General features: G+C 41.3%; 2 protein-coding genes across 2 annotated transcripts; one reads left to right on the top strand and one right to left on the bottom strand.

Annotated features, from left to right (window-relative positions):
- Window positions 1–25,028: 25,028 nt before the first annotated feature.
- On the bottom strand, window positions 25,029–39,410 carry cbarpb (CACN subunit beta associated regulatory protein b). Its single transcript, XM_071487477.1, has 11 exons — window positions 39,311–39,410; window positions 38,060–38,253; window positions 37,096–37,168; window positions 35,007–35,155; window positions 33,121–33,182; window positions 31,213–31,375; window positions 30,605–30,776; window positions 30,033–30,185; window positions 29,299–29,536; window positions 28,512–28,701; window positions 25,029–27,415 (listed from the first exon to the last, which is right to left on the bottom strand). The coding sequence occupies exons 3-11, from the start codon at window positions 37,141–37,143 to the stop codon at window positions 25,897–25,899; spliced, it is 2,694 nt and encodes an 897-aa protein (XP_071343578.1). The 5' UTR covers window positions 37,144–37,168; window positions 38,060–38,253; window positions 39,311–39,410; the 3' UTR covers window positions 25,029–25,896.
- An 896-nt stretch (window positions 39,411–40,306) lies between these two features.
- On the top strand, window positions 40,307–46,847 carry atp5f1d (ATP synthase F1 subunit delta). The gene is made up of 5 exons (XM_071487478.1): window positions 40,307–40,529; window positions 41,195–41,348; window positions 41,981–42,069; window positions 46,389–46,518; window positions 46,718–46,847. The coding sequence occupies exons 1-4, from the start codon at window positions 40,413–40,415 to the stop codon at window positions 46,509–46,511; spliced, it is 483 nt and encodes a 160-aa protein (XP_071343579.1). The 5' UTR covers window positions 40,307–40,412; the 3' UTR covers window positions 46,512–46,518; window positions 46,718–46,847.
- The last annotated feature ends 15,730 nt before the right edge of the window (window positions 46,848–62,577 follow it).

Raw genomic sequence — 62,577 nt, 5'->3', positions numbered from 1 at the left:
AGCTGTTCCTGATACAATGTACTTTAGCTGCCATCATAGTTGCTAGGAGAGACAAAGGGAGAGGTCTGGGGGCTCAGGCATGGGAGGTGCAGAAGCTGCACTGGGACCTGAGGCTGACTGAAGAACGTGAGAGTAACAGAATACACTCCAACTAACAACAGTTGTGGTAAAATTTAATGTAAAATGATGGACACTTCTCACCCTCAACAGTCTCCGCCTTGGCTACTTAGCAGAAGAGGAGGGTCCACTGACGTATTTTCAAACTTGTGAAAACAGCAACCGATTCAGGAGGAGATGACTTGACAATTTCCATGTCATGTGACACATGGGGCACACACATGAAAGTAAAATGTTCAATTCAAGTCAGGTGAGCAAAGCAGTTGGCAGACGGCCGATGATGGTGGTCACATGTTGCAATCATTATTTCCGCTGGGTGCACGATGGCAGTGTTTGATTTGGGACAAGACTAACCTGTTGAAATTCAAGCACTAGGCCTGTGAGTATACTGTGTGCACAGTGTACTACATGTGGGTTTATGGAGTAATCTGCGTGTGTGAAGTATCTGCAGTGAGGACATTGCGTTGTTAGCCATTAGCATGGCTACTAGGAGGGAATTAGTCACATGGAAATTACTCACATGTTATCGTGAGCACAGAACTCATCACCCCCACAGGTTACAGTAATACTGCCATGGAGGATTATGTCCATATTATCTCAATATCTTCTTATCAATCAAATGACTATTATATGACAGACTGGAGCCATGTAGTTCAGCCATTTTGAATTGGGTTTTCATAAAGAAACATGGTTTGCTCTCAGGTGTGAAGGACTGAGGCACAAACGATGGTGGGATTTTACATTCCAAGTTGTTACTGAAAATTAACAATAAATTATGGTAGAATTTGTATTAATCAGTGATGGCAGCAGCAATCCAGAGAGGTCTCATACAATTTAACACCAAAGGTCTCATCAAAGTTTGACAAGATGTGTTATGTCAATACAGACATTTGTAAACAGGAAGTACAAACATCCAAGGCACTTTGAGTCTTTAAATTTGTTTAATTTTAATACAAATTTTAATGTATAGTTTATGATTTGTGATACTTCGATTTAAACTGTCTTTTAATTTACTGGATGGTTAGAGGAGTTTATCTGAGTACAGTCAATATATGTGATAATCTTTGCCTCATTCAAAAATAAATTAAAGCAATATTCTGTTTTTGTTGTTCAAACTGTCGTTCACAAACTTCTCCAGCAGTGTCAATATGCCAAGCACTGATCCAACATCCATTTAACAGTGATTAGTTTGTTTCATATTCTGTTATCTCACCATCCCATAGATAACGGCAAAGGATAATATCCTGACACAATTTTATGAAGTCTGTGGAGTTTTAAACAGTAAACATTATCTGCAGCCTTGGATCAATGTAAAGCTTCATGTTGTTTCTGAAACTAGTTTTGCATAATTCTGTGTGTTGGTCCCTCTGTCACGAATGCAGCGTCACTGAATAGGAGAACTTACTGCATATGTTCATGGTGACTCATTCAGGTGAAAGATGTTTAATGTATAATAACTAACATCTGGGTTTTACCAGAGCCAGGTTTACTCTGCAGAGAATTCTGGCAGGTTCAGTAGCTTCCTAACAGAACTTGATTGTTACAGAGAGCAACTCTGACATGCAGATCTCAATTTAACAATGTATCATTTCTTATTTTCTTACCAATTTTTCTCGACTTTTCTCATTTCCTTGTCCCAAATGGAAGATCAACAAGAATTGCCACCACTGCCCACGTGACTATGTGAAAATTAAAATGCAAATTGGATTACTGCATTTTCCTTTTAACTTTTACTTAAAAAGGGTATACTTAGAGAAGTGGGGTCTCATGTTCTATGTTCTGTTTCCTGAGCTCATTCTCTGTTGGCCCTTCAGCTGAGCCGGTTCCCTCTATCATTTCACCTTTGTTGCCGAGTCGATCAGTGAGTAATTTTTTTCATTATATTTCCTCAAGTCATGTTTATTTGTTGTTAAGTACTGCATCTAATCTCCTTGGTTTGTTCCCACAATGACTTTCACATTTATAATTTTAGTCTTATTTTTCTGCAACAGATGCTGTAAGGGTTGGACACTGTATTATAATCAGAAATTCTGCATCTAAAGCAGAATCCAAACCATTTTAAGAATTCACTTTTTGTAGTCCTGTGGCCCAGAACAGTCTGGCCAACATTTATGAACACGCAGCTCTTTCCCCCACAGTTAGAGACTAAAGGGAGAACCTTAAAACATGTCTTGTTCCATTACAATGAAAGGGGCTCCGATGCTATAGGGCCGTAAAATATTTGTGTAATCTCTTATGAGTGTTTCAAATCTTAACCTTTATACCCAATTTAAAATCTGTATGAGACCTATTAGGGGATACAAAACAGAGAGATGTAGATTATGGGGTTAGCAAGGTAACCATTTCCCCCAGTGGCTCAAAGTGTTTTCAGCTATATAACTCCATCAGCCTGACTGATGAGAGCAAGCCTCCGATGTTTTTAGACAAACTTTTTCAAGCAACTCTATCGTTTCAGAGTGTGTTTTTCTTTTGTATTAGTTCATTATTTGCACTCAATAGCTCTTAATGCTGGAGGTTAAATTAAAAAGAGCAATGCTGTTCCTGCATTCTGCAGTTCCATTTGTCACTTATGACATTTAATGGATATTTTGATGGAATACACAACTGCTGATACTTCACAAAGCCAGCGCCCCTTGCATTGTCTTTGAAGGAGCCTGGCCTGACGGTTCTCTGTGACTTCTAGCTTTGGGACAAAGTGATGCATGTTTCCAAATTAACCATCCTTGGACACAGGAATAACATGACTTTTATTTAGTCAAAATTGCTTTCAAATGAATGAACTGTATATTTATGAATGTTGTGTGATAATTAATTAGTAACTTCAACTTCATGCACAGATGCTGTTGGTCTTTTACCTTCACTCACTGCTGCATTTGAACTTTGAACATTCCTTCACTTGCAGCTGAAGTTATCTTGCTTCATGTTTGCTGGTTTACTCTGTGTGTGTCCAGGAGACACATACAGCTACCTGTGTTTACATACAGCCCATATATATATATATGGAGTATTCGTTTGGACAGCGCTGTTATTTATTAATGAGATTCTATATGTTAGTATTTTAGTTGAAGTTGCTTCATTCGCTAGTAACCAGCTAGCCCAAGCTCACCCAGCTTCATGTACACAAGGGGTCGGCAAGTTTGGCTTCGGGCCAATTTTTTCTAACCCATTACATGGTGGGCCAGAACATAATCAAAGGCTAATTTATGAAACTGATTGATGAATCACATGTGACGCTGTGGCCCACAGTCACATATTATACGTTTGACTGATTAATTGAACTGGTGTTATTTTTTTCATATCACACATCTCATGTCTATCTCATTTCAGGGGTCTGAAATAGCGATTTCAGAAAAAACGAACTTTCATGCGTTTTTCTTTTTTGAAAAGATAAAAAGACAAAAATCACTGAAGAGGAAGTGATTCAGTGAAGAAATGTTGCTGCCAATGACGGAGATCTACTGTCAAACCACGTGATGTGACTGTTTTCGTCTCTTACTCACACTCAACATGGATAAAAGTATAATTAGCATCTACAGGTAGGGGAAGATTCTCTATTTCTACATTAGCTACGGCTTAATATGAGGCTGTTCAATATTGTAAGAAAAAATCAGGTTATCAAAATAATCTCATGGGCCAGATATTATTGCTGGCGGGCCAGTTTTGGCCCACGGGCTGCCAGTTGCTCACCACTGATGTATACTCTGCCTGAAGGTGGGTCTCTCGTCCCGTGGGTGGACTATAACTCCAGAGTCTTGGACTGCAGCTGGTGACGGTGTTTCCTGTTCTGCTCAGGTGAAGAACTGGTAGATGTGACGCAATGACAAGTTTGCTGAGGCTGCAGAGCAGAACAAGGACAGCTATTCTAAGAGGGGGAAACCTAGCTGCCTCCTTCTTTTTTGTTTTTTTCTTGAAACACAAATTTTGTTATTTCATATGTGGGTTCCTGTATTGTACATGGCTGTCTGTGTTTTTCAGCTCACTTAAACAATATGACTGACATCTAAACTTTCCTCAGTGGTTTAACTACAGTTTGCATTCTTCATCCCTTTTCCCTTTTTTCCATCTCTTAATAATACCATAACTGCTTCTACATACAGATTCAAGGCAGCAACACAATTTAGATTCATTTTACTCGACAAGAATTATAATCTGTATCAAATTATCGTCATAAGTATCATATATGTAATATAAGTAATTTGCCTTTTATGGTTGGTCAGTCAGCAGTTTTGGTATGCCTTTTGCATTATGTTAACTGCTAATTTCCTTAGGTATGTTGTGTGCTGGTGGACTATTGAGTGTGGGGGATCCAGGAAATTTCAGATATTTTTTTCAGAGAAATGGTTTCCTGTGTATGAAGTTGCTTGTTATGTAATTACTTTATTACTGTATGTCAATAATTACCACAATGCTGTCATTATGCAAACACTGTGAACAGCACAAGTGCTCAAGTGTAAATGTCATGCTGTGTTATGTGTTATTTCCGCAAGTCGCTCAATTGTTTGCAAGACTTGCAAAGTGAGGACAATGATCACAAACACATGAGGTTCAGCAATCTGCTCCTGATCACAGATAGATTGCTCAAAGTGTCTAACTTGGGTTTTTCAGAAGTCAGTATTTATATGAGGAGTAGGTACTGACCTTGACTGACATGGTTTGCAGCTTTTTCCTTCATAGTATCTTCATTTAGAGGGTTTTATAACTAAACTAAACATGTTGTTTTCTGTGACACAATACTGGTTCTACTGTATAATCATTCCAGGCAAAATGTAATGTAACAAATATAATGTGACTAACATTTTTTTTTATATTTGAGTTTTGTCTGATGTAAGCTGTAATGGTAGAACATATGTTTTTGTTAAGCACAAATTAGATTTTTTAAACCACACTCTATCACTCAACCCTACTCTCTTAAATCAAATCAAAAACTCAGAAGCAACATTTAATATTTAACATGAAGAAATTCTTTCTCTACAGTCAGTTCCTGAATTACAGAGAGCACATTATTCACAATGCAAATGCAACCATCTGCTGCCTTTACACTTCAAGTTGCCTTATGTTGCCTTGAGAACTTACTTATAGAAACAGTGTTCGTCAGACCTCATTTAAAGCTGCCACATTCTGTACTGCTAATTGGTATTCAACTTGTTATGACTCACTTACTGTAGGCAGGCTGCCACTACTTTCTGTAGTTGTTCCCCGGATTACTGGCACATCAGTCGCAGACTCTGCAAAATGATGTAATGTGGCAAGGGAAGAAGTCTCAAAAGTCACAATGATGTATAACAAACACAAAAAGTGTATTAGAAAAGAGGAACATGGATCACAACTAGACTCTATGGCTCTTTCCCAGCACCGACTGAAGGACACTTCACAAGATATTTGCTCAACAAGAATACAAACTTTCGAAAATACAAACTTTTGAAAAAAAAGAAAAAAAGAAAAAAGACACAAACATTTTGAAGAAAAAGGAACTTGAGCTTGAGCTTTTTGAGATGCTTATGTAATTTTGTCCAATCCTTGGAAAAGTGAGACATTGCTTTTAATGAAATATATGAGGTGTTACCTGTTTCTCAGCCATTTTTAACGGTAAAATTATATAGTAAGTGAAATGGAGAATTAAATAATCAACTAATGTGCTATGCTTCTTTCAGACATTTTCAGGAGCTATGACATTCACAACCTCTTTGGTAAAAATTGGTAAAGGCGAGTACAGCAACCCTAAGGAGAAGAGTGAAGCTCTGATACGCTGTAAGGTAGAGTTACCTCTTCGACTTTCTTAACGTCCTCCTTTTAAATCCATTCTTGGTGATCAAACAGAAATCAGGTGTAAATACATCAGTGTTCATAAGATAATTACTTCTGGAGGTAGTCAGAAAAAAATGAAGCATATATAACTATCATGGTTGGTTGTCACATGCTCAGCAGTCAGCATGTAGGTGAGAAAAAGTAATCAAATTTTAGCACGTATCTAATGTATGTTGAATCCCGTTGTGGATAAAGTCTAGCAATGTCACCCTGAGGTGCAGTCAGGATATGAGTCACGGGTGTAAATCAAGACAAGTGTCTGCCAGTCTTTCTCATGTGAAGGCTTTACTCGCACTTCTCTTCTCTTGCATGCACTAAGGGATTATATATCAGTACATTATGAGAAACATTTGCCCCTTGAGTATGCGGCAGGTATAATAGAAAACAAACAACAAAATAACTGGTTGCTTTACAAAAAACAAATGTTTGTTGTTTGAATTACATCAAAATCAATGTCACCTTTCCATCGGTCAATGATGCTTGAGTATGTAGTGTGTGTGTGTGTGTGAAAACAAGCTTTTGTTCTATCCTCTGAAACTAAGCCCTGTTTTTTAGGCACCTTTTTTGTACCCCATTTTGTGTTGAAGTGTATTTGTTTTTAGCCTTTCATCATCATCCGATGTGTTGCCTTACCTGTTTTGTCGTTTCACTGCCACCGCAGATTGAATTGCTGTCAGACCTGTTCTCATCAAACCTCATGCAGAGATTCCACCCTGCAAAATGGGGCAGAATGTGCAGGATCACACGGCAGAAAACTACAGTTTTTTTTCACGAAGCTTCCACTGAGCTTTTGCATGCTTACAAAACAGTGACAAAAAGCTACAATAAATGCAAATTTCATTATAGTTGATCCATGCATATGTTTGCTGCTAGAAGTGGTCAGAAGCTACAGTGAAACATCAGGTGCCTGTAACACATAACAACATGTGCTCCCTTAAAAAAAAACATCCATGTACTGTTCACCCTCCTCAAACTTCCCAGGCTGTCTCTCTGCGAGCTAGCCCTTTAAAGACTCTTGACTGCACAAGAGCTGATGCTCATGCTGGCAGCAGTTGCCATGGCAACAAATGACTGAAGTGTATCTGTTGCCACTGTTACGTCGGGAGCTGTCAGAAACAGATAAATAGAACGAAACAGAGGACGGAAAGTTTTGATTCTGTCTTTCAGAATTGAGGGCCATGTGACAGCTCTGAAACCATGTGACTTTGATTCACTGTATTCAGGCTGGAAGTGAATCAGTCAGACATGAAAACAGGCACATTCATGAGTTATTTATGCATAGAATGACATGACTATTGATTACTGTCAGTGCCACTATGGTTTTTCATTGGCACTCTTGATATTTGCAGCTGTTTTTTTTTTTGTTTTTTTTTTTGGTTGCATAATAATGTTTTACAATCTGATTAATGAGCTTCCTGCCTCTCTCTGGTCATCAGCATTGATGAATTATTGCTGATGAATTATTGCAGAGAATTAAATCAATCTCTTTGCCATATATGGTTGCTGTTTTCTAACAGTGCCAGGCAAACCAGATGACAGTGGATGCGAATAAATGGTAGCTGAAAAAAAAAAAAGACTGACTGCTCTATAAATATTTAAACAAGCAAAAGGGCAGATGGGTCTTTAGAATTAATTACCCTGCTCAGTGTAAATATGAACATTAGGGCCGACTTACAATGAGTAGAGGCACCATGCTGGAGTCTATGCAGTATTAATGACCAACAGCAAAAGGCTCCTCAAACCTTAAAGTGCTATATACTCACTGGACTATAAATGCAAGCCAAGCCAAAGAGCTTGGACCAACAATATGACCATTCCCAGAGCTGCAGCCTTGCCGCTAGCATGGCTGAGAAGAAGAAATAAAATCTGCTGAAATACACCATTATCAGATATAAATGTGCAAATATCCAAATGTATCAGATTAAAAAAAATATCTGTTATATGTGATTAAACAAATACATGTGAAAAGTATGTGCTTAATCAAAAAGACCACGTGCCAACAATAAAAATGGACTTTGTAGAGAAAAAGCAGTTGAAAACCTGCTCTTCAGAAAATATGTACAGTATACAGCTCTCTTAATAAAACATGAATTTTGTCGATGTTGACATGCAATATTTAAAGTAGTAAATAGCAGATATATACTGTATTTCTCTTCACATATTGGGCGAGCTCCTTTTTTCATCCAAAATCAGCATTCTTGAAATCCATAATTAAATCAATTTCGAGCTCCATTCCTGCTTGTAAAATTGTAATCCAATAATATACAGTGCTAACATTCATATGACGACGTGGCAACTCTATCTGGTGGCATATGCAACTTTGAACATAACGTAGACCAGAAAAGGTTGAGAAACCTTGTTATAGAGCATAGTGTCTGAAATAATCATTTCACAAGATTTTCAAAAATAAAATACCTCTAAACCTTGAAGTCATTGGTACAGCATGACGTAAGTCCAAAAATCGCTCTGCTAAAAACATTTTTTGTTCATCGTTGAACTTGTTGAAAGGCACACATAATTGCCCCTTTTTAATGCTTTTTTATATAACTGCAGTGGTGGAGGTGGCAGAGTAAGATGAGCTGTTTAAGTTGGGAGTGGGCAGAAGAGCTCTTAGTAGCAAAAGGGAAGAAAAAGTCATTTCTGGAAATAATGGATATCGATGATTACAGGAAGAAAGAAAGCACAGACGATAACAAGGTAAGCAAACATGGACTGTACATGTGACAATAGCACAAAGAAACCAATATTTCCCAGTGTGTGTGTCTCCACCTACAATACATGAAAGCACACACATGCACCTCCCACGCATCGCACTCTTCACTACACACACACACACCCTCCATGATTATGCCCACACATCCACACATACTACTTCAGTTAGGTTATAAAAACGCTCTCCACACACACACACACACACACACACACACACCCTCAGTCACTCACAGCTACCTACCTCATGCCCCTGTGGCTCAGCTGGCATCATTCATGCTCTGTGAGCTGTTACAAAACAAAAGGTCTTCATCCGTCCATTGCCAAACATTACTCACTGCTCACACAGAGAGGATGCTGTGTGTTACATGTAGTGGGCCGCTCTATTCAATATTTCTGGAAATAGGAAGGACATGTGGGCCATTTTGTCTCCTGGACGATACGTAATCTCAACAGAAGAAAGCCACCTACTGACGACACATTGGGAGAATTTTAGTGAAAACTAAAGCTCTCCTTCTTCCTTTTGTGTGAATTCTTGTCTTTTTTTCTGTTGGCTGAAGGCCACATGAAAGCTGTTTTTTCTTTTTTTTTCTTTTTTTTTTTTATATAACTTTTTTATTACATGTGTTTCTGTGTTTTGTCACATAGCACCAGTGCGTTGGAGGGGAAAGTCACATTTTCTCGTGTGTGACAGTTATTCATCAGCTCATATCTGTGCTGAAGATTTCCAGCATGTCATTTTCTGTCCACTGGGTCTTCTAAAAGTAATTTTAGATCCACGGGATTAACTACACTGTAAAATGCTGTTCCACCATGGTGCTGAATTTATTTGTGTTTAATTTATTTTGATATTCATGAATGACATGAATGACAAAATATTCATACTAGTGGGGAGGGTGAATATGAATGGGTGCCAACTGTGTCCACTAGGCCCTAATTAAGACCAGAGAAGCTCCATTACTTTGTGTGTGTGTCATGAGTGGACTGATTGAAATGTGTGAAAGAGAAAGGGCATACTCCATAATGAGATGACACTAGTCACGACCCCTGTTTTTTTTTTCTTTTTTTGTGACAGAGCACCTACACACACACACACACACACACACACAAACACACACACACACACACACACTCATGCACGTCTTTGTCCCACGTTTGTCAGTATGTCCTTTGTAGATCCGTGGGCTTGTTTCTTATCAGCTAACAAGCTGTCAGAGGGTTGATGTGTTGTCTTTGTCCCTGAGTTGTTGATTTAAAAAAATTATATAACGCCATCCTATTTAAAATAAATCAATTATCAGACAGCAAGATTTCCTTTTTCATGTTGTGCACTTTCCTCAGAATGTTTTCAGTGTTGCAAGGAGGAATAGGAGGAGGAAGATGAGCCCATCTCCAGGGAGATTATGTCATTTACCCCCAGGTAAGTGTGTGCTATATAAAGCCAAGCCCTGGGAGTAATGAGAGGAGAAGGGCAGAGGAGGGCTGAAAGACCTCGGACTGACACAACAGATTTTAATATGTGACTGAAAATAAACACCACAGGTGAATTATTAACAAAACTATTTATCAAATTCAGAAAAAATAGACTTCACAATTGTATGAGTCAGATAAAATATGAGCCATAATTGCCATGTGAATTCCTGAATTTTGGCTAAAAATTTGTTTTGTGTGGTAACAGTGATCTTAACCTTTGACCACCAAAATCTAATCAGTTCATCTTTGAGTCCAAGTGGACATCTGTGCCAAATGTGAAGAGATTCCCATGGAGAGTTTCCAAGTTATTGTATTCACAATGCCAAAACAATGATTTGTGAGGGCACAGTGGCCTTGACGTCTGACCTTAGAACACTAAAGTCTAAGCAGTTTGTCCTTGAGTCCTGGTGAATGTCTGCGCAAAATTTGAAGAAATTCCCTCACAGGCTTACTGAGCTATCGGATTCACGAGAAAGGGACAGACGGAAGGACAACCTGAAAACACGATGTCTCCGGCCCTGGCTGTCGCTTGCACGGAGGCATAAAAATTGATTTCAAGATGAATTTAATTATAAACACACTGGTGCATAATGACATTTTATGATCCATCATTATATGCACATATAGTGAATGAGATCGCCCCTCTTCTGTTTATGGAAGAAAATCCGTTATATAAGACAATAATATAAAACAAAACTATTTATTATTTATATATTTAGCGTCCCTCTGGGAAATTCCCCTTTTTCCTACATTATATACAATATCTTCAAACATGTAAATCATGCTGAGAGAGTATTTGGGAGCAATTCACAAGGGAACGGGATGTATTAAATATTAACACAAAATCAAGCGCGACTGTTGCGTAACATGACCTTATTTTGCTGAATGCTGTCTAGACCTCCTGTTTGTACCAAATATTTTTCGTGGATAAATACAGTGAATTACAGCTGTGACACACACAGTCAATACACCTCCTCACTCCCTTTTCAGTCTTCCCTGACTCTGCTCATTTTCATTGCTCTGTACTTGAGTCGTTTTCTCTCTTCGGCTTGCTCTACCCTCTTCCCCCTGCTCTGATTGAGCCGCCCTTTGTCCTTGTCACAGACTCCTTTAGGAAAATGGCCTTTCTTCCCATGTGATGAGGCACTTCACCAAAGCAGGGTTGGGTGGTACAGATGAAGATGATGATAGCTTTGTAATGATGGTCTGTTTCATTTATAAGCATTGGGGAACATCCATTTTGGCGCTTGTCTGCCTCTTTCGTTTACTACTGGGCTGAACAGTATTTTCCTGTTCAAGTTGATGTGGCCACATTAGATAATATGAATCAGAAAGAACAAGAGGCATAACGTGTTTGTGCCAGAACAGCCATATGTCTACAGGCTGTGCTGGATTCAGGAAATATTACCAATAGAACTTAAAAGGAACAAATTGCAGTAGGTTTACACCTGTTTCAAAGAAGACCTTAGGGTATGTAGCTTGAATGTGATAGTGTTCAATGGTATTGCCAATATACAAATGTTTCTGTAATCCAATTCTGGTGTGCTGTTGTAAAATCACGAACCCATTAAAAACAAGATGCCATACTGAATGAGGTACGTGGGAGAGATGGGTGTTTGTTGGTGGGAAGCCAGTGAGGGATCATGTTCTTGTTGCACCAGTAGCAAGTCCCACTAATTGGTCAGATGTTCGCGTAGTCTAGTGAGAGCTGAGGTGGAATAGCTTGAAACTCACTTTGACTAAAGGTCTGTTGTGTCACTTTAAATACATAATTACACTTTCAAAGCTACAAATGATAGGGCACAGAAATTGACATGACACTGTATTGTTCCTTTGCAGCTCCAGTGACACACTATTGTATGAAAAAAAGGCCCAGTTCCGCTGTACTTTTTTTTTTAAGAGTGCCATAATGACAACCTGTAGCTTGGTGTAACCATATTACTTTGGAACGTTTTATTGTATGAGTAATTTCCAAATCATTTCTAAGGACCTTTCCTGGAAAAAACTGTGACGCAATTTGCGGCTAATCATAGGAAAAATTAGAATGAGAATTGCTCCATTTAAACCCAAGTGAATGTATTATTCATATATGTTGATTTGTGTGTTCATCAGACTTGCTGTGAACTGACTAAATGAAGCGTACATTTATTGCTGGTTCACACTAGCAATCAATTTGAATCAGCTAATTAGAGGAGTACTAACTGAACACTCTCTCCACTTTCTCTGCAGTTATTACCAAATTACACACATCTGTTCAGTAAACTTCCTTGGAAGTTATTTGTAAATTATTAGAAAACTAGAGAATCTCTTGTGATGGGATCACACCAGCTGTGATGTCTGTCAACATGTTGAGGTTCCAACCCGTGACTTCTTAGTAGTTATTACTATCACAGGAGTTCTCAGTAGTTATTACTATCACAGGAGTTCTCGGTAGTTATTACTATTATTTGAGTAATTGGTAGGCGTTAATATTGTATGAGCAATAAGTAGTTTTTACTTCCTCATTACATGACTACTCAGTACTCATGGTTTGGACCACACCCATCTTCAAACTCAGCCTTCATTTTGATTTCAAATCCACATCTGTAAAGTTTTGTTGCTGTATCTTGCAGGTTGTGACGCGTAAACAAAAACTGACAGACTCCTGCAAGAGTACTCAAAACTGCCTCTGTGGTTGTTCCTACTGTACTGCTACTGTAGGTGTCTCGCACACACACACTCACACACACACTGAAGCACAGACAGGTGAAAACAATACCACCACCCCCGCTGTCACAGCTGGTAAAGAGGTCGTTGATGGAATACGTGATATTGAAATTTTTAATAATGTGAGAAAGTGCCTTGTTAAATGCACTCAAAAATGTAAGAACTTTGCTTTTTTAAATCATGACCTGCTGCACCATGAAATAATGTGTGATGCTGCTCAGGATGATGCTGTAGTTGTGTCAGCAGTTATGGCCTGAAGAGGGATTTGCAGGGTGACTAACAGACGGTGCTAGCAGCGCTCAATATGTCATTGTCTCTTGTTTGGCTAATTGCAGCATGATGCCGGTGTCAGCCCTCTAGCAAGCCAACACACACACACACACACACACACACACACACACACACACACACACACACACACACACACACACACACACAATCAATGCATGCTGTCACATTAATTTGTGTGGGCTAAGATTTTAAGTCATCTATTGAGATCAACTCACTTCCAGTGACAGTAAAATATTTCTTATCCATTTGTGTTTGTGCTTCAACACAGGAATGTAACAATTCTGTTTAAGGTTTAGATTTAATTATATGCAAATTGTAGTCAGAGATCTCACTAAGACATCTTCACTGTGATGGCTTTTCATTATTTTAGAGTGAAAAACTTTTTTTTTTTTCGACTTAAGGGGCACTTTTGCCTTTTGTCATTCTTCAGTTTTTTCTTCTTGCCACTTTTATTGCAGAGGCTTCTTGGTGAGTCAAACAAGGTGACAACAGGCTACACTTCAGAGCTGTTTATAATCAAGCTCCTCAATCACAGAGCGCCTGTTCTATGGCAGGCAGTCGGATGAGAAAGAGAACAGTCTTTATTTTCTGTTATTACATGTTTGTCTGACTACTGTACAGTATACAATCTACTTCCTTAAAAGTCAAACCTGTCTCTGGGGTCACAGGGGAAATTATGTCTATTTATTTACTAGCCTATCTTTTTTTTTTTATTGTGTTGGTCTTTGAATTGGAACATTTATTTTTCCATAGTGGAGCTTAATGAGCTGCCTGGAACTGTGACTATGTCCACAAAGGACCCAATTAAATTAAACATGAGGACCATCACTCTTCTCTCCCCTTGCTTGTGTGTTTTGTTATTTTTCCCACCTCCACAGTGGTTGGATGTGGAGAAGGGATGGTCTGTTTTCTGTTGCCAATTAATTGTGGGTTAAGTATATCAGACCAGACTCTTGTTTATGTTTGGTGGGGAATTAGATTACTTCCTCTTCCATCTGAAATGAAGACACATATTATTTTAACACAACTTAGGGCCTGTACACAAATTATTTAGGGGGAGGGGAGCTCAGAAAAAGAGGGGTGTTTGGTTGTTGTTGTTTTTTTTTTTGATGAGGGCAGGGCAGCATGACTATTTTCGAATAACAGAAAAATATCCTTGTCTTTGAACACCCCAGACTTAAATTTCAGCATAGTCTTGTGAGATTAATAAAATATACGTTATGTTTCTTGAACATACAATGGTGCACTTTGAATTAGACAGGGGACAACAGCCCCGTCTCTCTTTCATTTCTCCCATCACACTGAATGTTATGTCTAATCATAGCTGTTTCTTCTGTATCATAACAAAAAGTTTGAAAAGCTAAATGTGTTACAGAAAATTGGTCTATGTTATAATTCAGATTCAGCTGTTTATTATATCCATTTTGAGATTGTTGCTTCCATTTCTTATTTGTGTATTGGGAAGCAGTGTGGAAATCATTAGCCCGGTAATGCATTAAGATCTAAATAAGATAATACCATCTTAAACTCTTTATTCTACACTTTACTTTTTTGTGACTGATGGCAGAGCGAGTTATACTTGTTTTAGTACTGTATTTTGAAATATTTGGGGCAAGATGTTGCAGTCAAGGGTAGGGCCAAATAAAAAAATCAATAATACTTTGAAGGATCATGCAATAAAAAAAAAAAACCCATAAAATTGAATTGTCCTCCCTAGTGTACAAATTTTTGTACAGTCCCTTAACTCATTTTTGCTGTCTGTGATGACAGAAGTCCATTTTCTTTTCAGTATTCATTATAATCACCTATTATTTCCCTATTCACCACTCTTTTATTTTTTACAGCGAGGGGTGTTGTATGTTTACGATCAGTTACGTGAGAGATCAAAGGTTTTTCCATCTTTATTTCTGTCATTATTTGCACTTGTACGTGAGTGAAAATGATTCCTGGAAATGTAACATATCACATAAGACCATATGAATAACCGGAACAATCATAATGAATTCTAAATGTGTTTTAGTTTTGTGGTGGGAGGCCAGACTTTATCATACATGGCTTTTACTTACCAAGGGCATTCGAGCTTAACACCCACACACATCAGTCCACTACAGAGGAGAAAGAGAAGCCGCTGGGTTTCATACTGCAGTGTTGAGAGACAGAGAGAGAGAGAGAGAGAGAGAGAGAGGGGGAGAGAGAGAGAGGTGTGGTTGTAGTTGACTATGTTGTCTTTGTTTTTGTTAATACCTCTGTTTTTTTTTTTTTTTTTTCTTGTATACCAAGGCTTTTATGCCCGCTATGTGCACCCAAACGCTGCCCTCTCCAACCCCTGTTCCCTCAGTGATTTCCGGAAATGCACATTTTCTCCCCGTTTGCCGCCACTCCACCAGCAGTTCAAATTGCACATTAGAGAAGAGCGGTGTCTTTAGGTTGCCATAGCGACAGGGTGAGTCATTCTGCTGCAGTCAGTTTAGTCACACTCGCACTGACTGTATGTTTCCCTCTCTTCCTTTTTTTTTTTTTCCATCTCACTGTTCCTCTGCCCTCCCGCCCTCCCCACACATACAAACACGCGTACAAACACATAAACACACAGGGAAAGAGCGAGAGAGTGTGTGTGGCAAACAGTGTGTATTAGAGCCGGAGAGCTCCTCCACAGCTCTCTGCGTCCCTCCACTTCCTTCCCGTTTTCGCTATTTATTTATTCATCAAGATAAAACTTAAGCAGAGGGGTCAAAAAGTACAACTGAGGGGGCTAAGTCCCCTTAAACCCGTAACATTTTACACTGGTCAAAAAAAACAAAACACAATCCGACTTTTGAAATGCAAAAGGAAAAAACACAATTACTGACGGAAGTGTCTCACACAAGACACCATGAGACACAACAGATCCATTTTAACAGCCTACACTTGTCGGTGACCACTTTAAAGCACATGTGTTGTCAAATTGATGGAGATGTCTTCTGAATTTATTTGTGTTTTGTCTATTTGCATGTGTTTTCTTAGTTCTAGTGCGTTGAGCTCTCATGCCCACTGTATAAACCAGTGAGCCAGCTAAACTTTTCTGATTGGATAACTCTATTTTCATGGTTTTAGGACAGTAACCCTTTCAATTCTGAAGCAAACTCGATAGAAAGTGAGGCTAAAATTAGAATTATAAGAGAATGATTATATAGTTAGAACTGTGGGAGAACAAGAGATTAGATGTAACATTTAAAATGCTGATATGTTTGGCCTTCTCTAAAGACCTAAGAGACCCTGAGGGTTCCCCATTGGTTCGTGCATTTGTGATGTGTGTGAACGATAGAGCAGGCTGATAATAAGGGCGAGCGGAATGTCGCTGCTCTCGCTTTGATTACTTATTTATGGATCGGGCTAATCAGTAAACCCACAGCTGAGACGCATGCTGTGAAGAAGAGATGAGGGAGGCAAAAAGAGGAAGGGGCCACCTAACCTAATTTTCTTTCAGAAACACTTTAGCGTTGATTAAATCAGCACAATTTGCAGAAGGTTGTTTTATTTTTGAGTGCCATTGCAGGAAGTTTTCTGAGTTCCTATAATAAGACTTTGCAAGATGCACGTTTTTATAGCTCACCAGAGGGACCCAAAAAAAAAAAAGAAAGAAAGAAAAATTGAATAAAAGGTGAAAACATTGCCAGTAATTTGTGATTTGCTGATTATATGATGGACTGACCAATGAGAAGAGAAACAGTAACCTGTTGATGCTGAATTTATTCTGAAGTCTGAGTGTTACTGCTATAAGCCACAGAGTCTATCTTTGTGATAGACCCTAGTGCTTTGTGCTAAATGGAAATATCAGCATACTAACATGCTCATGCCAGTGAGGAGGCTAACATGCTGATGTTTAGCAGGTTCTGTTTATCACGTTCACCATTTTAGTTGCTGCTTAAAACTAAACACAAAGTCGAGCTGAGGCTGACATTAGCTTTGCAGGTATTTGATCATGAACCCAAGTATTGGTAAAATTGAAATTTAGACCTTGTGATGGTACGAGATTAATAATCTAGTTGTTGTTGTAAAAGTTGCTGCAATCCATCCTGTCTGTTTGTTTGTATTTTACACACACAAACCTGATCTCTACATCTCATTTGAGCCTACTTCACACCCACGTACAATACTGCTCAAAGCACCTCTCAGGTCTCAGTTATTTCTCCATGTTTCTCATTCGTCGCAGTTGTTAACCTTCTTCACTTCGCTGCCTGCCTTGCATCGTTTCTGTCAGGCCTGTGATGACAAGTGGAATGTAAATTACAAAAGAAAGTCAGCTAATTTCTTCAGCAACTGGACACGTCTCCTTCAGTTCCTGAAGCCCTGCATGACCTGGAGAAGTATTGATATTTTGATGAGGAGGATCATTTGAGTCATAACCCTCCAGTGGGAATGCTGACATCAGTGTAGATGTGTTGGATTGCATGTTTCAAGATGTAAGTGAGTCACTCTTGTCTTTAATTTACCTCAGCGTTGACCCACGTCTCTCCCCAGGTTGTCTCAAGGAGGCTTGGAGAGATCAGCGCAGTCACTGGGGTTGGCTAAACACAGGCTGGGCACTCACGCGTCTGTGTCTGAAAGGTTAACAAGAGGGAGATGGAGAATCTCTCCATCTGCAGGGTCACTGGAAAAAGGGGCTTCCACCCTCAGCTGTAAGCACACTGACAACACACTGGACAGGTGAGGGAACTCCCAACAGCACAGTCATGCTGTTTTATAAAGATGTCTTCTATCACCTCTCAAATATTGTCTCTATCAACCGCCAGTTAACTGCATTTAACACAAAGATGAAAATCAAATCCATGAGTGTCTTAAAGTCTGGGTGGGATCTTTCACCGAGCTTTAATGAAACACATCGTTACAGTTAAAGAGGTTTTACAGCATGGATGATAAATAAATGATAACTCTCTTGTGTGCAGAATAATGTCTGCATGTGCGTGGGTGTGTTTTTGTCCTTCAGCCTATCATGAAGCGTAGCCACTGTAACAAATACCCCAAAAGCTCCAGTCTGCATGTAATAACAAAGCTAAGCAGTGGAGAGTTCTCCTCCGTCCCCAGAGAGGTGGGAGGAGGGTGGGGGCGCACACATACAATGAAGAGCTGGATGACGCAGCTGAGAAAGGAAAGGCAGGGAAGGAGGAATGGACAGAGCAGAATCCTGAACAAGGAGCGAAGGAAGAGGAGGAGGCGGAGGTGGAGAGAGGGAGCGTAGGCAGAGTGCGTGGGAAGGAGATGCTGCATAATCAGCTTTCCAGGGTTTTCTCCTGCTCTCTTTTTCCCTTTACCGTCTTTTTTTTTTTTTTAGCTCTATTTATTTCTGAGTGATACCATTCATCTTTGTCAGCCCTATATGTGTCGGCCTCGCTGTCCTGCTCTTCTCGTCTTCTTCTTTTTGTCTCTATCACTGTCTTATCGTCCTTTCCCTCCTTTTCTGTGTGACTCATTTAGCACAGGTGCTTTAATAGACTCTCCATGTGCTCAGTTTGTCTGGTGAAAGATTGAAAAATCATCTAATCTCTATCAATATCTGCAGTCAGAAACTACATGTCTAATAGAGGAGACTGGTGTTTTGCACATCACAAGTAGAGATACACAAAAAATTACAATGATTTGGCTATTATTCTCCTGCGCAATTCACAAAACAACACTCTTGTAGTGAAGCCCATTTTAGCTGCACAGTCGTCTAATAGGCTACACAGCTAAGGTCAGCTGAGTCAACGTTATTTCACACTTATCAGCTTTTACCATCGCATTTATTTTGTCGCATATAATAAGTGAGAAACAGAACAGCCGTCAAATCGTGAGCAAAGAGGAACCCAGTGAGTCATCGGCATCTCTCGCACGTTTGGACGGCACCTGGAGCTGATCTTTTAAAAGGCAATCTGGTGAGAGAGAGAGAGAGAGAGAGAGAGAGAGGAGGGGGAGGAGGGGAATGCGTGGGTGGAGGGGGAACAGAGGAGCAGGTGGTGGTGGGGCTGGTGATGGGAGGGAGGGATGGGGTTTTCCTCTCAGAAACATCCCTGAATACTGAGCACCTCCCTGACTCCCTAACTGGGGGGGGGGTGCAGGGGATTGCAGAGTCAAATATGTGTTCATTCATGTGTGTAAGCTAGACCTTAAATGTGCAATGTGTGGGCGGGTGTGTGAAGCAAGGGCACAAAACAGGGAACACCACCGCCATCACTATTTGTGGTTCTAGACGGTATGAGTAACAGTGAAATTGTGAATGGAGCGGCCTGAATAAGTTGGTGTTTACTTAGTGGACTGATGACAAAACAAACCACGAGAGCTGAAGCATTGCATAATATCTATATTCGTGTGATTATGTCTTTTGTGCTTTGTCTGTCTGTCTGTCTGCAAGATTGATATTGGTTTAAGGGAGCTCCTGTACGCACAAGGTCATAAGTTCAATTCCCACAACAGCCGTTATGTCTATCAGGAGACATACAAAGAAATGAGGTCCTGATGTAGCATCCGGGCTAACCTCTGCTTCACTTCCGCAACTAATGGCAATCTGTCTTTCAGTGTTACTTTCATCTGTCTTTCTTGGAAAAAAAAAAAAAGCCTTACTTTCCATATAGTCAGAAAAATTGGGCTCAGCTACAGCAGTCACTACTACTATATGAAACCTTCATGACTTAAACAATGATTAATTTGTCAGCATGCAAAAAGCTCCCATGAAAACTCACCAAGGTGTAGCTTATTCACCAATGTTCCTGTGAAGTCATTGTCCCACCTTTTCAGCTGTAATCTGCTGCCTGACACTGCTGTTGTAATGGACATGTCTGAACTTGCCGTCATCCCCCAACTTGCCAGTGGACCTCTTCTGTCGAGCAATGGAACTGTGGTACATTTAACCCACGATGGTTTAGGGCTTTTGGAAAGTCATTTTTATTAATAGAAAAATTCAATAAACAACAATATTAGATATTTTTTTTTCCAAATCACCACTTTAATATAACAACAGTATTTAGGAAACTGCGCCATGTAAACTAGATTTTGACAGAGAAACCCTCTACAAGACAGGACCAAAAGATTACATAATAGTGCAGAATCTCTTGATATTGGACTTTTATGTTGTGAATTTGCAATGGACCACATTCCCAAAAAGCAACTGACACACAGTGAACCTGCTGCTTTTAGGGCCCCAGGAAATCTGCAAAATGTAAATGTGACATGTGATGTAAAAACTCAAAGGATGCATGGAGGTTTTCATTCACCTCCAAAATCGGTATTTTACCAGAGACTTCGACATGGATATGTGAACAGCTACAAAGGATGTTTCGCTGGATGTGCCACACTGCAGAGACGATGACGTAACCAGACATGCTGAAGGAAACCCCCTCCACAATTGCCCAACTGGCTGACTGTTTAGGTGTCTGGCTCGGTGATTGGCTGACAGACAATAAAGAGTCATAGGGGTTAGGCTCAGGGTGATGCAAAAGAGTGAAACACAGTAGAGGGAGGCAGTGTGAAACCATCGCTGTCTCTCTTCCTTCCAGAAAACCTCAGTGTCAGATTCCCCAAAGCCCCCACCTTCCACTGAGGGAATGTGGCTTGTTCAGACTGCACTGTCAGACTGCAGTACGTCAGTATGAAGTGCAAAGTGATGTGTATTAAATCTGTTATTTCATAGAGCGCCATACATTTGCTGTTATGAAAATTGTATTTTTCCAAGTGAATAAAAGAGATGATTGAGGGAGCTTGAGGCAGAGAAACACACACTGCAACTCTTAAGTCTGTTGAATGTCTGTGCTTGTTTTTTATATGAGCGTTTTTCTTATTGCTTGTTTGGTTATTTTCTTCTTCATTGATTTTAAGGAATCTCTAATTCTCATTTGTTGACCACACGTTTTAATCTATAACTACAACTATATTTTGGTCACAAGAATATGATTATAATGCACTCCCATGTAGCTCTGACATATTTTCCCTTCAGTTATTGTTACATGCATGCCATGTGTGTTCGTGACTTTCCTCTCTGCATCAGCAGCAGCAGTCCCTGCTCTCCTCCCTGCAGTCTCCTCCATTTCATCTACCAGCACTCTGCAGTTTGCCTCACCTTGACTTTGATATATCGTTTTGATTGGTGGGTTGGCTTTATCGCAGACTTTGATTAGGCAATCTGTGAACAGCCTGTGACAGACCTGTTCCAGCACTGGAAGAGTGAGCCTTTGTATCCATCTGGAGCAATCTGTTTTCATCACTTCCCGTCCATACCAGTGAGATAGGGATGTGGTTTAGATTGATGCAAAGGAGTCCTCTTTTACTGTACACAGTGCTCAAACCCACACATTTATTCCCTACTGTGCCTCCAGTAGTTCTTGAATTAGTCATTGCACCCTTTGTAAGGTGTTACAAATGTTAATTAAAAGTTAGAATTACATTGTTTTCTCCTTGATAATTAATGAGTGCTGAGCTTAGAAATAGTGAAGTCTTTACATAATTTATTGACCAGAGATCACTGACAAGGTTAAAATGTGGCAACTCTGGCTGGTTGGTCCACCACTTTGGTCCAGACCGAAATATCTCAACAACAATTAGATGGATCAACAGATGTTCATGGTTCCCAGAGGATGAATCCCTCTGACTTTAGTGATCCCCTCACTCTTCAACTAGCACCATCATCAGGTCAAATTTTGCATTTGTCCAATGGTTTGCTTCATTTCTTCAGTTCTTTGTGTGAACTGAAACCAACTATCCAGCATAAACTTCATGCCATGATTAGTCAGCTGCAAAACTAGGATTTTAACTTCTTTCTGTTTTCATTATTTACACAATTATCTCTGTCATTTCTGATATGAACAACCAATTACAACATTATGATGTTGTCCAGGACTGTCAGAAAATGTGTTCCTTTATCCCTTATTTAAACAGTATCCCTCTCTTTAGATGGCTGGCTTTTCTAGTGTGGCCATTCAGAACAACTATAAATACTTAATTTCTGAAGTCAATAACAATATGTCTTGCAAACTTATGTTCGAGCCAACCCCAACCCTTGTTAGCCCATTTAAATTTCTAATTCCAATAGTTGTAATAAATGTATGTCTTCCACTATGTACTATTCCTCTAAACCCTCCAGTTTAAGTTGTAGACCAGGGGCTAGATTAACAAGTGTGAAGAGGAAGGCTGTTATGTGAGATGTTCCCTTTGTAGATCACAGGCTGGATTTGGCCTTTCTTTCCAATTAATTTAGAGGACATGATAAGGAGAGGCAAGAAATCAATATGAGCCTAAGTAAGAGAGAAAAATTAAATGAGATTCATGAGGGGGAACGCTACCTGCGCTCCATTCCCACGCCTTGATTAACAACCATTCCCTTGTCGTAAGGAAAGTTTGAACCGTTTTTTGCTTCATTCATTTATTCACAGATTGAAAAACAACCCTAAAATAACACCTTTTTTTATTATTTGGTCCCTCAAGGCTTAATAGATTTGGATCAACAAAAGCAAAGTTGTTAAGAAAGCTTGCCTTTTTTTTCTTTGAGAAATTACGCAGTTTACTAACAAGCAAGGAATACAGAAATACTTCTACTTTCAAAGAGATAAATCTCACAAAATCTCATTAGTTACTGCATCCTAGCATGACTCTTAAAAGTGGATTCCATAACATACAAAATCAATAGTCAGACCAATATTTCAACTTCTGCCTTAAACAAATGAGCATTAACTATGGACTTGATCATTTTGTACTGTAAGTCTGAGAAAACATGAAGATTTGTACTAAAATGTTAACTCTCATGCAGACCTACACACATATGCATCAATGCATTTGACAGGCTACTGGTTAGTATACAAACACCATTTACCACAGTGTCCCAGTTATACAGCATCTGTCTAAGCCTAACACAGGACATTGATTTAGTCTTGCTCCTGTGACCTTGTGCTTTTCTACACAGTTGAATCTTTGTACAAATGTACCAACTGATAATCAACCTTTATGCCCATTTTCTTTGAATCTTTGTGGTTGCTGTACTGTTGTCATCTCGTACTGACTCAGCTCTGAGACATTTTGACATTTGATCTGTGGGAAATGCAGCTGTCTTCCTCTTTTCCCAGAACTGTCAGAATTTGCTGAGTAAGTATTATCAACAATGAAGCATCAGTTTCAACATAACTGAAAGGGGCATTCCTGATATTTTACTTCCTTCCTGCTGATTAGTGCCGACATAAAAGAATTTTTTTGCACAAAATTGTCCTGATGCACACTGTTTTTCTTCATGGTGATGTAATGGTTCAGTGTGAGTCTGAGAGGGCTACATAAAAAGAAAGGAGAGAGCAAAAAAAAGAACACTGTCCTCTTTACTCCTCATTTGAGTTCACCTCTTTTCATCTCAGTCATTGTTCCCCTAATGAGAAATGCAGCTTCTGCCTCAGAGTCCACTTACCCACAAGAGGAGGCAACTGCCACGCAGCACAGAAAGATCTAATCTGGGCAGGCTTGAAAGGAGCACCATCATCACACCCAAACATAGGGAGGAGGATAATGTTTTGGTTTTTTTTCTATTCACCCCTTTCAAATTGCTGCATGGTAACAACCTCAAAGAATGAGGAAAGGAAGATGGCATGAATAGAGGAATCCCCTTCTTTTGTTATTATTAATATTCAACACCATCTTCTGCAGTGGCTCCCGACAACCCCTCTGAGAATAAGATTTCATGAGTGAAACTGGGTTACAATCAAACTCTTGCTGCTGCTGAGGATGTTCTTCCCCCACTGGACATAATGTGCTGATGTGGTTTCACTTGAATGGCAGTACCAGTTTGTTTTAATCACACAGAGGAAGCCAAATAAGAGAAGAAAAAAATTAAGTGGACTTAACAACAAATAACATCTTTGTTCAGTTTGATTTTATAAGCTGGCAGGAAGTGAAGTCCTTGGCCCCCGAGGGAGGCATCTACAACACTGTCAACTTTCTCAGGAGCAGAGAGGAAGAGGAGGGAAAAACAAGAATGTCAGATGCGGACAAATAAAGCCTGTTCTGGGAGCCCCATGCACGAGAAAGCATGCCGTTCTTATAAATTCAATAAACACCAAAGGTTTGTGAGGGCGGCCATCCTGTCTAATAGCTTTAACGTAACTGCCCACCCCATGACTGTAGACTCAGACTGAGTTTGTTCTGGTGTCAGTGATGCCCACAGCTACTCTTAGAGTAGTAGTGCTCTATGAGTAGGTTATGGGGTCGTATATGATTATCATATCTGTGACTAATAAAGAGCCATCATACCAGAGTGCTAGTGGCTGTCTGGTTTGCTAGTTCTGTCTGTTGGTGGAGAAACCTGTCCTGCCACACTGTCAGTTTTCATTGTCATTCAAGCAATGCAGACGTACAAAAATATACCACAACTCAGTAAATAGACTAATAAAAAACACACAAGACATTTGTCACCTAGCTGAGAAGCAGTTTCAGTCAAAAACAACAAGTATCATGACCGGCCAGTCACTCAGTGAGGAGAATCAAAAGATATCTTCCATTTCAAAATAAGTCATTCTGGGAGAAAGTATTCGGGCCTTCCCTATTCTTGTCCACTTGTCTTAACCAGTGGTACCCAACCTTTTTGACTTGTAGCTTCTTAAAATGGAGCAGTGTCTACTAATGGTTGGTTTGTGAAACAACTGACCAATCAGAACTGTGCAGGTAGTACAAAGAATGGGGATGTCACCTTCCTACATTGCAAGCTAGATACCTAGCTATATCCATGGTGATAGAAATAGGCCAAAGATAGGCAATGAGCAGTACAGCTCAGCAGAAATATCAATCTTCAGTCAATGTGAAAAAGTTAACTGCTCCTTGCAAACACTACAATAACTTCTATGTTGAGTGAAAATAAGATTACTGAGAAATCTGTGTCACTCGTTCATGATTGGTTAGGACAGAACCAAACAAAGTAAAAATAAATATAATTTTCTGTCCAAGAAATCTTTTTTTTTTTTTTTTCCTTTTTCGTCTCATTCCTTTAATCACTTGGTGACCCTGCAGATCTTTCCTCCGACCCATTAAGGGATTCTGACCCACAGGTTTGGAACCACAGATCTAAATAACCAGTCTGAACAACTCTATGTAAGTAACCACTTCCATATTTGGGAATCTAGTCTCAGTTGCGCATTTTTAGTCCCGCAATAGACCTACATCAAGGTAAACTATGACTGATTAATTCTGATATTGTAACTAATCTCTTACATCATAAGTATGATAAAACTACTCGTTTCAGTAACGTATGATCACAGGTACCTGTTGTGTCCAGATCTGTAGCTTTCTTCATGTCTAATAGCACCTGGTTTCACAGTGGATCAGCAAGTACAGAGGCCAAACTGGCCCTCAGCTTCACTTACATTCTTACTGGAGAGCAGAGACAGGAATGACAGCAGTGGAGACATGAAACTAGAGACTAAATAGACTACAGACACAGAAAAAAACAATGGACAAACAGTTATTACTAAAACCATTATTTTTGATATGTTAGCTCTGTTTATCTATTTTTCTGATTTCTATCATTTTTCATCAGTTAACTTTAAGATGGCAGCACTGAACAGTTTTGTAATGCTAACAGGCATGAAGAGAGACTGGATGCACTTCTAGTGGACCAACTGTATCTAACATTATCTGAGAATAAGTGTTTAATTATGGACTGATTTAAAGCATACATTCCATTGTTTCTTTATGGGTCTGGATCACACCATTCAAGCTGTACATACAGAGACGTTAGAACTGAGGCAAGACAAATCAAACAGAAGAAAAAAGTGTGTATCAGCAGGAGTGAGGCTGACAAGGAGGACGACTGGAGCCCTGCTACACTGGGCTGTGGTCTGGAGAAGCGTGTGTGGCCGTCACCGTCACACATTCAGTGGCTGAGTCCCTGGTCCTGCGCAGGCCCATGTACAGTCTCTCATCCAGGTTAGCAGTCAGTTTGTCTGTGAGCTCTGCTGTGATGGTTTGCGGGCCGTAGCCTGTGGAGTCGGGCAGCTGAGGGGGCGAGCTCTCGTCCGGAGGCTCGGGGGGGAGTCCTGACTGTTTGCTGTCCTCCTGAAGGTCAGGGTGCCCTTCATCTTTCTCTGACATGGAGGGATGAGGAGGTGGAGGAGAGGAGGAGGTGTGGTCCTCAGTGTTTCTGACAGTGACGCCCTGCTCCCTGTCCTTGCCCCCATCCTCAATGGCTGTAGGCTGTACCTTTGGAGTGTCAGGAGTGCTGCCGGTCCCATCGCTGGTCTCCTCATCAGGAGCACTGACAATGCGGGGCAGGGTGCTGTGGTAGCTCGTGTCCAGTGGGTAGTTTACACTGTCACCCCTCCGTAGTGGGGTCCGTTGTCTCTCAAAGGAGGACTGGAAGTGTCTGACACCAGGGTCGCTCCACTGCTTGTGCCGCTGCCACTGTTTGCGGAGGTGGATTCGGGACCGGTGTTTCCTTAGCGGCGACTCCTGCTGATCAAACTGAGGGTCATGGCGGAGAAACTCATGGAATAACGCGTCCGTCTTCTCATCTATGCTGTAGTCTCGTCGGTGCAAGGTTGGTGGTTGAGGTGAAGGTTGTACAGCCTCTGGAGGTGTGAGCATCTGACCATATGGGAACCAACTCAGTGAACCAGCACCTGTTTCTATGGAAACTCCTCCACTGGCACCCAACAACTCATCTTCTGGCTCCTCCTCAAAGAGATGAGACTCAAAGCTGTCACCAATAGTGCCAGATCGACCTGCGTTGGTGAAGTGGTGCCTTTTCTCGTGGGCTGTCCTGTCCTTAGGGCTGCCATTGATGCTGCTGCTCCCAAACAATCGCAGCTCTTCTGGGCCTCGAGATGGAGCCTCTATCGATGCATAGCCGCTGTCCATCTGCAGCAGTTTACGAGTCCCTGTTTCTCCATCACTACTCCCTCTCTCTGATTCTGTGCTTTTCTGTTTCCTCTTTTGTCCATCCTTCATCCCCAACCTCTCATCCATATACAACAAAAAGCCCTTGTCGTCCTCTCCACCCTCTGCCTCATCCCCTAAATCCTGGGATGGGTAGCTGGGTAGCCCTCCTCTTTCTGTCTCTGTGCGTCCACCCAGTGAACACACACTGTCAGCATCACTGCAGACAGAGTTCCTGTCATTGTTGCTGCTCTGATCAGAGGCGGCGTACTGTTCCAGTGTTGCGCGAAGGGTCCAGATGTCTCTGTAAAGTGACTGGGGGTCCTGGGGATCTAGGGGGTCCAGGGGGTCGGCGCCTTCCCTTCTAGCCAAGTTCAGTGCTTCCTCTTGGGGATCAGGGGATAGGCCAATCACCCCTGGTCCTCCATGGCTGCAGCGGGGCTCCACCATCACCTCTACCTCTACTCTGTAGAGTGCACACAGGGATGGAGGGATGAGATAAAATTAAAGAAATAAGGAGAGAGGGAAGGGGGGAAACACAGACACAGACATGCAAAACAAGTGTCAGTGTTAGAGCTTACCTAAATAACACATTCGTCTGTGACATGGCTGTGTTCACAGTGCACAGAATGATTTTCATGACTGGCAATGGCTGCTGTTGCATGTCCTTAAACTAAAGTCAATAAAAGCTGAATAATGAAAACAAGTGTGCTTGAAAGTTCTCAGAAATCCTCTGCTTTAACTTGGGACAGCAAATTTAAAGAATGCATACTGCATGGAACATCACTGGAGAGATAACAGTTGCAATAAACTATGAACAAGCGTGAGGATCATCAAATTTCTTAGCTCACGGCAGCTTCTCAGAAATTGCAAACAAACATCTGCAAACATGCACAGGAAATACCCGGAAATACTGATTTAATCTAATCTAATATTCAGATAAAGGAAATAAATAGTTATATAAGAAGATATTTTTGTTGTTTAACCTAATATTCGGCAAAAACTGTGTTACTGTAATTGCAAACTTAAAATAACAAAATCACAGTGACCTTTGCCCTTTTGCAGACATCATGACATTATCAGACCATGTCAGCGATGGAATGGTTTCCTAAGCCAAATATAACTCCTGCGTCCCAATTCTCCACCCCACTCTCCTAGAAAAAGTGCACTCTGGGAATCCCCTACATCTGGTTTTGAAAGAACTCTTGTTTGAAGGGATCTTATTATATGCATATAATAGTCAAATAGTAGCTGCAGTCAGCCAGCATGGAGTGTTTCTAATTAAATGTCATAGCAAAACAATCTAATCTAAAAATGACAAGAGGGCACTTTTCGAAACATAATTTTCTATGTTTCCATATTTTTCTGTGACTTAGAGTTCAGAGTTTTCTGTAATGCAATTTCACCCAGGCTATAAACGCACACTTTTATGTTAAGGCAAAGTGGTGGAGAATCGTATCCTACTTCTTTATTACTACTATATGTTTTCTAGCTGCTGTAAAGAAATGAGTGCAAGGCAGCAAAGCAGTGGACAGGATGAATGGCAAGGGAATTAAAGATACCTGCCGAGGGAGGGGGGTGGTGTAGAAGGAGGTGAGAGGAGGCGTGTAGTGGGCTGGCTGGGACAGTAGGTGACGTCCTGGGTGCGGGCGATGTACTGGATGAGGTCTATGTGGTGTGCGTCATTGTCGTCCTGGTCCATGCTCTCGCTAGCGGCTCGCTGGCGCTGGAACTGTCTCCTCTTTGGAGAGCCTGGCTCGCACCAAACACGGGGAGAGAGCAGTGAGTTATACAGGTTGTGTAACAGCAGGCAGAAGTGAAGTGACACTTAATTCATGAGAAAGCTTCCATCAACTGTTGAGGTCTCTGAGGGGGATTTGGTGATACTTTTTTTTGGTCCGTTGGAATGATAGAGGACTTGAGCCTGAGGAAGAGCAGGGAGAAGTGTGTGTGTGTATAGGATGAAGGGGATCGGCAGGGAGGATTCACTCAGGGGCTCAAATTGACTTGGAAAGCCCAATCTTTGCGTCACTGAGCCATCTGTCTTGTATGTGTGTGTGTCTTTGTGTATATCCGACTCTTTGCAGCCAAGAGGCATCTCACAGTTGGTTGCTGGAGCCCCCCGCTTAACCACTGTCTATTTACCAGATGAGAATATTGCCAAAAATATATAAGGCACAAATAACTAGAAAAAATACACCGAAGAAAGAAATTATGAACAGTATGACTTTATTTTCCCAGTTATGATTATGACAAAGAACCACAAAGCATTCCTTCACTGCTTTGCTGCATTGGCACAGCTTGTTCCTAAAAATAATACAACAGAAATACATGTCAAGAAGCCATTACCTCTGGTGTCCAGACTCGAGGCTCTCTGGCTGCTGTCCAGCTTCCATTTCTTGATCTTGAAGTAGGGACTCGCCCCCTCCAGACTAGCATGGCGCCTCAGTTTAGTGAAGAATTGTAGCATGGGCCCCTGGCTTCCTGCACCGCCACCAGCAGGAGGGGCACTGCTACCCACCGTGGCCCCCTCTCCAACACTAACACTGCTGCCTCTGCCCCGGGGCCCAGCTCCCATCATCTCGATCTGGGCAGAGAAAGAGAGAGACATGATAAGAAAGAAAACCTGCCAGACTAGTGGTCTGTGTCTAATCCTCTCTGACAGTGATGTTCCACACGGGCTTTCTTGTTTACCCATCAACCATCACTCTTGTTGGTCCTCCCTCAGGCTCTGTGACCCTCTAATGTCCATGTGGATGACTCACTGCTTGGCTGGCTGGTTGATGTACTGACTGGCTGACTTAAGAAAATTTATCACTTTACAAATGATTAACTCCACAAACTTCACGTTGACCTCGCTACTACTCTTGTGTAATAGTGTGGAGATCAACATGGAGCTTTTACAGGTGATTTGTATGCACACTCACTACTTGTGAGCTTTTTGCACTCATGTTTTTTTAATGCCTGGCTTTTCAGCAAAATAATCATTGTGACTTGCCTACATTTTTTCAACAAAATTGTGAAAATTAGTTCATACCTGATGTGAAATATTGTTTATTTTACAATAACTGGAGGTAACTTACAGAGCTGGAGCTAGGCTCTTTAGCACTGAGTGCTATAGTGTTCTCGCTGAAGCTGGTGTCCACCACAGAGTTGAGAGCATCTCCAGGGAGGGCACAGCTGGGATTGACACTCAGGCTGGTCAACGCTGTTTGTGGAAGGGGGCACAGCATTGGCTGCAGGAAAGAACACAAGGTAAAGGTATACTTTTATCCTTTTTGAATCATTTTTTTTAAAAGCCCTGTTAATAAGTCCAGTCATGCACAATCATGCAACCACAGTCTACTGTACTGCAGCTTAGTTGCTGCACTTCCAAAGTATGTTTTCATATTTAGGTAAAGTATTAAGGTAAGTTTTCCAGTCTAGATTCCCTCCTCAGCTGACAGCCCAGTACCAGTGATTCAATATCCTTACTTAAATAGGAAATCAATGTGCAGGCCCTGTTGAAATGAGCAGGCAAAGGGATCCTTGATCGTTGCGTTTGGTTACATTAGGCTGATACATTTTCTCGCCCTGACCCGAGTGATTGATGTTCTAATTGGCCCCGATCAGGACTAATGATACATCAAGACAAATGGCAGGTCAAGGCTGTCACCTGGAAGATGGAAAGTGCTGACTTAGCAACAGGGCGTGTTGTCATAGTGATGGTGTTCTCGGCCGAGTCGCACTCATGGATGGTGACTATCTTGAGGGCTGGGGGAGGGATGTGCAGGTGTGTGAGGCGGGCGTTCTTCAGGTGGTGAAAGTCACCCTCGGTCAGCGTGTACCTGAGGTGCAAAACACAAAGTCCAATAAAAAGCTATAAAAATTGTGCCTGTTGAGACGTAGGTTGCATATATTCTTGATTACAGCTTATTCTTGCACAATAGGCAAATGGCCAATTTCAAACCCATCACAGCTACTCTGGATTCTGCATTTAGCCCAATAGAATAATTCAAATAAAAATTTGCATATCAGGCTCAGGGCTTTCACAGAAAAATAGGGCAGTAAAATAATGAGAAAGGGGGAGGGCTCTTTGTGTCCACATCGGACATAATTCATCCTGAATTACACAAACACAAACATACAAGTGAAACAGATGCAGTCAAATATGTACATTGTTTGATCTCAGAGTAAAGCTATGAACATTCATGGGAGGTGAACACTGAGTAAAAAGCAGAGATCTGTAAATGTGGGGTTCTGTGTCTGAGTTGGCTTTCTGACCTGCGGCCCTTCTCCTGGGTCTTCTTGCCATGATCGAAGAGTGCGGCCTCATTGAAGGAGACACGACGGCCTGTGGTGCCCGTGGAGAGGAAGCGCTCTGTCTCTTGGTCATGTGAGCTGGCCATTGACAGGCAGTCTGACTCATCCACCCTGATGGTGATTTCTACCCAGTGAAATAGGAAAAAGAGGACAGAAGACATAGACTATTAAGTGGATAGATGGATGAAGGAAGAGCAAGAGCAGGAGGTGATGGCAAAGAAAGACTGAAGTGCACTTAGTGCTTACTTGTTGCTCATTGAAAATAATGTATTTAAAGTCAGTCAGTGCACTCAGAATTTTTAGGTATGCAAACTGTGTGGCTCTAAGGAAATTGGTCTGCGGGTTGTAAGGGTACAACATGTCTCCAAATCCCTGGCCGACCTCAAATCAACCTCAAATTTTTAACCATGGTTGTGTTCATGTCTTGTTTTTTTTTTTTTTTTCAAAATTACCAAAATGATCCGAGGGGTCTGCAATCTCAGGGTTATTATCAATCTTGAGCTATTTAAACTAGCCTAACTTTTACCTCAGCCGTGATCACTTTATTGGTTCAGTCCTCTGGTATTGCAACACCAGACCAGAGTCATTACAACCCTTGTGGCTGGGTTTGCCTTGAATAGTCTTAACAACATTCATGGTCCCCTGAGGATGAATCCTACTGATTTTGCTGATCTCCTGACTTTTCATTAAGTGTCAGCAGTAGGTCAAAATGTCCACTTATCCAGGGTTAGACTGAAATATCTCAAAATCTACAACATGGTTTATCACCAAATTTCATACAGACATTCATACTTACCAGATGATGAGTCCTACTGACTTTGGTGATCTCTTGATGTTTTTGCATAAAATAGCTCAATAACTATTGGATGGATTACCTTTAGCAACACACATTCATGTTCCCCTTGAGATCAAACTTTGGTGTTCTTCTGACTTTTTTTTTGCTTGTACTTTGGTTTATGACCAAATACCCACAAGACTAATGTCATTCCCATCTGCCTCAGCTATACTTTGTGTTTGGAGCTAATTAGTTAAAGTTAGCACACTAACATACTAAAATAATAACGTCTTATTCTTATTGTTAATGTTAGCATTTAGCTATACTTAAGTATAGCCTCACAGAGCTGTTAGCATGGTTGTAGATTCTCAGTCTTGGTTTGTCACATTTTGTATTCACACTTTGGCCCAGAGAACAGGTGATGTTTCATCTAATACTAAAGCTCAAGCAAAGGTCTGCTTTAAGTGGTCGTGCCATGGTGACAAAGGGGCTCATGGCACTGACCATGGCACACAATGTCCACGGTTCAAGTCTGCCCACGGAGACCTCAACTGTATATAACTCCTTATCTCTTTCTACTCATTTCCTGTTATCTTTCAACTGTGTACTAAAGACATAATTATATTTCAGAAGTCTATCTGAAGTGAACCAACAACTGCTACACTGTTTAGAACTGTGTATAAACATGTTCATGAACACTGTTCAGACATCTTTGTGATGGATGGGTAGGTTAATATGGCAAACTGCTGACTGGAAAAATTAAAACAAAAAGCCTTATAAAAGCAGTACGATGCCAAACTGAGGCTGCCTTTTAATAAATAAGTTTCATTGGAAAGTACAGTCACTGGTCCCAAAATGCCAAAATGTGTTCCAGGAGTGGCACAGCTACTTAAACTAATTGGGTTGAGAACACAATACTGTAATGGAATAGACATTACACATTTGTGCTGATGCTATAAAAATATCCATGCTTCCGTCAATCCAATCCCTCCCAGACTCCCTGAGTCCATTACTCCTCCCTCTCTTAGTTATTCCCCTCTTTATCTGTTTCTCTATCCTTACATCTCTCTCTCTCTGCTCATTTTTCCTCTTACCATGGGTGGGCTGAGACTCCTCCACGTAGATGGTGTTGGTTTTCTCAGGGTCATCGCTGGCCCTGGGACACACAGAAGCATTCAGATCAATAGGGTGACATGATTACCCCTGAAGTCTGTCTTTCATCTGTCAGATCCCACTGATGTGGACAGCCACACTGGCAACCACAGTGATCGGCTGGACCACTGTTTGACCTTTCTGTTCAGCAGGAGTTTACATACACATAGAGGGCTACAGTTTAAATGTTCACTATGCTGTTTGTCTAAGTAGCTGCCTGCCCGGCCGTATAATCAGTGAGGGCCTAAACCATTGCCAGTAACTTGATAACCTTCAGGGCTTGGGGACCTCTTGAACGGATAAAGCATGCTGCTTTATTGGATTGCATGTTTCCACTCCTCTTTAAGGACATGTAAAAAAAACACAATAAAGGTCATATTGTTTAGGGGATGGAGTGTACATTCTTATGTTAGAATTTTTTTTTCTGTTAACCCTCCTGTTTAAACATCTTTAATAGCTGTTGATGCTCCATAGTGCTTCTTAAATTTCTCCATCCACCTAGATCTGTGCTTCTTTTTGTCTTTCATTTCCTCTGTTGCTCCTGCTTTGTGTGTGTGTGTGTGTGTGTGTGCATGTGTGTGTGTGTGTGTGTATTCCCCGAGTGCACACAGGGCTGGGTTGAGAAGCTAGATTAATCACCGCCGATGGCTGCTATGAAATCTCATTACACTCATCATTTGTACCAGTCTGCCCGATTCTCCTCCTGCTCTCCCTCGGCAAGCCTCGCCTTTTCACGGCTCAGCCTCCCTGCTCTCTGTTTATCTGCATCTAGCTGGTGCGCTCTCATACATTCAAGAGTACGTGCTTATGAGTGCTGCTGTAGAGAGGGACAAAGTGACTGGAGGGTAGCCATGTTACTGCTGAATGAACACAGATGAATCACAAATAAATGAGCATGAATATTGAATGTGCTACCACCAAGGTGTTTTCATAACAGCCCCACTGAGGGTCCCAACACTCACACAGCTGACACTGTTAATGAGTGAATGCAGTGTGTTGTGCTGCATTAGTAGGGCTACCATAGTTTTTTTTTCACACGTACTGCGATAAAGCTTTCTTTCACTGTAAAGATGGTTTAATTTGTTCAATGGATCACTGTATTGTCTGGCAGTGCCATCATACTGAAGATGGGTTTGGGATTCACTTGGGTGGAGTAAACAGGAAGAAGTTAGCTTTGTTTGCAATTACAATGAGCCTTATCCATTATGTAAATATACACATTCTATGTCAGTACTGGTTTGTCACAGTTGCATGTGAGCTCAAGGAGAACTGTCTGCCTGCCAACAAACTGTGTATCCTTGTGTCTGTGTGCACCAGCGTGCTTTCATGCAACACCTGTGCACCTGGATCTGCAGACTAAACTACCTTCATGAAGAAAAACATCTTCAGTTTTTGTTGAACCTGCATGGGGGTTCATTTAAGTTTGTGCGAATTCTCAGGGCTGTAGAGTTGGGTTTTATTGTGTTGGACTGCAGCATCGGAGGTTTGAAGGGATAGAATAACAAGGCCACCAGGCAATATTAAACAGCATATTATAATGAAATCCAATACAACATCGCCACATTCTGTAGCCTCAAAATTACCATAAACGAACACCTCTACTGCACTGTGTCAACAAAAACTGAACAGACCTCTTAACGTTATCATCTGTTGCAGGACTCTTGTTATTAAACTATACACCCTTGAAATCAGCCCTCGACTGCTGGTTACTTATAGGGTTTTGGAGTTTATGTAATGATGGACTCTTTATGCCATGCTTACTCTTTTTTAAGTCACTCACAGTTCACTGCCAGACTGCTGAATGTAATACTTAATTTTTGTACTGCACCTGTCACAGCATTGCCCTCCTCGACAGCAGCGACGGCAGGCGATGAGGAGGACAGAGATGAAGATCAGCATTCCTACCAGGAAGATGGAGAGGATCACCAGGAGGAGCACATAGCCATCTTGCTGCTCCTCCACCTCAAACGGGATTTCCTGAGATAAAAAATAAACCATTAATTAGATAGATAGATAGATAGATAGATAGATAGATAGATAGATAGATAGATAGATAGATAGATAGATAGATAGATAGATAGATAGATAGATAGATAGATAGATAGATGATTGCAACTTAATTCTTCTAAATTTGTGAGTGGGCAGTGAGGAGAAGTAAAGAAGGTAACAGGAGGTGAGGTAGGTGTCTTCCTGTTCTGAGTTTGGACAGTACATATGCTGGTTTAAGAGTGAGAGGGCAAGAAAAGGCTTCCCACACAAACATCAAAGCACTGAAACCACTCATGGTGGTTAATGCAGCTCCTTTCTCAGCTCACAGCTCCCTCAAAAATTTTCACCTCTTACTCTTATTCTTGCTACACAGCCTAGATATGAAATATGGAAAGTTTTATTTCACTGCAGAACCAGAGGTGAAAAAAGAACATACAGCAACATGCTGTCAGTATGCTATTCATATAATCATACCTGATGATGGCAACTGCACCAAAAATGCATCACTGCACGTTGCAGTTTCAGTGGAGGAGATTCACAGACACTTGGTTTGCAGCATGAATATCTGGCGCCTCAACAGCAGACTAGATTCGCAGATGTTTTACCCTTCCAGTAAAACCACACAGCTTAAAGGATTGATTTAGCCCGACTGGTTGGTTGGCCTGCCTAAAATGAATCTATAAATGCAACAGTGCAATTAATCAATAAGTGCCAGGGCTATTAACCTGTCTACAGTGTACCTTAAGCTATGGGAAAGCTCTCACGTGGAGGACTGCAGCTGAGTGAATTAACCGCACAAAGAGAACCAGTAGAGACTCTATATCTTAAAATCTCCACCTCTTCATTAGAAGAAACCTTCTTAATTCCACAACAAGCAGACAGAAAGTTAACACTATGTACACCTACGCATATGTAATTTTCTACATAAGAGTGACCGACTACCACAGCAGATACATATTTTTGTTGATATTTTTGTGTCTGCACCCTTATACATTTGTTATTATGAGTCCACAATTATTCCTTAATAATAGTTCAGTACTCTAAATTACTTGTCTATTAATCTATTAATCTAGTTAGTAGCAGTGTGGAAAACCAAACTTTGAATTTATTTGGGAGTAAATGAGTAAATGACTAAATAAATAAAAGGGTCAAATCAATTCATAAAATCACAAAGAAATAAAAAACAACATGATAAAAAGTTCTATATGTATGCAAGTATGTTATATGTCGTTATGCTGTATGTACTTTCCCCTGTCACCTCCAATGAATTTTTATCACATTAGTTACGAATATTTATCTTCAGCAGGATTTATTTAAGTTAATGTCAACAAGCGTATTTTCTATTTGCAGTATAATGAGTATGTGTAATAATTTAATCACCCAATTACTATTGATTTGTTTGTATATTATATAGATTTAAATACATTAAATTCTCTGAATTTCCTTTCTGTGTTTTAACTTTTCCATCGAAAACTGACTCTTTGTGCCCATATAGGCTACAGAACAGGGCTTGAAACTGTATTAATAAAATGATAGGTGGCAACACGAGTTGGGAGTAAAGAGAAGCTTATATAATGATAACAGAAATTGGATATTACAATAATGATCTTAAAGGTGTCAGGGAGTGTTATGCTGAACTCTGTGATGGAGAATGCACAGCAAGTGTTAATGAGCGCTGGACTCTGACGTCACACTGTAATATCTCTGTGAGGGGAAATTAAAGCTGAGATTAGATCAGAGATTTAATTATTTCAGGTCCAGGTCAGGATGTTCTCTATTAGCCAGTCAATCGGCCAGAAAAGAATATGAGGCAAAGTATGGTTCTGGTGGTGAGCTGGATACAACACACACACACACACACACACACACACACACACACACACACACAGGAAGTTTGAGAATAAGCTAGTGGTGAAAGGCAGACTTACTGTGGAGTTTTTTGGTAGGATGTTCCAGACGGTAGACTCATTGCTCATGGTCCAGGCCGACTAGAGAGTCCCCCTGAGAGATAACACATGCACACACACACACACACACACACACACACCGAGGAAATGACTGTTACTGTTGCTGTTAATCCAATCACAAAGTTAACCGCCATAGAGAGTGCAGTTTATCTGTATTAACAAATCCAGACATACTGTGCATGTAAACATGAAACAAAACTTCTCTGAAGACACAGAATAATGAATGTTAGTGCAGTCCACTAATACATAGCAAATTAACATATATATCACTCTGTATAATATGGTAGAAAATGTCCATTGCAGCAGAAAAATCTTGTTGCATCTTAAACAGCCCTGAAAGACTGCAAGAAGAAGCAGAAACCTAATCTATGTGTGTACGGCATGTGATTGTGGGCATGCGCTGAATCCCACAGAAGATGCAAATGGTAGCATCTTGCCTGTAAATCATCACCCATAATTCCTTATCAGCCCAAAGACTCTATCTACCTCCCACACACACATGAGTACACACAGAGAACAGGGAGAAACACCAGCTCTTACTGAACAGCAGCTGAGTTTCACCGCGGCTGCTGATATGATGCTACAGATCATAGCCATTCATACTGCTGCTTCTGCACCAAACGCCTACACACACACACACACACACACACACACCCAGGATTAATCTACTCACCCATCAGGGGACAAGCAACATGCCAGCAGCACTCAGCACTGCTTGCTCGCCTGCCAGTCACTGCAGCACTCAACTTCAGCACCACAACCTGTAAGCTATTGCCGAGCTCTTTGATGCCAGCCTGTCTAATTCCCTGAATCTACCGTCCAAGCATGAAAACTGTTAACGGGAAACACATCAGGCTGTGACCAAAATGCTTTCCTTTGCTGCGCTGCACCCACATCCTGCTTTCTACCAGCCCAGTAGCCTTACCCTGATGGAGGGCAGTGCGCAGCAGCAGCTCTGGATGTGTGTGTGTCAGGCTGTGGCTCAGGAGTCTCCTCCTCAGCTCCCTTGCTGCATCCTCAGCACTTCAGCCCACCCAGCTGACTGAGCCTGAGCGGCAGTGTTTCCTCCTCAGGGCTGGCCCGCTGGCCTCGGAGCAACAGGACGGCAGTGCTGCATGGCTGATAACAAACATACATACAGCAGGATTAATGTTCAATTATTCAGTTGTTTGTGTGGATAAGTTTTACATCACGTAAGTGCCAGCAGTCAACAAACGCACATCAAAGACAGGCTTCCCTGCACAGTCTGTTTCAGTAGCGATGATCATTGAAAAATGCTCAGTTCTCAATAGTTTCATATGGAATAACATAAAACTTCATAACATTTTCTTTTTTGAATTAAGAAAGCTAAATATGCCCCACTGTATTCATTAAATTGAATAAAACACTTTGTTTGAAATAACAGGTAAACTAATTACACATCCACATTAGCCCTCTCTAAGTATTAAGTAAAATAAAAGGAAAATAAAGATATTCATGAAAGCAAGCTATAAAAATCTATTTAGCCTAACACTTGCTTACTCCTGTGGTGTTGCAGTCCCTGAGGATTGCTGTATTGATTAGTAGGCTGAGCAGATGGTGAGACATGGGTGTCCCAGCAATGCCATATCCCGTCATGCTTAACAAAATTTCGGTGTATGCCAGCTGCACCACTGGCATCATGCTGGTGTGTCGTTGTTAATTCCAGCAGCCTTTTTTACAATTCATCCCATAAGATAATTACTTCAACAACGGTTTTATTTTGGACCCCTGCATTAACTTGTTTATAGTGAGAAATGCTTGCACAAAAGAAAACATCCCGCCTCTCAATGCTCGCTACCGCAGCATTTTTTCTCCGGAACGAAATAATGAGCATCGGCTCTGCCACTGGCAGCTGTTTCCTTGTGGAGGTTTAGCTCATAAAATCTTTTGCAAGAATGTAAAATTACACCACACTGCGCGATGAAATGTAGCCAATTGCAGCCTTAAAAAAAAAACCAACAAAAAAACAACAACAACAACAAAAAAAAAAACCGGATGAAAAGCAGCTGGACTCGGAGAGCGCAGCGAGCTTGTTAAAAACAGCATCTTGATCATTCGCGGGCGCTTATGATCTTCATCAGCCCGGTGGCTCACGATTTGAACTGGCTGCACAAACAGGCAGACACGCAGGCATGCAAGCGAGGGAAGCACTCACCTACTCAACCGGCCCGGTCCAGGCAGGGGTGGAGGGGCAGAGCCAATAACGCGAAACTCCTCTGTGAACGCTTTAATGTGGATTTTAAAGCTAAAAGTATTTATGAATGAAACCCCACTGCTTAAGACACGCCCACCACCCAGTCAGAGGCGCACCATGTGACGTAACGAATGGGGCAGAGCTGAGTGACTGGGGGGGGGGGGGGGGGGGGGGGGGGGGGGGGGGTTTCTCCAGATGATCCAGATGCTGGGGGTCACTCCTCAGAGCGGCGGCAATCCCGAGGAAGAGCCAAGTGGACGTTTCCCAGTCGGTGTAAATGATAACATACCGTCTTTCTCAATTAGCCAACATTTCAGCAGCCGGGGCAAGATTTTTGTGCCCTTTCACTTCTTTTATCGGTTTGTTTTACATTAATCACACAGTCACTCGCCTGCAGATGGATGGATGAAACCTGCTCTTGAGTCTGTTAGTCTATAGGTGGGGGTGATATGGCGCCATACAAGAGGCATGTAACACATGGATTGACAGCATTGAGTCCTAGACTTGAGCATTGAGTCGCCAGCCGCTGTCGCCTGTGTAACACATGGTACAGGGGTTTTGCGCCATCTAGTGGCGGCGTGTGTTCAGCGGCTCTCTGCTCGGGCGGAGAGTAAATGTATGTAATCAACGCTTTATTAAACGTGCTACTCTCCCTCTGTTGTTCTCGGGATGTTTTCCTGATGAAAACCTAGCAAGCATGGAAATTTAAAACTGTTTCCAACTTTAACGGGCGCAGTTTCCGCTTCTACAAAATTATAAATACTTACTTGAGTTGAATATGTCGCTAACAAGACGACAAATGATACACAATAAAGACCCTTAGCCTTGCTCTGGACTATACAGTCTGTGGTACTGACTACATGCATGGCTGGATCCTTGACTGCAAGTCTCGTCTATTTGTGTTCAAAAGACTACACTACCCTGGATCCTTTGCGTCACCGTAAAGCCTTGTGGGTAGGTTACCAACGTCCTTGTCCTACCAAGCGCACACTGACTGCCTTCACGCAAGGGCTTGGGGATCTCTGTCATTCACTTGTGCGTGAATTAAAACTGATTTTCAGACATGATGGCAGCAAGATTTCTCCGCCGTGCTCTCCCTGTGCTGAGGCACTCTCGCTCCTACGCCGAGGCCGCCTCCGGAGCCCCGCAGATGTCCTTCACTTTCGCCTCCCCGACACAGGTAGCTTGCTAGCGTTAACGTTACTGGCGAGGCTTGTCGGGCCCAGCTAGCTACTCGGCTAACGTAGTTCTTCTCGTTGAAATGCACCGTTACAGTTTGGTGTAAACTCTGGCTCCGGGGGTCATTTAGCAGTTTTGTATTAATGCAGGTTTGCTATCACTGCTACACATTTTATTATTGTTAATGTACGCATGCAGTTTTGACGTAGTCAGACCTCGCAGTAAAGGGGGTTAGCTTAGCTAGCTAACGATAACCAACCTGGATGTCATTCACTGTCTTTGACATGCAGTGGGTCAGTTTGTACTTGCCGTGCCATTAAAGCAGTGTTTTTTTTTAAGTTCAGAAACTTTAAAGCAAATATTTGCGGACAAAATATCTTTTCAGATGTGTGTCATTGTGAAATCGACACGAAGCAAGAGTGTGGTAAATGTAAATATCTCTAACCTTGAGGTTCATGTCAGTGATTCTCGTCCCACTAACGGGTTGTAGTAAATTCAGTCCCGTGATTGTATCATGTTGATGACTCCATGATATGAAACTAATTCTATTGCTCACAATTTGGCAGCTGCATCTCTGACCAGTCATCATTTGTTAATGTTGAACTGTTGCAGGGCTGTTCGTAAGTCAATGAATGCATCTCCCCATCCACTGTCTCCATTCTCCAGGTGTTTTTCAAAGAGGCCAGCGTGAAACAGGTCGATGTGCCCACACTTACTGGTGCATTTGGTATCCTCCCTGCCCACGTACCCACCCTTCAAGTGCTCCGGCCAGGTGTTGTCACAGTCTTCAATGACGATGGCTCCTCTGTCAAATACTTTGGTAAGATTCTGCTCTACAAAAACAAAGGAGTGACTGTAGGCAAGCCCTCCCTCCTCCCTCTAAAGGGCCTTGATGTCCTTTTCATGCTTTGAATGGAAATTGATTGGAAATTGTAAGCTTACACTCTCATACCATGTAACAGTGGTGTCTTTGTGTAGTCCACTAACAGCTTGTATTAAGTTGTTACACATTATTAAAAGGGAAAGAAAAATATCAGATCACCATGTGTTAACATTGACAAAGGGGAATATTGTAGAATTTGAACCTTTTTCATTTAATCCGGCTATTGAGTCAAAGTATTCAATTCAGTATCTGCTTTGACAATTCGTATAAAGTATCGGTGGTGTCAGTCTAAATTTAAACAAGTTTGAGCACAGTTTGTCTGGTAAATTCCTCCCCTACTTTCAAGGTAGCCCTAGTTATTTGCTGCCATATTAGCTCTGCTGGCCACCTGTATTTGGAAGCAGTTGCTAACAACCTATTAATATAACAATAACAGCTGCACAATGATAACTTACAATAACACATATATTGGTTTCTAAACTCAGTGAAATTAATAACGCTGTGTGTGTGTGTGTGTGTGTGTGTGTGTGTGTGTGTGTGTGTGTGTGTGTGTGTGTACACACACACAGTGAGCAGTGGGTCAGTCACAGTCAATGGTGATTCTTCAGTGCAACTGCTAGCTGAGGAGGCCGTTCCCTTGGACCAGCTGGATGTTGCAGTGAGTATAAGAGCATTGCCATGTCAATCATACACATTCAGAGCTGCATCTGAACTAATATTGGCTAGTATGAGCATGTTTATCATGTTTTACCATGACATAGTAAGAACTTTGTCAGGGATTTTACACACTTTATATCAACATAGTTATTCCTTTAGTTACTCAATTGCAGTTTTGCAAATCAGTGAGCAGAACTGCAGAACTTGGCAATACTGGATTCACGGGATTGTTAGATCAGTTTACACATTAGCCAAAATCTGGCATTCCTGACTGTGCTTTTTTGAGTATAAACACTGTTGATATTTACTTTATCAAGATAAATGTATACGTTGTAATTGCTATATATAATTCCATGAGTATGTTTTTTTGTGTTGTCTACATTCATCAACAAAAGAGTTTAAAGTACAACCCCATTTCCAAAAAAGTTGGGGCACTGTGTAAAATGTAGAAAAAAACAGAATGCGATGCTTTTCAAATCACATCAAATGTTGAAATGCTTAAATTTTATTGTTTTTTGAAAAAAAAAAATGCACAATTCGAATCTGATGCCAGCCGCACGTTTCAAAAAGGTTGGGACAGGGGCAGCAAAAGACTGGAAAAGTGGTGTAATGCAAAAAAAAAAAAAACACCTGGTTGAATATCTCACAACTAATTAAGTTAATTGGCAACAGGCCAGTAGATGATTGGGCCTCTCAAAGAGGCAGAGTCTCTGTGCAGTGAAGATGGGGAGAGACTCACCATTCTGTGAGAGACTGTGGGGGCAAATAGTGCAACAGCTGAAGTTCTTCAACATAAAATTGCAAAGAATTTGGGAATTTCAGCATCTACAGTTCATAATATCATTAAAAGGTTCAGAGAACCCAGAGAAATCTGTGTGCAAGGGACAAGGCTGAAAACCAACACTGGATGGCTGTGATCTTCGGGTCCTCAGGAGGTTCTGCATTAAAAACAGACACGATTCTATAGTGGAAATCACTGCATGGGCTCGGGTACACTTCTGAAAACAGTTCGTCACTGCATCCACAAAGGCAGGTTGAAACTCTACCATGCAAAGCCATATCTAAACATGATCCAGAAACGTCGCTGACTTCTCTGTGCCCGAGCTCATTTAAGATGGTCTGAGGTGAAATGGAAAACTGTCCTGTTGTCTGACAAATCAAAATTTCAAATTGTTTTTGGAAATCATGGATGCTGTGTCCTCTGGGCTACAGAGGAAAGGGGCCATCCCGCTTGTTATCAGCGCACATTCAGAAGCCAGCATCTGTGATGGTGTGGGGGGGGACATTAGTGCCCATGGCCTGGGTAGCTTGCACATTGGGAAGGCTCCATTACTGCTGAACGATATATACAGCAACATATGCTGCCACCCAGACAACGTCTTTTTCAGAGAAGGCCTTGCATATTTCAGCAAGACAAGGCCAAGCTGCATTCTGCGCATATTACAACAGCATGGCTCCGTAGTAGAAGAGTCTGGACGCTAAACTGACCTGTCTGCAGTCCAGACCTGTCAGCCACTGAAAACAATTGACACATCATGAAACGAAAAATACGACAAAAGACCCCAAACAGATGAGCAGTTGAAATCCTATATCAGGCAAGAATGGGACAACATTTCACTTTCAAAACTCCAGCAACTGGTCTCCTCAGCTCCCAAACGTTTACAGTGTTGTTAGAGGTTGTAAGAGGTGATGCAACACAGTCGTAAACATGCTACTGTCCAAACTGTCCAAACGTGTTGTTGGCATCAAATTCAAATTGAGCACGTATTCTTCATAAGACTATAAAATTTCTCAGTTTCAACATTTGATATGTTGTCTTTTTTCTATTTTCAGTTAAATATGGGTTTAAACAATTTTCACATCATCACATTCTGTTTTCATTTACATTTTCGACAGTGTCCCAACTTTTTTTGGAAACAGGGTTGTACATCTCTGTTTAAAAAAAAAAAAATGCACATAATGAAAGGTTTAACAAAAGAAACTTGCAGTTTAATATAATTGAAATGCCATTCAAAATAGTCTTCTGGATTTTTAAAAACAGGAGAGCATGAGACGAGTAATCTTCCCCTGTGACAGACCTGTAATAACATGCTGTCCCATGAACGACATCACAATGAAAAAACTCCAACTATGCTTATAAAACATGATGCAGTTCAAAATTAATCAACATCTTGACAACACAGTTCCAAGATATATTGATCATAAGTTTCACAAAGCAGGTATTCAATGCAGGGTAAATTGATTAGATTGTGTTATGTCTTACAGGTTATCCTGTAATTGCATCAACCAAACCTGTATTTGTTTTAATGATTTAGCCAGCTAATAGTGGTATTGATCTCGTTATTCTAAAGTGTGTAATAGTTTTTAATGAACTTGTAGTAAATATCTTTAATGAGTTAAAAATGCTAGAGGTCAGTATTTGGGTCATCTAATGAATCTCATGACTGAGATTCAGAATATTGCGACATGAGGGATCTTGCCGTCAAAAAAAAACCAAAACAAACTAAAAACAAATAAATAGTATAAACATAGTCATTATTATCAAGTAATAATCATTTGAAGGATCTGTGTATTTATTCGTTGGCCACAGAATATGTCAATCGTAAAATCAGTTTTACTTATTAAATTGGACATGACATCCTTTAACAGTTCTTTTCCTTTGATCCTTTACATTTGAAATATGGCAATTTAATGTGTTATGTACAATCAGAAGCGGGTTGTTTTCGGCATGTCTGTTTTTTATTTAAAAGCAGTCTCTGAATTGGTCCTAGATTTTTGTATTCTGCTTCCTGAGACAATACAGCGGTTATCTTTGAACCTGAAGTGTCCTTGAGTGTTTCAAACCCTGAACAACTCCGTAGTTCTATAGTTTTGACTTCACTGTGGAGGTGGACAAGCAAAGATGAATTTCTCCTTTTGATGTTATTATGATGGTTTTTGTGCATCAAGGTTCATGTCATTCTTTATCAGTTCAAAAGGAGTCAGTGCCTCCTGTTTTAAAGTACATCCAAAGTATGTTTTTGTCATACATTTTACAGAGAGGAGATCTTTGAAAGTCTTACAAGTCAAGTCTGAGAATCTGTTTTTATTTTACACAAAATTACGGTTAGATCCTTTCACCTTCATGTTGCTGTTTCTGAAAACAGACACCTGCTTTTCTGCACTTTTAGAACACATGAAGGTATTAGTATAGTATTAGGTTTTTTTTTTACTTTTAACTCTTAAAAATCTAGCATGGACGACTCAGAGTTGATAAATTATATCTTCAAAATGTCAGTTTAATGTGGATTAGTCAATTCTATATGGATCTTTGATGTTTTAATGAGATTTGTGTGATGGGTGTCCATATCCACTTGGTTGAGGCAGGCATAATTACTGATTGGTCACCCTGGTTTGCCTCCCAGCAGGGACATGGCCTTTGACACCAGACTATATTTTAAACCCACACTAGATTTCTTCCTCTCTCATTTTGATCTGCTGTGCTGATGAGCACCTCCCAGGCGATAATTATCCATCTGATCAGCGTTGCAGTTGGACCTCAACGTCAAGTCCTTGTTTAAATGTCAGTCTTGTTAATGCTGGGCTGCGATATTATGCACTCGCTGTGGAGGTGTCTGTCTTTGACCCTGGGCAGTGCCAGTGTCACTGTCAAGTTGACTTCATAGCAGTAAATGAGTTATTTTTTTTTTCCTCTTGTCGTCTTCCACTCTGCGGTAACAATGCACATGGGCCCACGCTGTTAATAAGGAGGGAAAGGTCAGTCACTGTTGAGTTATAGCAGATGTGTCAAATCCCTGCTGGGAGACCTTTAACTTCCAGCTATGTTTGGCATTTCTTGTTTCTAATCGCTACTGTGACAAATGGAGCTTTCAGAGCAAAGAGGCAGAGAGGATTTTCTCTGCTTGTCTTTCTACCCACTTTTGACTCATTCCTGTTCAGCCTTGCTATTCTGACGTTTACATTTCAGTTAGCCTCAGAACATTTTTGGGACGCTTAGAGTTTGTTCGGCTTTTTTTTTTTTTTGAATCAGTTTCTGCAGGATGACCAACTGGTGTAGTGACTGTTTAGTCGTTTGGTAACATGATATTTTGAATGTGGCAATTCATCAAATCTCATGTTGCGCATGGCCTCAGCTTCAACACTGGAGAAGTAATTTTGTTCAAGAGGAAAACAGCCAACACTATCAAGAATGTGGCCCTCACCTAAGATGTTTTAAATGCTTGCATTCCATTAAAACAAAATCTGAATTGCGGGCTTTATCAGTAGCTTCACTGTACCGTTTCTCCTTCTTATACATTGTATTTTCTGTCTATTTTTTAGGCTGCCAAGGCCAACCTGGAGAAGGCCCAGTCCGAATTGGCCAGCACATCTGACGAGGCAGCAAGGGCAGAAGTTCAGATCAGCATAGAGGCCAATGAGGCCATTGTCAAGGCTCTGGAGTAGACCTGTGGTACGATACCTCAGCTTCTGCACCGAGATCAAGTTACCAGTCCTGTTAATTTGTTTCATCCAACTCAGAATAATGATACAGCACTGTTTATAGCTCTTACTATTTTAGAAAATGGAAACATTGATAGGACATTAGTGGTCACTTACATACAGTGTTGTGTTTTGTGTGTATCAAACTGTGTCACTTTTCCCTTCTCTAGGTAATCTTTTGTTTCTTTGATGGAAAGCAGTGGTCCATCTTTGTTTCCAGCTCAGTCACGTCAGTGTCCAGAAGATTCCATGCTTCCTTTGTACAGTGGATGAAATAAAAAATAAATTTATTTGGAATTACCTGGTGATGTAGTTTGTGGTGTTTTCTTTAAATTTGTCCCTTTGCTGCTAGGATTCATAAAACCAGCATACTGGTTTTATGCAACTGACTTCAACAAATCTTAATAATTTGTTCTGTGTCTTCAGTAAAGGGAATCGGCTAGACAGCTTGCAGCAGTCAGAGCTATCTTCACATGCATGAGATATTCTTTTCATTAAGCAGACTTGCCGTGTTTTGTGGAAAAGGCAACACGAATGACGAGATCTGAATGTCTTTTTTTTTTTTCTGTGTGTTGCGTGTTTCTGCCACTTGGGGGCAGCAACATATCAGCTGTAGTTTGCATTGCAGAGCATTTCGGACACTCAGATTTTTATTTGACCTCATACCAAACCACAGTTTTGGGTAAAGAGTTGTCATACTAATTGTCATATAACCTCTGTTGGACACGAACTCCTTTGAGATAATTCCTTTAAAAGAAGGGTCCTTACAGAGCTCCCGTATCTGGTGAGAGCTTAGTCACTTTTACTGTCAGGGTTGTTTCACAAGTTATGTGAATCCCTCAGTCACTGCCTTGACTTTGTGTTGGCAGTGCTTGTATGTAATGTGTGATGACCTCAGGTTTGTGTGACCAGGCCAGGAAAAGTCCTCCACTGCCCACCCTGTGGAAAACTGGGCCTTTCTCTTGTTTCATAACCACAGGTTTGAGCTCAGACATGTTCCAGGAGGCGCTGACCTCATTCACGTGCCGACTTGAGGCTTTCGTAGCACAAACCGCCACCGGTTTATTTTGAATGTCAAATCTCTCGAGAACCTTTAACAAGTGGAAGTACCAGTGTTTACTCTTGGCTGTGCTTATGTGCACTGTGAAACTGCTGCTCATATGTTTTTAAAGCAGTATTACCTGCATCAAGGGCTGACTTTTCTTGTCAGAACAGGAAAATTCATATATTTCTGTCAATACAGAAAGTAAACACACCCCTATAATCAGTGACCACAAATAACATCATGTTGCATAAATGTCAAATGTGTTGAAATATCTCTTTTTCCACTGATTAAGCACTTGCTGTGCAGACTTGCAGACTGTGACTTAGGCCCATATCCATTAATAAAAAACGTTCTCAACACCTCACACATCCTGCTCTCTGTTCTCCTTTCCAGTCTGTCTGTCTGTTTGATCAAAACCTTCTCATCTCCGTTGCGCACACACACACACACACACACTCATGCTCACTCATCAGTCAGCCTCAGAGCCTGGAGACATGCGAGTGAGTAACCCTTTAGACAGACGAGATGAAACGGTCATGTCAAAACCACAACTTCTTTAACCCAGATTTATGATGGCGAACGCTGAAACTGAGCTCTATTCCATTCTCTTTTCTGCTCTGCGCTAAGATGCCACTCTCGTCGAAAGGCAAAACAGAAAATGGAAATGACCATGTGCTTTCCATGTGCAGGCTTTGTTCTCTTAGTGTGTGTGTGCAGTCATGTAGCTCAAACAGAGAGTGCAGGATGTTTCAATCCCTTCTCGAGAGGAAGATACTGTAATTGAGGAACTAGTCTTTTTGGTATGTGACATGGCCAGTTTTAGTTTTTGCTAGTTTAAACCTGCCACTGTATGCATTTTTAGTGACAAGAAACGACTGAGTCAAAGTCACCACATTCATTTCCTCCTCAGCCACACAGCTTAATGAAGTAAATGAACCGTCTGGCCTGAGTGCTGAGGTGCTGTACATTGATATAAAGGTAGTGAAGTGCTGTACATTGATATAGAAGTGGCAAAGTGCTGTGCATTGATAAAGGTGAGTATCCAGTGAGAGCTCTTACTCAAGAGCCACTCTGTGTTGCAGGGCTGATGAGGCCAGCGGTAATAAGTCACAGTCTACATTATCTCCCATGGATGACCATGTACTGTAATTAAAAGATTGCACTGTCTGCACCTGGGGAGAGAATAACATGATACACACCATGACGGTCCATGGTGTCATCTTTGAGTGGTACTCCACACAAAGCAGCTCCCAGCTTTGTGAGAACTCATTGGGCTCTACAGTTTGTACTGAGTCAACCAAGGCAGGAATAAAAGAGACAAGCCCACGTGAATCATCATATTCAGAATGACAAGCTCTGAAATGAAAGTGTAGTAGTGTATTCTTCTGTGAGATTTCAGAAGAGTGCCTTTGGTGTCACGGACAGCTAAACGATTTTAAGATGAGGAGCTTGGAGTGGTCTAGCATGGAAACAATTCATTGTTCAACATAAAAATGAATCATCAGCAATTTATGTTGGGCCATTTATCAAACAAAAAAATAGGAGAATTCGCCATGTTTCCCCGTTTCACGTCTGTAAAATTCATATCTTTTGGTTTCTCTAACGATTATTCAACGATTATTCACATATGCAAAGAAACCATGGTTCTCAAACCCAAGCATATTTTCAGCGAACTAGCCTGAAACTGCTAACGTTGTGCATTTTAGTCACACTATTTATGTTCCAATACCTGCAAAACCAATGTTTTCCCACCAGCCTCAGCTGTACTTTGCGTTTAGAGCTAATTAGCAAATGTTAGCATGCTAAACATTTTAAATTAATATGGCTTTACCTGCTGTACATCAGCATGTCAGCATTTAGCTCAAAGCACAGCCTCACAGGGCTGCTAGCATGGCCTATTGCTTGATAAATGACCACAACGATTTATTGATCATTGAAATAGTTGGCTACTTCTCTGATAGTCAAATTATTGACTAGTTTACTAATTGTTTCTTCTCTAACAAAAATAAAGGCATCTGAAGCTGTCGCATTGTGCTGTGATGATGACTTTTTTTACTATATACAGATACTTAACATTTAATTGGTTAGAAAAAAATAATGAAAATGGTAGCCCAAAAGTACATAAGATAAAAAATAATAGAAATGAACTAATGGAACATCTTTATGAAGTCAGCGGGGCGTAGTTCGGCTTGTGCCCAAGCATCCGTCAGTGTAATGGTAAGAGCTCCGAGTCAAGTAGTGGGCAGTAAAATGAATCATGAAGCCAATGGAAAGAATCGAGGCACAAGATTTTCTTTATGTACTGGCAGAGGATCCGATATGACACACACTGGCTGTGAGACAGTGTGATATTTTCCTGTGTGCCTTCAGAGCGTCTCGATACAGGATTAGTCACCGGCTATATGAACAGGGATATGGAGTGACTTTAACCTCATCAGTCTTGGAACACAGATGAGAGTCTCTCAGTGGATACTCTAACCCAAACCCTCTCCATCTCTTTAATATCAATGCTCTTATTAGCCTCATGAAATCATGGGACATACTTCATATGCACCCCCATTGACATTTCACTCCTCATGTTAATGATAATTCATGCAGCTGACAGCATCGGGAGACCTGCTAATTTATCAGGAACGGTTATGAAAAAATAAAACCGTGTAATAGGTGAATAATAAGAGAGTTCTGCGTAAAACGGGGGAGTGACAGATGAGACATTGCGAGAGGGTGATCTGATTTTTAAGCAGGTGCTGTGACTCATGAAAAACACATCAAGATACACATACCTTAGCTTCAAACAAAAGACATAAGATCACACAATCAATTACTCATGCACCTGAAAGAATGTTCTGATTTGATAACACGGGGAAAAACAATCATTGGGTCCAAACATATATCTGTTTGTCTTGTTGGTCCTGTTTTTGTTTTTATTTCTTTTTTGCCCGTGCTGGGAAGGTACCCACCCAGTCTTGTTATGATAAAAAATATTTCATTGATTATCTGCAGAGAAATGGCAGGTGGTAGACTACAGGATATTGAGAGTACCTCATGTGTGAAGGCAAATTAGAGACCTGAGAAGGAAGTGAGGGGAAATTAAAGGTCCCTGAAAAATGTTACGCTTCCACTGATGAGCCGGCTATGACTTCGGAGATGGCAATTTTCCACACACCAAAGTGCTGGAAAAATTACACATAATATCCAGTGTGCATAATCATCTGCCTTGGAACTTTAATGTACTGTGGCTGTCACGAGGTACAGATACACAGATGCGTTTTGGGGCGGCTTTCTTCTTGTGTTTCCCCCTGTGACATATGGTCAAGCACGGCTAAGTGTGCCTCAATGGGGCGAATGGAGGCTCTGCAGCGGTAAGAGAGAAAGAGCGGCATCCAGAGAGCAGAGCTGATTGAAGTACTGACCTTTTGGTGGGACTGTGTAAAGAGGGGGCCTGCAGACTCTCAGTCAGCTGTCAGATACTGCATCCAGCCTGATAGTGGGAGTAGGGCCCTGACACCAGCCTCCCACCACTCTGCCCTGTTTGTGTCATCCATCCCTCCATTCTTACAGCCTTCCATTCCACACAAACACCCACCCACCTGTCAAACACACACACCACACACACACACACACACACACACACAGACACACACACAGCCAGGCACCGCCGCAAACACTCAACCAGACGCAAACATCCACACAAACACAAACATATTTCAGCCTGTGCCAGCTAGGTAACATTTCTACAAATAGCAGTGTGGGCATTTGGGAGAAAATCGCAATGCTGCGAACACAGCCTGCTGTAGGGGTGAGATAATCAGCTTTGTGGTAAGAGCAAATGGCCCCTGAGTGGCAAGGCAGGTAATCATCACAGTGTTTTTGTGAGAGAGGGGTAGAGTGCTTTTCCATCCTTGTGTGTGTGTCTATGCATATTCACATAGAACTTAGCAGCTGATTCAAGGACATGCAGGTATAAAAATTACCACTAAAGGCACCTATAACGGCATACTACCATCGCTGTCTACATTAAAATGAGAATTCACAAAGCAACTCAAATATACATTTATGGAGCCATGAAGTCTGAAGCTGTTCTTGTGACGTATCTTCCTGTAAACCTGGGCCATAGCGGTACAACACTGAAGAGATACAAAAAGGTCTCTGTTGTCTACAGTGTTGCTCTTCTATTTCCTAGAAGCAGCACAGGTGGGGCACATTTGCATAAGTGGCAGCAAACATGCTGCAGATTTGCTTAAATTGTGTTTGGAGTACCTCCATATCCCCAATCTGTTTCCAGTTTTGCAGTGCTTTGATGATCTTGACTCAATTACAAATTACCATAGAAAACATCCACTCTTCCTTTTGTTGTAAATTCAAGGCCCTAATTAGCAGATCTGAACAGTTTCATGCACATTTTTACACCAATATGCATCAATGAAATCCACAGGATGCAATAGCTGTCAACAAAGAGCGACGCAAGCAGAATTATATCGTCCCTTGAAGAAAGACTGAATAAAGAAAATGAGTGAAGCCTGTGCATGTGTCTGGATGTGTCTGTGAAAGAACATGAGGAGGATGTGGGCCTTACTTTGGCTGGGACAGATGTGTAAAATATCCAGTTTTCCCCCGTAGCTGTTGACAATGGGATTTGTGGCTGTTTGGCATTCCAACTAAAGGTGTCACATGCTACAGGGTTCAAAAGAGTGCCTCAGGAGGGTGGGACCCAACCTGTGTGTGCAGTACAACTTGAGCAGGTGTGTGTGCCTGTGTGGGGGTTGCAAGCAAGGCTTTAGAAGCAAAGAAGGTGCTAACAGAAAGGAGAGATTTGAAAAGGAGGGACGTGGTATAGGGTAAGACAATGTCACACCACACAAGGATACTGGTGCTGTTAAAGGAAGTGTGATGAGAGCAGCTTTTCATACCCCCACCGACAATACGCGCAAATCTATATGGGGCCAGTGAGGAGGCTCAACTTCAGTCTGGTTTTTCTCATTAGGAGGTTTCTCCCTAACTAACCAGCAAAACAGAAAATAAATCTACAACAGAGATTTCCAGCTAGAGATGCTTGGACCCCAGGGGGTACTTATGCAGTTGGAGGTATGAGGAAAGATTGTGCATAGCTCAACTCATTATAAACAAACAGACAAACAAACAAAAAAACTAGAAATTACATTTTGAATAAAAAAAAGAATTTACTCATCCTGAGTCAGCTATAACATCTGAACACTACTTCTTGTGGGAAAACTAGGCAGCAAGAATGTAGAGAACAGTTTGCTAAAAAGGGAGTACGAATAACATTTCAAATAGTTAGAAAAAAGTAATGTATCAATAGTTAAAATAGCTAAAAGTAATGGATAAGTGGTTGAAATAAATGGTGGTGTTGATGAAGGGGTATTTGAGTTCATCTGACAGGGCTGACAAAAAAGGTTGGGAAACACTGCTGCATGTGATCCAGCAACCTAATCATCACACAGTGTTTAATTGCCATGGTGGTTCACTTGCCACCTGTGTTATGGTTCATGATACAGACGGGGGTTTAGGGGGTTCATCTGAGCTGCCAACTATGAATCAGAGCTTACAGTAGTGTGAATTCCACTAATCCCAGTGCCGACACTTGACTCGTCCCAAACAAGGGACCGAGCAGTGCAGATGACGTCTGATTCGCTCCACTATCCGTTTGCGTTGTTAGTCATCTCTGGGATGATTGCAATTTTCCTGTCCTAGAGATCACACACTCTTTCCCCTGTCGTCTGTTTTCAGATCAGCCACTCCTATGTGATCCGTCTGTCGGGCCTTTCAGGGCTTTCTCTGCCTCCTGGTACTTTTCTACTTTTCACATACACTTTCCTGCAGTCTGTCTTTAGCTGGGTTAAGCTGCTGTGCCCCCTGTTTCCAAAACAACTACTGGATCTGCCTGGACACGTGATGACGCATTCACACTTGAGAGCACATGAACACACACACACACACACTCATCATGAAAGTGCAGTTGGTTATTAGTTGCCCTTTTAATTGCATGTTTTGCACAGGTGAGGTCCCTGTTATATGCCCCTGCGTGTGTGTGTGTGTGTGCGTGCGTGCGTGCGTGTGTGCGTGTGTGTGTGTATGCTCAACCACAACATGTCAAAAGAGGAATTGAGGCAGAGTGTAAATAGCACCATAGGAGCACCTCTGGGTTTCCTTTCCTTCCTCTTGAGCTGTGTTGAAACCTCCGTGTCATTGTTTCTGTTCTGCCACCTGTGCTGTTTCAAAACTTTCCAACTGACACAGGGTTTCTTCAGCTCTCAGTGATGACGTCACATTTTCTGATAAACGACGAAATAAGACAATAATTAAGTACAAACACAGAATGTGTAAGGTTTAAGTTTGCACTACTTGTCTTTGTGCCTATGCAGATTTGTCTGCACATTGTCACAACATAGATGATATTCAGACTGTTTGAATCAAAAGCAACTTCCTCAGAAATGTCTATATTAGGTCATTCCGCACAGTAAATGTGTGACTGAATGCTTTGCTTTCTTATCATTGTGTATCATTATCATATGCCACACAAAAGAAGTAGTTTGGGAAGCAAAACATATCACCTTCAAACACCTTTCAAACTGTTCATGTCGGCGTGAACTTTAAAATAGAGAAACAACAAGAGAGAGCAAATTACAGAAATGAAACTGCACGCGACACACTTTGAAAGATCATTGGTGTAAATGCGCTCCTCTTAACCTTCACCAGTCAAGCTAATCCCTCTGTGCCGGGTGACACTCGTGTCTGTCCCCAGAGTGATTGACAACTCATTGTGGCTTCGTAGTCACAAGACTCTCCGCTGAAGCACTGTAGGAAAATATGCCAACAAGCTACTGTAGTTTCCACCTAGGACACCCAAAGCAGGCAGAAATAACTCCCTTAACATGCATGGACCAGCTCTGGCCTGGATTCCAGGTCTGGGGCCTAATGCTGGTGGCCCTCAACAGCACCTGTGGGTGGCATGGGGTCCAACAAATGAGCTTATAATGGTCTACGAGTGATGATTTGTACAAACAATAGATAACTTTTAAGTGTGCATGGCTCCTGTTAAGAAAATGAATGAATATATCATAATGATCAATTTTTTCAACCAAGGACTTATTTTTAGCTTATAGAATATAAGATAAAATATTTCATATAACAGATGAAATTGCTGTGAAATGATAATGACTCTTTTTAATAGGAAATGTCCGTGTAGCTTCCTGCTGACCCCCCAGTGAAATTCCTCTTTTGGCTCCACCTTTCTCCACTGTCTTCCCCCTTGATCGCTCCATCTCTTCCATCTTGGACTTTCCAGTCTCCAAGCACTTGGGGCAGAACAAAGTGCCTTATGATAACTTCTCTTAAGATTTGGCTCTATATAAGCAAAAATTTTTAAAAAAGTGACTTGACAGAACAATGATGGACACTGATCGCAGTCAAGCATTACACATAACATTACACACAGGGCATTTTATACCACAGAGGACCATAACTCAGCGTAGCTCCATTTCACCAACAACCCGTGTCGCCCTGCTTTTGACAGTTGTGTTGTAACATGTAGCAAATAGCTCGTATTGCATGAGCTGGTGTTTCGCATGAGTTGAGCCCAGGCCAGACATCCTCTGAATGCAGCTACTGACTGATTCCACACGTGGAAGCCTGGGAGGTGGGATTGTTCCATGACTCCAAATAGAAGGCCAAAGCACTTTTAAATGACTCTGAAAAGGTCAGATAGATGGATTTCAGTATAGAAGCACTTCTACATACGGTGACTATTCATGGTCATAATGATTAATTAGCATGCAGTGTCAACTACTTAAGAAATTATTCAAAAATGTAATATTTGTCTGAGGACATGTCATGTTAAATACAAGACTATAGTTAGCAGCTAGTTATCTTAGCTTAGCATAAAGATTGGGGGAAACAGCTATCCTGGCTCTGTCCAGATGTAAAAAAATCTACCTACCAGCACCTCTAAAGCTCCCTGATGTTGCATGTCATGTCTCATTTGTTTAATCCTTACAAAGACTAAAAGTGTAAAACCAACATGCTTGGGTTTTATGGGGGGAGTAACTGCACTCGGCCAAGAAATATGAATAATAAAACATAATGTGTTAATTAGTATGCTTCAGAGGTGCTGTAAGGGTAGTTGTTTAGATAAAGATAAACTAGCTGGCGGTTACTTCAACAAACCACTTAAGTGCATTTTTTAAAAAAAGTAACCACTAACTGAGAAATGCATGGAGAACTGTTATAACTAGGATACTTGAAAACAGGCTATGCTACACTATGTTGATGTACATTATGTGCCATCTAGTTAATCATTAGTGTGTCAATGACAATTCACTTGTCAAGAATCATATTTATTGTTGCTGGCATCACAGTGAACATTACTAATAAAAAAAGTGTCACTGAGGAGGGAGGGAAGGAAGCCACAAAATATGTTTGTACTCACAGTGACGAAGAGTCAAAGTCTTGGGAAATGTGATTGATCATCAGTCATGATCTCAACAAAGACCATGACGGTCCCTTACAAAGAGTCCGTAATGATACTGATTACCTTAGCCTGTCTGGACTGAGACAGACGTTACACTTCACAGCCACAAAGATCAGAGTGAATTAACCTGATCTGCTGGTGATATTGCCTGACAAAACATTTTAAAAACATTTTAAATTATGATGACACACTATACGTACCAGCGAATTACTGCCTCCACACTCATTTTTTACTCAAATTAGCCTTTAGACTCCTTCTGAACTTGGCACATCACAGCCAACCCACCAAGAAATGTGTCTGATTATATAATTTTTTCATCCACAGTTTTGATTTTGTGCAACAAACACTGATGAATACTGGATAAACACATTTTTAACAAGCAGTCAACACCAGACACGTCAGCTGGTATAAATAGACACAACTGACTAATTAACCATGCACTCATAGTGGGTCAACTGGCTGTATCAAGTAACATCAAACAGAGAGAATAGATATTACTAAACATAGGCAGGGCCAGAGCCTGGTGGAGGGAGCGAATGAGGTTGGTTATTATCTGGTTTATAATTCAGCACTTCAGGCATGTTGATGAAGGTAAAGACCAGCGAGATGTTGAAAGACAGGACTGGGATGACAAACAACTGCAGTCAGTTAAGTATAAGCTGATGAGGTCTGTCTGTTGTCGTGATTATTCTGGTTCAACAACTATTTTTAAAGGCCTCTGGCTCCTGACATGCCATAGTGTCAGACAACTAATAAAGAAGGAAACACAGATAAAGGAGTGATGATGATTTAGTATCTTTTTTTGGGTAATCCTCCTTTGACACATTGTTGCCATTAGAGCTATTAATATGATTATTTCGACAAGCCTAATTTGGATATTTATCACTCTACTACACTGCCGTCCCAGAGTCATGCCGCCAGCGTGACTAAAAACAAAATATATTTGCGCAAATGTAAGAACAACATGGTTGTATAGGAAGTGGCAAAGTATAAATGTGATAAACTGTATGTATTAGGAATATGTGTGTTACAGGGTATTTAATTGTTTATCATGTTGATGGCAGTCTCATTCTGTATCAGCCACCAACACAACACTTTGAGAGGAAAAACAGTTACATCAAGAACAGGTAACATGAAACTTGTGTGGTTAGTCATCTCTTTATAACTGCTGAAACATGACTTTATATGTCTGAATGAAACTCTCAACAGCCGTGGGTTGTCAGGGAATTTGGGATCACTTCCTAGTTTTATATGCATACTGTATGATAATGATAGTTCTGCTTCGTGTTGGATTGCAACAGGATACCTGCTGCGTGACTGGTGGAGCTGTGACAGCAGAACAAACGCTGCCTTGCTTGTGGACAGGGTTAAATTGAAGCCTCGCCTTTGATCATCAGTTATATAGATACAAAGGGTCAGTGCAGCCTTCCCTGTGTGACTCACTTTGGCTTCATGGCATTCCGCCCATACACAGTAAATATTTAACTACACGTCATTGGTGCCATTCTGTTTTCAGTATCCAAATTCCCCTCTTCTCCGAAATAACGGTGGCATGTCATTGATTTGGACAATAATGCTTGACTTTTTTTCAAGTGCTGGGGAAGCAGCTTGCTGTGGAAGGCTGCATTCATTTGCATGTTATTGTTAATCATTTTTTAGAGGAAACCCTGAATGGAGGTTTTCCTGATTGAAACTATTATGGAACTAGAAATAGCTGTCTGCTGGAGAGCAATCAGCATAAAGTACAGTGAACTCTCTTTAATGGAATTACTGCCGTTATCGTGAAACACAAACAGAGCGATGGCAATAGAAACAGGGGGAAAGGCCCGCGAGCAAAGGCTGGAAAGTTAGACGAGGAGGGGGTGGAAAAAAAGAGAGCAAAGGGGGAAAGGGGGAGAGTGGGGCCAGACTGAGACGGGAATGGATGACGTCGTCAGTAGGGACAGAGGGCTATTTTAAGAATATGATAGGGAGAAGGCCGCTGCGCACTTCTCTGGGCTGACGTCATAGATGAGATCAACTCTCTGCACAGCCTGCCAACCCGATCATGTGACCCGTAATGACCTTCGCTATCAGTGATTAGATTACTGCATGTCAACTGCAGAGCAAAGACCTGCTGTAGGGAGCAGTTACGCTGCTACAAAGAAAACAACAGGACGGTAGAAGAAAGCAAAAAATAGAAATCAAGGGTCCTTCTGTTGAGAAAAGAAGTGGGGGGTAAGAGCAGAAGGAGAGATAGAAAAAAAAACTAATTAAGCAAGAATATGAGTGCAAGGAGCAAGGGTGGAGAACAGAAAGACAACAGGAGAGATGTAAAACAGTGGAGCATCAGCCAAGATTGAATTAGCCCACAGCTTCAGCTACCCCTAAGCCTGGGATGGAGGAGGATTAGTGGGCAGGGATTCTGGAGTGTGTGTGGGTGTGTGTGGAAGTATTCAACCGTGTGGGAGGAGAGCAGGGTGATTTGGCAAGTTCTGAACTTGCTTGCACCAACAAAGGAAATGCCTGCATCTGGTATTCATCACTGCATACTGTATACACACACACACACACGTATGCACAGACACACACACACACACATTCACTGCTATTATCTCCTATCTGTTTTCTTTCAGTGCAAAAGTGCTAGGAGTACTGGTGCACATCACAACATGTTGCTCTTAAACTGATTTGGTGTCCCTTCAACACGCGCTGACCTCAAAGAGCAAAATTTCCTTACAACTGATACTACTCAGTGAATGGGTAGAGCCATTGCAAAAGTCATATCTTTGTTTTACCAGAAGTAATACGCAAGAAGTCCACTCTGCATTGCCAAAACCACCTACCCAGCCACCCACACTTCCTGCCCTGAGTCTCTCTCTCCTCCGCTCTCTCACTCCTATTTTCTCCAGTCTCTCTCTCTCTCTCTCTCTCTCTCTCCCTTTCTCTCACACTTGTTCTGCTCTCTTCTATTTTATACACTCCACACTGACACCTAACCTTTGTCGGACCACCAGTTCCTCTGGCGCTACACCGTGGGCTGTCAAACAGACAAATAAACAAACAGATAGCGCTAACACCCTCCTAGTGTGGCCGAGTTTCACAGCTAGAAAGGTTCTTATCGTGCCCGGCTTGTGTCCTGTGGGTGGATTTCATTAGCTTATTTAGCACATTCAGCCCAGTTCCAGACTGAGTCCTATTGTGGGCCTTTTAGTGTGAGCAGACCAGCTCTGTAAAAGGCAGCAATTATCAGGTCCACTTTGTCGGGGTGTTGAATTTAGACCATTTGGATTAGGCTGTGCAGTAAGTGGTTAACAGACTTGGATCTGGAGTTTGGGAGTACAGTGCAGCACCACTAGTGTCTCATGAGTCGTGCAGCACCACAACACAAGAGAGACTATGAATATGACAAATGGTTTGCTGCACATGGACAGAATATAGAATGAAGTGTGGACCAATCTGTAACAAATGTGGTGGGCTATGCCATAACAATACATCATATTCTCACAGGATCCATGTCACAGTGGTGTGCTGATTCATACGACTATGCTCCTGCAAGCTAGCGGTTTTAATTATAAATGTTGCATGACGGGCAGCTAGACATATTTGAGACCACATTTATTTGCTTTCATGCCAAGAGATAGTTGTGAAGATAATTAGCGCTCTTATGTCTCTATGCTAAATATAAAGCCTGGAGTCCGTAAGCTTAGCACAGAAACTGAAGAGCAGCTGGACTGGCTCTCTCCAAAAGGTAAAAAACGCTGTATCCTGGTTGTAGCTTCATATTAAGCATACAGACATGAGGGTGGTATCGATGTTGTCTACAAGTATTTCTTTGACCAAAGAAACAAGTCAGTGAATAAACTCCTAATAATCAGAGCCCAGCTTTGCTACCTTAAAAAGTTATTACATAATATAGTCACTGTCTGTAACAGGTGATAAACAATCACAATGACTAACAAACCATAGACACAAAACAGTCAGATGCCAAGATGTGAGAAAACACATGCTGATGCCACACTCAGTACACAAGGTACATCTCATCAATTTTGCCTGACACTTGGGAATGGATGGAATAACTAGCATGTTCGAATGTGATACAGAAAAGGAACAAGCAGTATATAATGTTACTCATCAATGGGTGCACACACACACACACACACACACACACACACACACACACACACACACAGCGTACACTCAGCCATATGACGAATGTGCCACCTGTAGAGCCTGATTGTGAAATGTTTGGACCGTTTTCTGTGCCTCTGGGCGCTGTTCAGTCTATAGAGGCTATTAGTCATCACTCACTCACATACATGAACTTTACAGGATGTACCCAAGTCGATGTTGATGTGATTCATTTATCAGTCAAACCACATTTGGAAGATCAAGTATCTGCTTTAGGAAAAGTTTCATTAAAAAGTTTTCATGACAAAAGTCAAGGGAATGTCGTGACTCGCGATACTGGAAATGGGGGTCTGGTCGAAATGTTCCTGGCTTGGATGTTCAGAAGATACTGTAAAGTGTGACTGTGACTAAATCATAGTCTGAAGTGACACTTTCTTTTCTTGTCCCGTCGTTGCACGTTTTGCACATTTTCTCTCGCTTTCTTTCTCAAGCCGTGGCTCTGACACTCTCTCTGGCACGTTGTCTGCTTTAGTGTGTAAAGCTGCAGAGCTCGAGATGTGTCATCAGTCATCTGTGCTGTGAGCCGTTGGGGGTTTGCGAGCGAGCACTTCAAACAGGGCTGCTTCTGCAGGTGTGGGATCAGAGGCCCTGTCCACACTGAAATCCTTCCCACTCCCACTCAACTCATCACCCCTCTTCTCTCTGATGACTCTTTTTTTTTTTTTTTTTTTTTTTTTTTGCATCTTGGGTGCTTTTGAACTTCATCCCAACAATTAACAGTTATCCCACTCCACATTTGCTACTACTATGACCAGGTTTCTTCAAGCATGGAGGCACATATGTTTATAGCAATAGAACTAAGTCATACCTGTTGCAAAGAAATGTGTATTACTGGGGAACACTGACAAATCAACCGTTAAAATGACTGCATTCTGCTGACTGAAGTATTTTCCTGGCATAAAACAACATTTTGTGGTAATATTATTCTATGCATTTGTCACATTGCATACATTCACATACTGGCGTGTGCGTGAGATAATCATGCCTGTGACTTCACATCTTTATGTGTTTGTCATAACACATTAGATTAATTGCAGGAATTAACGTCACGCAGTGGGATATGAATTTCACCGAGGGTATCCTATTCTAAGCATCACGTCATTCAGACCGAAGCAACAGCTAATCACTTAACTGTCTCTTCCCCGTTTGCTGATTGACAAAGACTGTGATTAAAAGTGACATAATGAAAAAAAAAACTGCATTGTGAAATAAGGACTGACTTCAGAAACAGGACATTTTGAAATACAAATGAGTCGGATTTAATGTAATCCATCAGCAATATATAAACTTTGTTATTGTGAAATAATGAGCTGAGTGTTCAAAGTTATAAACTGAGTCTTCATAGTTATTTATTTCATAACATCTTTTTTTCATATATATTGAACAATTGAGGTCATAGTCATATGTGTTCCTTATTTCAGTGATTCTACAATAATCTCTCTAAGTGTGAACATGAGTCTGTGTTCACAGTCTCGCCCACCAATCTGCCTATACTCACCATTCAAATAGCTGAGCTTCCAAATAATTCAGAAACTTTATCCACTGGCTGAAACAGGCACTTAGGCTGCAGTCAATACTGTCTGACATGTAAATCAAATTAGAGACGCATAAAGATCTGAGCCTTATGTAGTTAAAACCAAGACCAGAGAGGGGTTATAGCAGGTCAGGCCATATCAGTTCCACCATGTTTGCATCATTTCTTTGACTTCACACCTGAACTTCAATGGGACAAAAACTGTTCTGAGTTTAAGTTTTGAGTCCAAGGTCAAGCGCAAGCTATTTAAACGCTAGGCAAACAAAACATAAGAAAACGTATTGTTCTGTTTCTACAAAGCTGTGGGTCAAATATTTGGTGGTCAAATAATGTCACTGTCCCACTAGTAGGGGATTAGAGCAAAAGGTGATGCTGTACCTTACATCAAATACTTTGGCTGAAGACCAAACCTGCACCTCACACACGCTTTCCTTTGCTGTATGTTTGTGTCTGCGCTGGTTCGTGCTGAGTACTACATGTCCCCAGTTATTTTAGAGCCACCCTTGCACCTGTCAGAGAGATAGAGTCAGTCCTTGTATGATCAGTTTTACAAGGATTCATTGTATCAGCATGTAAGGAATGCAGGCATCTCTATGTGTCAGCTTCCGGTGGTAATGCTGTGAGTGTAGCGTTGCGATGGCTGGCGAGGTGTGTCTGCCCCACTCAGGGTGAATCAGGAGGAAATGGTGGCAGGACAACAACAGCAGCAGGATGAGTGCGTCGGGCATGGTTCATTTTTCTCCCGAGGCAGAGGGCGGCCCACTGGTGACTTTGACGGATAGGAATGCTGCTC

Source organism: Trachinotus anak, unplaced genomic scaffold (assembly GCF_046630095.1).
Source record: "Trachinotus anak isolate AG129_WGS33_773 ecotype Australia unplaced genomic scaffold, CSIRO_AGI_Tana_v1 ptg000010l, whole genome shotgun sequence".
Classification (NCBI taxonomy): Eukaryota; Metazoa; Chordata; class Actinopteri; order Carangiformes; family Carangidae; genus Trachinotus; species Trachinotus anak.
The sequence above is the reverse complement of the archived record's forward strand: the minus strand, read 5'-3'. Positions and strand labels throughout refer to the sequence as shown.

What these genes read in the sequence shown, in the direction of transcription:
- atp5f1d (XM_071487478.1), top strand. Translation starts at nt 40,413, where the DNA reads ATGATGGCAGCAAGATTTCTCCGCCGTGCTCTCCCTGTGCTGAGGCAC. An exon ending in CTCCTCTGTCAAATACTTTG is followed by an intron (nt 41,349 to 41,980) that starts GTAAGATTCTGC and finishes ACACACACACAG; the next exon opens with TGAGCAGTGGGTCAGTCACA. An exon ending in TGGACCAGCTGGATGTTGCA is followed by an intron (nt 42,070 to 46,388) that starts GTGAGTATAAGA and finishes TCTATTTTTTAG; the next exon opens with GCTGCCAAGGCCAACCTGGA.
- cbarpb (XM_071487477.1), bottom strand. Translation starts at nt 37,143, where the DNA reads ATGAGCAATGAGTCTACCGTCTGGAACATCCTACCAAAAAACTCCACA. An exon ending in GGAGTCTCAGCCCACCCATG is followed by an intron (nt 31,376 to 33,120) that starts GTAAGAGGAAAA and finishes TTCACTGGGTAG; the next exon opens with AAATCACCATCAGGGTGGAT. An exon ending in CTCGAGTCTGGACACCAGAG is followed by an intron (nt 28,702 to 29,298) that starts GTAATGGCTTCT and finishes GGTGCGAGCCAG; the next exon opens with GCTCTCCAAAGAGGAGACAG.